The sequence below is a fragment of the Lygodium microphyllum genome, chromosome 11 (assembly GCF_053477565.2).
Source record: "Lygodium microphyllum isolate KBCC chromosome 11, Lygodium_microphyllum_v1.1.10, whole genome shotgun sequence".
Classification (NCBI taxonomy): Eukaryota; Viridiplantae; Streptophyta; class Polypodiopsida; order Schizaeales; family Lygodiaceae; genus Lygodium; species Lygodium microphyllum.
In genome coordinates, this window is record NC_141145.1 from 27889419 (window position 1) to 27961507 (window position 72089).

A 72089-nucleotide genomic window follows, 5' to 3' on the forward strand; every position below is an offset into this window, starting at 1 on the left:
CCCTTCTTCAATATTTGTTTCTCTCTCTCTCTATCTCTCTTTGTTTCTCCCTCCCTTTATTTCTCTCTCTCTCTCTCTCTCTCTCTCTCTCTCTCTCTCTCTCTCTCTCTCTCTCTCTCTCTCTCTCTCTCTCTCTCTCTCTCTCTCTCTCTCTCTCTCTCTCTCTCTCTCTCTCTCTCTCTCTCTCTCTCTCTCTCTCTCTCTCTCTCTCTCTCTCTCTCTCTTTGTCTCTCTCTCCCTCAATGCATCTCTCCACAAACAAAAATAAAGAGAGAAAATAAGAAAATTGAAAAACAATGAAAAGAGAGGCAATGTCTCCCTCTCTCTCTTTATCTTTCTCTACTTTTCTCTTTCTCCTCTCTCTCTCATTCTCTCTTTGTTCCTCTATTTCTCTCTTCCCCCCCTCTCTCTCTCTCTCTCTGTTTTTATCTTTTTCTCTATCTCTCTATTTATGTCTCCCTCTCCCTATTTCTTATCTCCTACCTCTTTTTCTCCCTCTCCCTTTCCCCCCTCTCTCTCTACTTTTCTCTTTTTCTCTCTCTTTCCATCTCCTTATATCTCTCTCCCTCCCTCTCTCTTTCTCTTTCCCTCCATCTCTCTATTTTGTCACTCCCTCTCTCTTTGTTCTTTTCACACTCCCCCTTCTCTTTCTCTCTATTCTTTTCTCTCTCCTACCTCTCTCTCTCTCCCTTTCTTCTCTCTTTTCCTCTCTATTTTCATATCTCTCTCTCTCTATCTCTCTCTCTCTCTCTCTCTCTCTCTCTCTCTCTCTCTCTCTCTCTCTCTCTCTCTCTCTCTCTCTCTCTCTCTCTCTCTCTCTCTCTCCCCCACCTTTGTCTCTCTCTTTACCTCCCTTTGTTTCCCTCACATTCTCTCTTTCTCTCTTTGTTTCTCTTTTCCTTATTGTTTCTCTCCCTCCCTCCATCTCTCTATTTCTCTCTTCCCCTTTCCCCCTCTCCCTTTTTGTTTCTCTATCCCATTTCTCTTCTTCTTGTCTTTGTCTTTCTCTCCTTTCTTCTCTCTATTTTTCATGAGGCCCCCTCTCTCTGCCTTTCTCTCTCTCTCCCTCTTTCTCTTTTCCTCTCTCTATTTCTCTTCCTTCCCCTTTCTCTCTCCCTCTCTCTCAATGCATCTCTCCAAAAATAAAAATAAAAAAGAAAATTTAAAAAGTAAAAAACAAAGAAATGAGAGGTAATGTTCCTATCTCAAAGGCTCAAAGATGAAACCCTTTGTGCATCCCTTCTTCTTCCTCACTTTTATGGCTTCCCTCCCTTCTCTTTGCACCCCTCTCCTTCTTATTGGCATACGGCAACAGCATTGGTGAAGGTGGTGATGATCTCTCCCTCTTTCTCTCTCTCTTAAAGCTTTGAGCTTTGTGACTCTCTCTTTTGTTCTCTTTTGAAAATGGTTTGTAGAAATGTAACACTTAGATTTTCGATGCTTTCTTTTTCTTAAAACACCATCACTATTTGTATTGCAAATAGCATCACTATTTATGTTGCTAATAGAGATTAGCAATGCAAACGGTGACATTGCTATTTTACATTGAAAACAACTATCACTATTTGACCATTCTCTTGTATTGATTCAATTAGATTGTAGTATCATTATTTTATGTTGAAAACGAGTATCGCTATTTTACGTTGAAAAGGGGTATCGCTATTTGACTAGAGCACTGGGATAGTTACTAGCCAAGAGAGTGGAATAATAGCAAGTAGAGGAAATGAAGACTATGCTACTACTGTGATAGGTAGGGACACATGTCACAACCTAATTGAAAATTATGGGTATGCCATAGAGTTGATAAGGGGATGTTTACCATAAGAGATGCTACCAGCACGGGCACCTTATGGATAACAACCACTAGTACCCACAAAGTACTCTTAGTCAAGATTCATGCAGATATCACAAAGGGCTAGGTAGTAGGCAATTGGAGTACAAAATTAAAGATATCGTGAAAAAATATGTGCCAATTAAAGGTGCATCAAGTGTAGGTAGAGAAGCATGACATGGGATGTGATTATCCAAAAGATACTATAGTCTTGCCCATAACTAGAGCCAAACCTAATAAAAGGATAGTGCAAATTAAAGGTGTATGAAGTGTAGGTAGAGCAGCATGACATGGGATGTGATTATCCAAAAGATACTATAGTCTTGCCCATAACTAGAGCCAAACCTAATAAAAGGATAGACTTGAGTGAGAGGAGAAGAATAGTGAAATGGCCTCTCAAGAGTTTGAGAAATTGCAAATGAATTAAGGGCTAAAATAGTCTAGTTCTGCAGATCTGCTATAGGGTTTGTAGGTTTGATCTTTTGTACTTGAGAACTTGATTTTCTTGATCAAGAATTGTGTTTTCTTAAACATATTGTTGAACAAAACTTTGATTATAGCTAGTTGAAATCTTGAGTTAGGTATACTTTCTTAATGATATCATTGATCATCTTAGGGATTATGGATTAAGGAGCACTTCACATTGCACTTATTAGGTACACTACACTCGAGGGTCATCTCCTCACCTTTTAAATATATTCCTATACTGTGGATTGGGTTAATGCACTCTTTGCACCATCATTGAGCACTAGCATGGCATGATGTCTACTATAGCTATATGTAGTCAATCTTAAATGCATGCATACTTGAGAGAGCACCCTTCATTATGCCAGCACAAGAGTTGGGATGCTCATCACTAAACTACAAACCTTAGGCTAAGAGGGAAAGGTGGATGTGTAAGTTTGAGGATTGTAAATGACTTCTTTAGTTGTGAGATGGACTTTCTACTCAACCATTATTTTTTGAGTGTTTGTGAGATTTGGGTGGATGGAGTGGAGTGCAACATTTATTTCTTTCATAGAGTGATGAGAGTTGAGATTAAGGATATTTAATTAATCAAGGAATTGTGTTTACATCTTGTATGGCGGCACACTAGTATATGTAGACATGCTAGGTCCAATTTTTTTAGTGCATTCATCATTTGGTGTATTGCATGTTTTGTGAGATTTTATGGCATAGATTTTGGCTTTGCACCTCTTCCATATCATAAATGAACGAGAATTGAGTACAACTTCAAAGCATGTTTATACTAGGACACATTGCATAGAACTAAAAGCAGGTACATATGAAGAAAACATCATTATTTGAAGACTCAAAGGAGGCTTGAAAATCATCTTCTAGCTAGCTATTTACATTCAATTCTTGCAAGATATATTTGAGTTTCTAGTCGCTATGGGATACTTGGAATAATTATTGTGGAGAATCGTGAAGGTAGATTTTACTGGTTTGAGATCAATTGCATGAAAAAGTTTACTTATAATAAGAGATTTATGGGAATGATATGGAGCCATTGATTGTGTTTAAAGAGGTGATATAGGTCTATAATTTGTATATTGCGAAGAGGCACAAGAGCTAGTACAGTGTCTCTTCATAGCTCACTACTGTCACTATCACTCCAGTCTTCTTTTCAGTCTTCAGCACGCTGCTTCTTCCATTTGTTTTAGCTCTTTTGAACTTAGATTCATACTTTCCAAAAGCTAGAAAACTTTCCCAAAGTCACACGTACATTCTACAGAACACTTAGAGAAGATCTATAGAATAATACAAAACAGGAACAGAGCAGATACAGAACAAATATAGAGGCTCTACAAAAGGTTTATAGAGGGTTACAGAAGGTCATCAAAGAACATAAAATGCTCATAACTCATGCTAAAACCATTCCAAACTATCAAAAACTATTCAATAAGCTTTCAAAATATTTCAAACTCCATCAATCATCAATCCATGCTTCATATAGAAGAAAATCACAGAACAAAACAGAAGCTATACAGAAGGTATCATAACCAATCAAAACCTCAACAAAACCTATCACAACATCATAGGGCCTCATATTTCCACTAAGAATCATCATGAACTTCAAAAACATAATCAATGTCATCCAGAACACTCTCAAACACTTCCATTAACAACCATACATCACTCTAAATCCATCAAAAATCAATCATTCACACCTCAAAAACAACAGAAATCAGTCAAAAATTCAGTTTTTTTCCACTCTCAACATATCCCCACACTTAGAAAGGAAGTGTCCTCGCGACCTAAGAAAAATAAGAATATAAATTCACTAAAGAGCTTAATTTTGATCTTTTGTAGTATCTTCAATAATCTCACCAAACCACGACCCCAACTTATCACCTATATTTCTACAAAAGAATACTACTAAAGAAAAACTTCTTTTTCATTAACTCATTTGATAAACAATTGAAAGTCATAAGAAATTTGTAAAGGATATAAGAGGTTCTTCAACTCTTTATCATAGGCTTGCCATCCACCATCACCATCAATAGTTGAAAAGAGAGCTCTTGAACAAATTATTCAACCAGCACGAACTCATTAAATACAAATTATTACAACACAAACACAAAGACAACCATTTGATTGACACCTTCAAAAAGATATATATCATTAAGAATAATCCAAAATACATTTCAAAGGCATCAATGAAGGTGATCTCTTTTGAAGGCTTGGTGATTACGAAAACGATCCATGGAGAAGGAGTCATCCACAAATGTCTTGGGAGGATTTTGAAAGAGATAAAGGCAGCACATCCTTTTTAGTAAAACAAGGTATCTGCTAAGTAGACATAGGGCATGAAAATATAGGACATCCAACTGTTAGGAATCAATGTTTACATTGACATTCATACAAAGCTTTGGAATGTCCTTTTGATTGTTATGGGAATGCCTGTGCATATATGCTAAGTACCAAGAAAAATGGGCTGTCAATCTCACTGAAGGATCTAGAGATTGTGAATATTGGTGAGAAAAATGGAGGTAATTCTGGTATGCTTGACTAGCAGTTGTCCAATCCCCTGGAATTAATGGCCAATTAATCTATGGTCCCATGAGAGAATCAGTTGAGCTCCATCCTCTTCTTCTCGAAATCTACTGATCAAATCCTTCGTACCCACTAACCAACTGAGGGGGTTGAGAAATAGAAGTGGCAAGAGATGGAAGTGGAATAAGTAAAAAAGGATGAAGAGATGGGTAGGCAAAATCATAAAAGGAGGAATAAGCTAAAGAAGGAGTGGCTGAAATTTTAAGTGAATCAGTTAGGAAAGGTGTCAATTGATAAGCAAGAAAAGTAGAAGGTATATGAATAGATGGAGAAGGGCATGGCGGAGAAGGGGAAAAGACTCGATCTTCTATGAAAGAACAATAGGTAAATATAGGAATTTGAGGAAAACCCTGAGGTTGGAAAAGGAGAGGTAAGATAGCTACTGACTTGGATTGATAAAGGAAAAAATAAGCATCATAGCGATGGGCCATTTGTTGGTAGTACAATAGGCTAGGAACAGAGGGACCTAAAATAGATCGTCTATAGTAGGCATCAAAGAAGGATGAATCAAATGGATGGTTCTTGGAAAGATACGCTAGGAGATCCACCCTTAGTTGGTTAGTGCTCTGCACATAAGTAGAAGCTGTATTTTGACGTTGGTTTAGGATTACAGAATCAATCATTGAATGCCATGAAGTGTCCCGACAAGTAGCCACAAAAGAATAATACTGGAGCATGTCATCTATCCTCAACTCCAAATAGTTGACATATAAGACAACTTGCAAAACTACATCCCCCACATACCAAGCCATATCTACATCATTTGAAATTAACAAATCTCATCGTAGATACATATAAGACAAAAACATGGTATGCGTCGTCATAGAATCTTCAAAGACCATATGGATAACTTCTGTCAACAAATCAAAAGACCAAGCCCCACTCCAACCATCCTCTGGAAGAGGGAGATCCATCGTTGAAAGCTTCATATAGAAGGCCAACTTTTGCAACTGATAGTGGACAAAAAAGAAATTGTCCGGAGGAACATACTCCTGAAAGTGCTCAAATGTAGACTATAACAAATCCATCCTGGACTGCAATATTTCCACTTTATCTTGAAACAACGGACACAATGTGGCCTATCTCTGGAAAACTGCAAAGTCCTACTTAGATATAGAAGGAATCATAGGAACATTGGGGCTTGGAGGAATGGACCGACTATGTCAGTTGGTCATGCAACTGCTTAATCTGGGAAGCTTGTGATTCCAATGTATTATGAGCAGTCTACAAAGCTGACAGGTTTGCATCTAAAAGAGTCTTAAACTCTTTAGCTTCTTTGAACATTTTCTCTTTCTCTTTCGAAACTCTAGTGACTTCTGACTGAGCTTCTACTAACTGAGTTTTCAAATAAGATATTTCTTCTCTCTGGATCTCAATCATTTGGGTTTACTGCTCCATCTACTTAAACAGATCAGCAAGAGTGTCTTTAGCAGAGGCTAACTCTGTGGCTGCCTTATGCAACTAGTCTTTCGATTGCATCAATTCTTCATAGAAAGAAGCATATAACTGTTGAACACAAGCTGTCACTGAGAGTTCAATAAAACTCTGGATGTTGTTACAAAGGAAAGGAATGGCATCCTCTAACACTAAACTGTTCAGTGAAGGAACTAATATTTCCAAAGAACCCTCTCAATGTGCCCGTAATAAATTGTTATATGTGAGGTAGGTAGGGAGGTCACTGCCAGAAGTAGCAGAAACTATTACTGAAGGAATTGCCAAGGGAGTTTTATCCGCTACACGCTTCAAGCACTTCCGTTGAATGACCAATGGAGGAGGGGAATCAAGATCCTCTATGTCAATGGGTTCTGAATCCTTTGAAGATGGAGGGGAAGGAACTGGATCAAATGGAGGAGGAGGTAGCACACCCTTCTTAAGGCCAAAATATGTCAAGAAAGAATATAAATAGGAACTATAAGTGACATTGGTAACATTCCTTCTGGTCACTTTGACAAAATGTTAGTCCATCTTTGTAAGCAGGCAAGTACTTCAATCAATGGCCACCCCTTTTAACACCATCCTATAAGCTGTGAATAGCTCTTTGGACAAATAGTGAGATGGTGTTTTGGCAGGCATAAACCTGTCTTGAAGAAATTGACAGACTAGCTTCTAGAGAGGATCAGTAATCATGGAGAAAGACACTCCTGAAGTGTCAATCACCTTCATGACATCAAGGACCTCTTTGGTCTACTTCTATAACAGCTTGAGAATCTCATCATTGGAGAATAACTGACTGGTGGTAACAAAGGGTTCTCCTTTGTAGGGAAGAGACAAAACCTTCCTTGACCCTCTAGGTGCCAATACCATGGAAGTACCGCGAACCATGCCTGAATTTTTACTGTATGATGTAAGAAACTCATCACACAAGGATGAATCGTTTGGAATCAAAGAAAGTGAAGCAACCACGAAAGTTGTAAGGCCTTCTTTTGCGATAGGCTCAAAAGCCAATAGGGAAGAATAATCCCTACTGATCAATGGGACATATTGGACAGGAGGAGGAGTATGAGGTGCCATTCAGATGGAAAACACACAGACCATAAACATAGATAATCATAGAGAATGCCTGCAAAACAACCAAATAGCTATAAAAAAGAAATCAATCAAAAGAAATACACATACAGACGTAACTAACCAATTGACCACCCCAAACAACCCACATCCTAGAAAAAGTTCGGCATGACCTCTACACATATGCGACGAAAAACTTCATGCGGTGCAACAAATAGACACCCAAGACCCCGTATCAGGCAAAAAAGAAAAAAAACTACAAACCGCACCTATAATCATATCATACAAGCAAACCATAATACCTTAAAAACCTAATCAGGACATAACCAGAACTTTGACCAACAATTTCAATTTAAAGGACTATACGTGCCCATCCCACGAAGCATATTTATTAAAAAGGGAAAAAAGTGCAGTGAGGGGAATGATTTTAATGAAAGGTTCATTTTAAGAAATTATTAACAATGATTGAAATTTTATTAGGTTATAAACCTTAATAAGAAAACGACGATTCCTTCTTAAAATTTTAATTACAATTTATTAGGGTGAAGCGATGCTTTAACGAAATCCGGACTGTGATACCCAGACTGGGGTCTCTAAATGCATATTCATTAATTAAAAATTAATAGTGATGTGGAGCGCTTTTTTGCCAGTGCGTGCTTTTTCGGCTGGTTCATTTTTTATTAAAAATTAAAGTGCCTCTAAAGCGCACATAGCGTGTGTAAAGTGAAAGGCGCGTTGATTTTAAGTTATTACAGAAATGTGTGTTTAGCACGAGTGCGCGTGAAAAAGTGGATGAATAAAGTTCATTTTAACAATTAACTGTGGTTAAGGGATGACCAAAAATAAATAAAGCACAAAAAATAGATACCTGGTAGGGGTGTGTATGCAAAAGACTGAAGGCGCACTGAGTAATCCCAAATGCAAGGAATCCAGTCAAAAAAACCAGTGATGACTGGAGAAAAATAAAGCACCTTAGTTTTTTTTGTTTTTTGTTTTTTTTTCTATTTTAAAAATAAAATAAATATCAAAGCAATATTAAGGGGATCACATGTGGTACAATTAATGATGATTAGTGTTTGGGTGAAATTCTTATTATAATTTCTTTATTGTAATATATGTGTGTTTTGATTTTGTATTTTGTGTGTGCGTGTGTTTTTTAAAAAATGATTAAAATGAGATATATGACACATAAATATGTTGTGAAGTGTAATGGTGGGATTTCAGCAATCCAACAAGTATCAACAATGTGTTAGAATTTATCCATGATTTTTCACCTTGTTTTTTGAATTTAAAATGAATTTTTATGAGGTAAGGTATGAAAATTAGGGGTTTTGACTTCAAATAATACTTTGGCCATTTATGGAAGCATTTTCAATTGAGAAAGTATTCGCAAAAGGGGCAAGGGGGTTTTTGAAAATTTGTGAAAATTTTTTGAAAGTATTTTTAAATTTTTACCAACAATGTGTTTGAATTTATCCATGATTTTTTAGTTTGTTTTTTGAATTTAAAATGAATTTTTATGAGGTAAGGTATGAAAATTAGGGGTTTTAGCTTCAAATAATACTTTGGCCATTTATGGAAGCATTTTCAATTGAGAAAGTATTGGAAAAAGAGGCAAGGGGGTTTTTGAAATTTTGTGAAATTTTTCTGGAAGTATTTTTAAATTTTTACTAATTTTTAATGAATTTGGCTCATTTTGCATGTATTTTTGAAAGAATTTTGAAGTTTTGAAATTTTCACAATTTATTTTTTTGAATTTCCACTTTAGAAAATAGTACAAATGATTTTAGCAATGTTGATTTTTTTAAAGGAGTTTTTTTGTAATTTATTTGGATTTTAAATGAGTTTAATGAATTTTTAAATTTTTTGTGTTTGATGTTTGTTTTTACGTGTTTTTAGGGTTTTTCAGGATTTGAAATGAAAAGTCGGTACCCGAGCTGCGTATAAATAGCTGAGAATGACTGCGTGTGAATGGTTAACTGCAACACACCACCGCACGGACAAGTCGAAGGCGTGTCCTTGTGCATGAACGCCCGCTAGCAGTTCACGTATGGACAAGCACACGTCGAGGCCTGTGCGAACATATGCACACAGGTGTAACGTGTCCCCTAGTATCATCCAAGACACGTCTTAGCAGTCCATCGGAAAGGATGTCTAGAAAGCTCCGCCCGGCACTCCCGTGAAATGTTACGTGTTTTATGATCTAGGTCTTTCCGCGTCTGCCACGTAGCGGAAGTATCCTGGCCGTTCCCACTTAGGATCGACCGGAATTAGGGTTTTCCTGATGGGTCATCAGCTAACAGCAACTAGCGTCAGACCCGAGCAAACTACTTTACGCAGAAACGCCAGGTGCGAAGCGGATTCACGCCGCACTTGGTTCAAGGAGAATGGGAAACGAGAGGGATGCAAAACTCAACCTCTCTGCCATAAGGCATAGTCCCATTCCGTTCCCCTAAAACAGCGTAAATTGGGTAAGACGTAACTCTAGGTCATCGTTCTCACTATTCTTTTTGATGATGATTTCATTCCGCTGTTCTTTGAGATTTTTGAGAAAAGTTCCCGGCTAACCGGGACCACCCAACCGTAGGACGGACCCATGGCCCATCCTCCGCACTTTCCTCGGTTTGTTTTAGTTATGTAATTATCTAACACATTAATTTGACATATAACAATCAGCTTCTTTAATTAACCTTGTTAAGCACTGGTTCCTTCACGTAATCTTATCACGTGACATAGAAAAACAACATCAAGCAAGTTCTTTTAACATTTCATCATTTTATCTTTGAAATACAAGGAGTTCCGCCCGTAGGCTTTTCCATAATCTGCCCGAAGGCTAACCAGTAATCTCCAGGGATCACTATTCCAAGCTTCCGCCCGTCAACTAGTATGCGGGCCTCGAGATCCAATCCCGAGTCACGTTAGCCTCTTGTGCAAGACCCGGAAGGCGAGGGATTTACGGCCAGAGCCCCCCCTGGCACCCAAGCGTCCTCCTACTCCAAGTAGAGCTTAACGGAAAGACCTCTCGCGGCGGGTTCGGTCCACGTTCCCGGCGCGGTCAACAACCCCCTTGGTTAGGGTCAGGCAGGCAGTCGGGGGTAACTAAAGCTGCCTCTCCCTTTAGGCCTTTTAACCTGAAGTATAGGTACTCTTTTAATTTGTAATTCATAATTCAAACAGAGCCCTAAAATCTCTAGCAAGCACAAACATTTCCATTAATCAACCCAGTTGTATGGCAAACTGCTAAGGAAGTGTTCTTTCCTTTTTGAGTGTATCAGCACTCGTTCCCAAGGTGTCTTGTAACTTGGCAAGATCTCTTACATTCTGGTGTAGGGCATACTCGACTTGGTTAACCCTAAGGTACCTTAGATATGCTAGTTTATGGTTCACAACTTTCCTTATTTAGAAGGATATCCAAAAATACGTCTTTTTTTAACCTTTGCAAGTTAACTTGTGTAAGGATCTGCCGTCCTTGATGAGGGTTTTTCCCTTTTCTCCTTGTGAATCAATCACAAAATGATTTCATACATGTTGCGCAAGTCCTGCGATGGAATAATCTGTTTAGATTCTTTAAGCTGACATATGTCAGGCCTAGGGTTTCTTCATTTAAGAATCTTAGGGACAAACCCTAGTTTCTTATCTTTATGAATTTATTGTCCCTACTGTAAGGAAAGTAGTCAAGTGTTTAGGGTATGAATGTTTCTATGTTTAGATTGGTTCAGTTATCTTTTGGAAGATAATATTAATCGTCTTGTCACGGTTTTACTATCCTTGTGACAATTTACTTTCCCAATAAATACAGTTTAATTTGGCATATAGCATAATGCCAAGGTGATACAAAGAGCGACAATACTCCTTGGGACAAAAAGGCCTAGCTGAGAAATTGTTGTATACACACTTTATTAGTCCCAAGTCCTCAAATAGCAGGGAAAAAGTGTTAATTGAGTGTCATCTAGCAGTCCCCTTTTACATTTTCTTTCCAAATGAATTCGTATATCTAATTTTTATACTTGTTAATTCCTAACATTTAACTTCTGTTTTCTTTAAAGATGAACTCATGCCAAATAACAACAATTTCCTGGCTAAGATGTGCAACTAGCAAAGATAACTCCCTGGTAATTTGAGCATCGAAAGAAACCTTTCTTGAATTTAGCTATTTACCATGAATCGTTGCGAAAGGAATAAGACTAGTGATGCAAGATATAATTTCTACACTTTAGGAATATATTACTATAGTAAATGGTTAATCTTGCTTGTAATTTTATAATGCTTGATGCAATTTGAAGGAAGCTAAGTTGTATACATTGTCATTCATAAGCTAACTCCTTCGTTAAAAATAACTTGAACAAATATATCCTACCCTTAACAATTTTTCTTTGCCTGATCGACCTAAAAGTGAATTAACACCAAGAAGAAAAAAACCTGGCTTTGAGGTGAGATATCCACATGGATACCGGGAGATGACCCTCCCGCAGCTACACCTTGGACTTTCTTCGGCGGCATCGTAGTTCGAATGTGAGATAGCCTTTTCCTTTTTCTTCTTAGAATTCCACCATCTTCTCCTTCCTTTTCTTTTACTTTTTTCCCACTCTTCCTCCTTCACTCCCTCTTTTCACTCCCTCTACTTCCCTCCCTATCTTTTATCTCACGGCCATTTCTCCCTTACGGGATACCATATGAGGCCATGATGATGAATTGCATTTTTAGGACATGGGAGTGTGTGGACACCGGCTTGTTTGATAAAACTAAGAGCACAAAGCTCAACTAAGAGAGCACTTGCACAAGAAGATCTAAAAAGTGAGTGAAGGAATTAATGCAAGAGAATGGAAGTCCGCAAGGTAGCCTAAGGACAAAGTAGGCCTATGGGTGTGACTTGAATAGTCTAAAGAGCTAAGAGGGGGGAAAAAAAACAAGGGCTTAGGGGGGGAAATTAAAACCGGGAGGGGAAACAAGGGGGCTTAGGGGGGGGATTTAAAACCCGGGAGAGGGGAAACAAGGGGGCTTAGGGGGGGAATTTAAAACTCGGGAGAGGGGAAAACAAGGGGGCTTAGGGGGGGAATTCAAAACCCGGGAGAGGGGGGGAAACAAGGGCTTAGGAAGCCCACCTTGGAACCTTCCAAGGAGCTTCCTGGAAGGGCCACGTGGGGGGGGAATTGACTCCCCGAGCCGATGATGGCTAGGAGGTGGATTGTATCAATGTGGCGTGCGGCCTTCAGGCGGCGGAAGGGTTGACGCAGACGGCGGCATCCAACGATTGATGGCGGCGATTCCTGGTTCACAGCGGCACAACAAACTGACGTCGTCTCCTCTCTTCTCACATGGCTCAGCCCCCTTTTCTTCAACGGCCCCCTCCCCTTGTTTAAATAGTGAAGGGAGGGGGATCTTCTCTTCTTGCGTGTCGACACGCATGTCCTCCCTCTCTCCAAAGGCTCCACCATGGAGCTTAGTAGCTCCTTCTATTCCCTCCAGCTCGTCAGTCGGCTGGAGGGATAAGGGGGGAATTTAAAAAAAAAAATCCATTAACTAATTCATTTTTATTAACGCGGGATATTACATTCTCTCCCCCTTGGAGGAATCGAGATGTCGTCATCTCGAGATAAACTGGGGATATTGATGGTTGAGAGAGCTTTCATCTATCCAAGTGGCATCCTCTTCGGGATAATCTTTCCACTGGACAAGGCATTCTTTCGAGGTTCTAGATCTTAACTGTCTTTCCCTAACATCTAAGATCCTTTCTGGCCTTAGTTCAAGGACTCCTTGACTAGGCATTACAATTTGTTGGTCATCAAGTACATGATTAGGATTGGGTATATATTTTTTTAATAGGCTGATATGGAATACATTGTGGACCTTTAGGTTCTCAGGGAGTTGCAATCTATAAGCATTGGGTCCTAGGCATTTGAGGATTTTATACGGTCCACAATACCTTGGACTTAGCTTCTTGCACTCTCCTAGGGATAGAGAACTCTTTTTAGGGCATACCCGAATGAAGACCATGTCTCCTTTCTCAAAGACTCTTTCTTGACGTTTCAAATCTGCATATGCCTTTTGTCTATCCTTGGCTGCTTGTATGTCTTGTCTTATTGACCTTATTTGATCATCCATGTCCTCCAACATTTGTCTTGAAGCTTCAACTCTTAGGGTTGGATCAGAAAAGTTTAGGGGACTTCGACAATCATGACCATACAATGCCTGGAAAGGGGTCATTTGAATGCTCTATTGGTAAGAAGCATTGTAGGCAAATTCAACTAATGGCAAGTATTGAATCCACCTCTTCGACTCTCGACAGTAGTATGCCCTAAGCATATCCTCAAGGATTTGATTTACTCGCTCTGTTTGGCCATCTGTTTGGGGATGGTAGGCGGTGCTAAAGCAGAGTTGAGTCCCAATAGCTTCAAAGATAGCTCTCCAGAAGTGTGATGTGAAGAGAGAATCTCGATCGCTAATGATTCTTCTAGGTAACCCATGTAGCTTGAATATCTCTTTGATAAACAATCTTGCAATGTCGGAGGCTTTATAGTTTGTTTTTACTGGGATTAGGTGTGCAACCTTGGTAAGGATGTCAACCACAACCATAATGGAATTGTATCCTCCTTGGACTTGGGGTAAGCCCACAACAAAATCCATACTGATGAATTCCCATTTCATTTGGGGAATGTCAAGTGGTTGCAGTTTCCTTGGCATCATGACATGTTCGGCCTTGATACATTGGCAAGACAAACATTCAATGACATACTTGAGAACGTCACCTTTAAGCCTCTCCCAATGGTAGCTCTTCCTAACTACATTAAGAGTTTTTGCATAGCCAGGATGTCCTGCGAAAGGAGAATCATGAGCTTCCCATAATATCTTCTGCTTAAGTGACTGGCTTGTTGGTATACACAGCCTTGTTCTGTAGTAGACAAGTCCATTATCAATGGAAAATTCCTAATACTTAGCTTGCAACTTTTGATTCTGCTCCTTGGTAGATATTTCTTTTATCGTTGTTTGGTAGGCCAAATCATGGCATGCTTCCTCTCTAGCTAGTTCAAGTATAGGGTTTTTTGGCATAGATACCTTTGTAGCCAGAGATCTGGCTGTTGATGGATTCTGCAAGATTAGGAAATTTAGGAATGCCTTGCGACTAAGTGCATCCGCAACTACATTCTCTTTCCCTGGTCGGTACTTGATTTCAAAATCATATTCCTCCAATACTTCAATGCACCGATGTTGCCTCATGTTGAGCTCGTTCTGGGTAAAAATCCATTTGAGACTCTTATGATCGGTTACTAGAGTAAAATTGTTACCCAACAGGTAGTGTCTCCAAATCTTTAGAGCATGGATGACAACTAATAATTCCAGATCATGCGTGGCATAATTCTTTTCATGACTCTTCAATTTCCTTGAAGAGTATGCTACTGGATGACCTTCCTACATAAGTACACACCCCAAGGCAAGAATGTTGGCATCAGTTACTACCTCGAACTCTTTTTTGAGGTCAGGAAGTTTTAGAATAGGTGCTAATACCAAACTTTGCTTCAATTTGTCGAAGCTATTTTGTTCGGAAGTTGACCATGTAATAGAAGTCTGCTTCTTTAGTAAGTCTGTAAGAGGTGCTGCAATCAAAACATAGTTTTTGATAAAGACCCTATACCATCCTGTCAATCCAAGAAAGCTACGTATTTCTTTGATGGATACTGGTATTGGCCATTCAAGCACATCTCTGACTTTGGCTGGGTCTACTGATATTCCTTCTGATGATACTATGAATCCCAGATATTCAATCTGACGCTTGAAGAATGCACACTTCTTCATTTTTGCATAAAGCTTATGGGATCTCATTGTCTCAAGGACAATCCGAAGTTGAGGTTCATGATCTTCTTCCTGTTTAGAATAGACTAAAGTGTCATTGAAGAAGACAAGCACGAAATCATCAAGATATGGTCTAAAAATATCCTGCATTAATCTATTGAAGGTGGCAGGTGCATTTGTAAGCCCGAATGACATAACCAAGAACTCAAAGTGCCCATATCTTGTATTGAAGGCCGTTTTTGGAATATCTTCTTCCTTGATCCTTATCTGATAGTAACCTGACCTGAGATCAATCTTGGAGAATATCTTTGCACCTTGAAGACGATCAAGAAGCTAATCTATTCTAGGAATAGGATACTTGTTCTTGACTGTTGATTGATTCAACCCTCGGTAATCAATACATAGTTGAAGTGTCCCATCTTTCTTTTTCTGGAATAGTACTGGAGCTCCCCACAGTGAGTTGCTAGGCCGAATGTAACCCCGATCCAACAGTTGCTTGAGCTATTCCTTCAACTCAATTTCTTCTGGTATGGACATTCTATAAGGTCTCTTTGCAATTGGTGCAAGGTCCTTCATGAGACTCTTGCTTTTGATCTAATTTGTTAAGTTTGATCAGGTAAACAGGTAATCCTTTTTTGACTCCTTTTATGATCCGAGATACTTTGGCTAATTGGATTCTTGGCACTCCTGCCTCACCTTGAGTTGTGACAAATTCCCTTTCAGAGTTTTGAAAGGAAACTTGACCCTTTCCACAATGGATGTGGGTGTCATTAGGCTTAAGCCAATCCATCCTGAGTAGACACTCATGGATACCTAAATTCATGACTCTGAATTTGACTGAGGTTTTCTTTCCTCCCAGAAAGAATTCCACCTTGGCAGTTTGCCTGGTACAAGTTACCTCACGACCGTTTGCCAATTCCACAAGCAGGGTAGGTGCTTCTACTGTGGCTATTCCTAATCTTTTTGCACATGTTGGTGAAATAAAGGAATGTGTACTGCCACAATCAATCAAGGTTTTGAAACCTTTACCTTGATAGTACGACGGTGTCTGAATCACCGAAAACTGGCGATTCGGCCCTTTCTTGTGTAAAGCGGCATGGACTGTTGCTCTTTCGAATTCTGCTTCCATAGTCGGATCTTCCTCTTCTTCTTCTTCTCATCTTTGCCTATTGGCAATGCAAGCGGTCCTTCCTCTTCCACGGGTGGCGGCTCCTTGACCGCGGCCTGCACCTTGGAAAGGCATTTGACGATGTCCTCCGCTAAGCTTGGGACATTGCCTCTTGAAGTGATTGGGTTCGTTGCAGTGGAAACATCGGAGGTTTCGGCCATTACTTTGAGTAGGAACAAAGTTGTTGACGTTATTTGTCCTTGCTTTCTTCCTTTGTCCCGGATTGTGACCTTGAGCTCTCTTCATTTGAGGTCTGAATGCTCCTTTGTTCGGGTCACTATAGGACCAAGTTTTATTACCCCTTGGTCTAGCTTGCACTTCCTGAATTATAGGTGCTGCTCGAATGAGTGCATCCTGAAGATCTGATGGACGCATAGATTCGAGACGGGTATTTACAGGTGGATTTAAGCCCACGCAAAATTTGGACACCTGCTGCGTCATGTCCATCTGTGGCGCATACTTTAAGAGTGAGACAAATTTAGAGTAGTATGCGTCAAGAGTGAGTCCTAGTTGTTTTAGCTCGTAGAACTCATTCATTTTCTATGTACGATATGCAGGTGGCAAATATCTCCCCTTCACGGCTTTCTTTAACTTCTCCCAGGTAACGGACCCCTCTGAAGTCTCTTGATCCCTGCACCATTGTTTCCACCAAAGTCTGGCTTCACCGGTGAGTTTTAACTTGGCGAGCATGGCTTGATTGGTAGGTGCAATACCAGCTGCTTCAAAGTAATCCTCCATAGATTCAATCCAAATTTCAGCATCAGACTGGACGAATCTGCCTCTCCCGTCAAACTTGGGTGGTTTTATCTGCTTGAGGAGGAACTTCTTCTCCTAGGTCATAGCAGTACTTGATGTAGGGGGCAAATTTGGAACCTGTACCTGGGGTTGTGCCTGGATAAAAGTTTTCTTAACGTTATTATATGATAATTGATGTTAGCTTATCTTTAGTTTAGCTATCTCGTAAATAATGAAGCTACTTAACTTTTTTAAAAAACAACTCTGATGCATAGCCAGATATTGATAAAAGAAGTCTTTATTTATATTTACATGGGCGTAGCCTTATACAACGTCTCGTGTGATGATAATCCAATCATTACATTCAGTTTAAGGAGAACAACATTGTATTGCATTTGTCCACAGGAACTGTGTAATAGTAGGGTTTTGGGTCATGGATCTTTAGGAATCGATAATTCATTGGAAGTTCAGGATACCCTTTTCGTTGGAATCCATACTTCTCATGGCGGCCCAACACTTTAATCCTGTCGGCTGGGAGTACACGGGTTACTTACTCATATACATATGAGTTCATTTCAACCCTTCGACCTTGAATATGTAAAGTCGAATTTACGTGAGCTTCCACAAAAATGAACAGCTTCACGATTTTCAAGTCTTCCAACCACTTGATCCTCTTTAGGTTGGTCTGTAGATAAGCAAACCGGTGGGCGGCTATGTAGTAGATTCCTGAAGACCCCGTCCATCTTCATTCTATGTATAAAGGTGATGGATTATAAATCTGCTCCAGGATGTTCATCATCCCAATTCTTTGTCTATAAAGCGGAGAATGCATTGCAGTCATAAACATGACCCGAAACACCAAAAACTTGTTCCACGCTTCATAGTTCTGTAAGACAGCATTGAAGATGAGGAAATGTTTGGACAGCAACAATTTCTTTATTTCATTTTATTGAGATCTCATAAAAACAATTCCGTTGTTGGTCGCTCTGATACCAACTGTAACGTGTCCCCTAGTATCATCCAAGACACGTCTTAGCAATCCATCGGAAAGGATGTCTAGAAAGCTCTGCCCGGCACTCCTGTGGAATGTTACGGGTTTTACGATCTAGGTCTTTCCGTGTCTGCCACATAGCGGAAGTATCCTGGCCGTTCCCACTTAGGATCGACCGGAATTAGGGTTTTCCCAATGGGTCATCAGCTAACAGCAACTAGCGTCAGACCCGAGCGAACTACTTTACGCAGAAACACCAGGTGCGAAGCGGATTCACGCCGCACTTGGTTCAAGGAGAATGGGAAACGAGAGGGATGCAAAGCTCAACCTCTCTGCCATAAGGCATAGTCCCATTCCGTTCCCCTAAAACATCGTAAATTGGGTAAGATGTAACTCTAGGTCATCGTTCTCACTATTCTTTTTGATGATGATTTCATTCCGATGTTCTTCGAGATTTTTGAGAAAAGTTCCCGGCTAACCGAGACCACCCAACGGTAGGACGGACCCATGGCCCATCCTCCGCACTTTCCTCGGTTTGTTTTAGTTATGTAATTATCTAACACATTAATTTGACATATAACAATCAGCTTCTTTAATTAACCTTGTTAAGCACTAGTTCCTTCACGTAATCTTATCACGTGACATAGAAAAACAACATCAAGCAAGTTCTTTTAACATTTCATCATTTTATCTTTGAAATACAAGGAGTTCCGCCCGTAGGCTTTTCCATAATCTGCTCGAAGGCTAACCAATAATCTCCAGGGATCACTATTCCAAGCTTCCGCCCGTCAACTAGTATGCGGGCCTCGAGATCCAATCCAGAGTCACGTTAGCCTCTTGTGTAGGACCCGGAAGGCAAGGGATTTACGGCCAGATCCCCCCCTGGCACCCAAGCGTCCTCCTACTCCAAGTAGAGCTTAACGGAAAGACCTCTCGCGACGGGTTCGGTCCACGTTCCCGGCACGGTCAACAACCCCCTTGGTTAGGGTCAGGCAGGCAGTCGGGGGTAACTAAAGCTGTCTCTCCCTTCAGGCCTTTTAATCTGAAGTATAGGTACTATTTTAATTTGTAATTCATAATTCAAACAGAGCCCTAAAATCTCTAGCAAGCACAAACATTTCCATTAATCAACCCAGTTGTATGGCAAACTGCTAAGGAAGTGTTCTTTCCTTTTTGAGTGTATCAGCACTCGTTCCCAAGGTGTCTTGTAACTTGGCAAGATCTCTTACATTCCAGTGTAGGGCATACCCGACTTGGTTAACCCTAAGGTACCTTAGATATGCTAGTTTCTGGTTTACAACTTTCCTTATTTATAAGGATATCCAAAAATACGTCTTTTTTAAACCTTTGCAAGTTAACTTGTGTAAGGATCTGCCGGCCTTGATGAGGGTTTTTCCCTTTTCTCCTTGTGAATCAATCACAAAATGATTTCATACATGTTGCGCAAGTCCTGCGATGGAATAATCTGTTTAGATTCTTTAAGCTGACATATGTTAGGCCTAGGGTTTCTTCATTTAAGAAGCTTAGGGACAAACCCTAGTTTCTTATCTTTATGAATTTATTGTCCCTACTGTAAGGAAAGTAGTCAAGTGTTTAGGGTATGAATGTTTCTATGTTTAGATTGGTTCAGTTATCTTTTGGAAGGTAATATTAATCGTCTTGTCACGGTTTTACTATCCTTGTGACAATTTACTTTCCCAATAAATACAGTTTAATTTGGCATATAGCATAATGCCAAAGAAATTGGTGTATACACACTTTATTAGTCCCAAGTCCTCAAATAGCGGTGGAAAAGTGTTAATAGAGTGTCATCTAGCAGTCCCCTTTTACATTTTCTTTCCAAATGAATTCGTATATCTAATTTTTATACTTGTTAATTCCTAACATTTAACTTCCGTTTTCTTTAAAGATGAACTCATGCCAAATAACAACAATTTCCTGGCTAAGATGTGCAACTAGCAAAGATAACTCCCTGGTAATTTGAGCATCGAAAGAAACCTTTCTTGAATTTAGCTATTTACCATGAATCATTGCGAAAGGAATAAGACTAATGATGCAAGATATAATTTCTACACTTTAGGAATATATTACTATAGTAAATGGTTAATCTTGCTTGTAATTTTATAATGCTTGATGCAATTTGAAGGAAGCTAAGTTGTATACATTGTCATTCATAAGCTAACTCCTTCGTTAAAAATAACTCGAACAAATATATCCTACCCTTAACAATTTTTCTTTGCCTGAACGGACTTAAAACTGAATTAATACCAAGAAGAAAAAAACCTGGCTTTGAGGTGAGATATCCACATGGATACCGGGAGATGACCCTCCTGCAGCTACACCTTGAACTTTCTTCGGCGGCATCGTAGTTCGAATGTGAGATAGCCTTTTTCTTTTTCTTCTTGGAATTCCACCGTCTTCTCCTTCCTTTTCTTTTACCTTTTTGCCACTCTTCCTCCTTCACTCCCTCTTTTCACTCCCTCTACTTCCCTCCCTATCTTTTATCTCACGGCCATTTCTCCCTTACGGGATACCATATGAGGCCATGATGATGAATTGGATTTTTAGGACATGGGAGTGTGTGGACACTGGCTTGTTTGATAAAACTAAGAGCACAAAGCTCAACTAAGAGAGCACTTGCACAAGAAGATCTAAAAAGTGAGTGAAGGAATTAATGCAAGAGAATGGAAGTCCGCAAGGTAGCCTAAGGGCAAAGTAAGCCTATGGGTGCGACTTGAATAGTCTAAAGAGCTAAGAGGGGGGAAAAAGAACAAGGGCTTAGGGGGGGAAATTAAAACTGGGAGGGGAAACAAGGGGGCTTAGGGGGGGGATTTAAAACCCGGGAGAGGGGAAACAAGGGGGCTTGGGGGGGAATTTAAAACCCGGGAGAGGGGGAAACAAGGGGGCTTAGGGGGGGAATTTAAAACCCGGGAGAGGGGGGGAAACAAGGGCTTAGGAAGCCCACCTTGGAACCTTCCAAGGAGCTTCCTGGAAGGGCCACGTGGGGGGGGGGGGGGGGGATTGACTCCCCCAGGCGATGATGGCTAGGAGGTGGATTGTATCAATGTGGCGTGCGGCCTTCAGGCGACGGAAGGGTTGGCGCAGACGGTGGCATCCAACGATTGATGGCGGCGATTCCTGGTCCACAGCGGCACAACAAACTGACGTCGTCTCCTCTCTTCTCACACGGCTTAGCCCCCTTTTCTTCAACGGCCCCCTCCCCTCGTTTAAATAGTGGAGGGAGGGGGATCTTCTCTTCTTGCGTGTCGACACGCATGTCCTCCCTCCCTCCAAAGGCTCCACCATGGAGCTTAGTAGCTCCTTCTATTCCCCTCCCCCTCCAGCTCATCAGTCGGCTAGAGGGATAAGGGGGGAATAATTTAAAAAAAAATTACATTAAATAATTCATTTTTATTAACGCGGGATATTACAACAGGAGACCATTGACAGCAAGGATGCCTGCGTGGAGGGAGTGGTCAGAGATTGTGGGTGTGTCCCGTGAGAAAGTGGGGATCGACGGGTTTGCTGCGGGTGGGGGTGGTGGGAAAAGGAGCTACGAGGGGGATAAGTGGGGAGGGGTGGGAAAGGGGGCTTGGGTAGGGGTAACTGGGATTCGTTGGGGATGGGTTAGGATAACTGGGGTTAAATTGGGGGTGGGGTTAGGAGAACTGGGGTTAGTTAGGGGTGGGTGAAAGTAACTAGGGTTAGGGTGAAAATGGGGGGTAGGGCCAAATCTGGGGGGTGGGGGGTAAATTTGGTCGGGGGGGAGGGGGGGGGAGGTAAAAAGACATAGGCGGGCAAGGGTAGGGCCCAAGGAGGTGGGCGAGCGGGGGTGGGAAGGTAGAAGGCAAGGCCATGGGAGGAGGGCGAGGGCGTGGACGAGGAGGGCGAGGAGGAGGGTGGGCGAGGAGGCGATAGGAGGGAGGCGACGGGAGGGAGGAGACATGGAGGAAGGCGGCAAGAGGGAGGCGATGGGAGGGAGGCGACGGGAGGGAGGAGACGTGGAGGAAGGCGAGGTGGAGCGAGGCAACGGAAGCGGAGGAGGGAGGGAGGAAGGAAGCGGAAGGGGAGGAAGGGGCCACAAGAAGGAGGGAGGGAAGAAGCGCGAGGGAAGGAAGCGGCCGTAGAAAGGAAGGAGGGAAGAAGCGCGACGAACAAACAATCATGTACGTTTTTTTTGTTTTTTTTTTCGTTTTTTGGTTTTTGTTTTTTGGTTTTTTTTTTTCTTTTCTTCTTTTTTTTTTCTTTTTGTTTATTTTGTCTGTGTGTTTGCGTTTTTTTGTTTGTTTTTATTATTTTTTAAAAAAAATGTGTTTTTTGTTTTTCTTTCTTTTTTGTTTCATTTGTTTGTGATTTGTTTTTTTTGTTTTTGTTAAATTATTATTATTATTATTATTATTTGATTAGGATTGTGTTTTTTTGTTTTTGTTTTAATTTTTTAATTTTATTTTTTTGGTTTTTTTTTGTTTTGTTTTTTTCATGGTAGGTTTGTGTGTTTGTGTGTTTTTTGTTTTTTTGTTTGTTTTGTTTTGTTGTTTTTTCTGTTTTTTTTTGTCTTTAAAAAAAATAATTTGTTATGGTTTTGTTAAAATGAGCGCACCCCCGTCCCGCACACATGTGCAGGGCGGGAGTAAAACAATTTGCATCGATGGGATTAGAAGGGGCGGGGACTGCGACACGCGAGTCACAGAGGCCACGGGGGCGTCCCAAGGCATGTAAAACCAAAAACAGGCGCGTTCACGTGCGACACGAGAAACGTGGCCACACGGTAAAAAGGAAGAAATTTTATTAAAACTCAAACCATACATCGGATTGAAAAAACATAAAAAGGAAAAATGTGCCGTGAGAGGAGGGGAAAAGGATAGAAAAATGTGACACGGGTTTCGGGGAAAAATCAGGATGTTCACATGGAAAAAACACAAAAACAAACTAGAAAACACTTGAAAAAATTAATAACAAAAAATCCAGCAATCGGAAGAGGGAGAAGGAAAAAGGAAAAAGTGGAGAAAAGGCTAATGGGACAGACTGTCAAATTAAATTGGAATTCCTGTGTAAATAGGGCATGTTCACATGGAAAAATGTGAAAAATAGGCACGAAAGGGCTCGAAAAAAGGTAAAAATGAATAGCAGACCAACTATGCATCGGAATGACACGGAGTAAAAAGGAAAAATGTCAAGAGGAATGGGTCGGGCAGGGTTAGCACATCAAATCAGTGTTCCGAAACAATAAAGATACGTTGATATCGAAAATCGTCCAAGGTACTGGAATTGCTTCAAAATTCAATAACTTTAGAGCTGTTTGTCGGAACAAGGGTTGGTAAAAAGGAAAAATGGGCAGTTTGAAGGGATGAGCAAGGCTGTAAGGTTGGATGTTAGTCTCAGTGAACGTAGGATGCATTCACACGGAAAAATCGCAAAACAAAGGATAAGGACAAACGGTCAAGGAATAGCTCCGATGATAGAGTGAAATAGAACGGAAGAGTGGGAAAGGGGACCCCATTAGAACATAAAAATTGAATTTCTGCATTTGGAGGTGGATAGATGTATTTCCATAATGATATGCAGAAGTGATGGGCAGGGACACACCTCCACAATTAAAACCTTAACATGAAGGGTAAACCGAACATCAAGAACCTACTACTACACACCCGACCAACCACGAACGTCCCCACACTTAAGACATGACCGTCACTGAGAAACAGAAGGTGTAGGGTTAGAAAAACTTGGCCCATATTGCCGAGGAGTAATGTCGACTATCGAGGTTGCGTCTTGTATCGTTGTCGGCTGCAGGAGGTACCAAGGTGTTGTCATAGCACACGTCCTTCATGGCAGGGACCACACAGCAGTACCCAGGGAGGTAGCTGGTGGAAGGAATCACAAGAAATTCATCGATGATGAGGGATATTGCACCCAACTCACTATCACTCAAATGGAATGAAAGAGCAGTCACTCGCCCCATTACTAACATCACTCGAGTGAATAATGATGAAAACCTAGATCTCACACCCAGCTTTGGGATCAATAAGGGGATGTTGCATAGGGAGTATGCCAGGGTGCACATTGATGGCGCATTAGTGCGTCCAACCCGTCTGGCATAGGTGCAAAGAGAAAGGCTAGGGAGCCTTGCAGTGTAGTGTACCGAACAGAGTGACGTGTCTTGTGCTGATGGCAGAGACCCATCCCATGGGTGCATAGGAAAACAGAACCGTACCTGACTCCAATGGTCGTAACATCCCTCAATCCTCACCTCTCAATAATTGATTGAAGAAACATCCATCACACTCAACCCACCCTCTATCTCACACTCTGTTGAAATATACAGAGGGTAGCCCATTCCTGAAACCCATTAATGTAATCCTCACTGTCACTTGTGCAGAGGTTGTATGCCTTGTGCGCATTTGATGGTGCAACTGTGCATCCCGCCCTGTGTCGGCATATAGTGTAAGAAGGAAGGCCATGGAGCCTTATGGTGCAGTGCACATGAACAAATCATGCATTGTGCATTGAGAGGCCCATCCCGTGTGTGCAACACTCCGTTCACACATCTCACCTCTCATTTGATTTAAAGGAAAAGATTGGTCACTCATCCCACCCTTTGTCTCACGCTTTGATAGATACAGAGGGTAGCCCATACTCACGTCCCCATCTTGTTAGAATGAAAGCTCACATCACTCAAGGGGTTGGTGATGAAGATCGTGTCGACTGTTGTTGTCATTAGGATCTTGAAGACGAGGCGTACCCAGGGAGGTAGCCAACAAGTCTAGTACTTCAATGATTTGTAAGAAAGGTCGTCGGTTAAGAAGGGCAAATAAACTGATATTGTAGAGACATCACACCAAGGGAGGTGGCTTCAAAAGACATGTTGAAAATATTCTGCTGGTGAGTCAGGTACCTTGAACTGCGGGGTGTTACCACCTTTTCCACAGTCAGCTTCCCGCCCAAGGGTGTTTCCACCTTTTCTTGGAACGAGGCCTATTATGACAATGAATTTCTTCCTTTTCTCCTATAACAATTTTGTTTGTTTGTTTGTTTGTTTTTTCTCTTTCTTTATTTTCTTTTTCCTTTTTTTTTTGTTAAGAAAGGGAATGGTATAAATACCATGTGTCAAGACCAACCTCGCCACCGTTGTTGGATCAAATGAGAAGAGAACAAGGTTGGGTTGAGATGTATCTGCGAGGGGTTAGCAGAACGAGACCACCTCATGAGGAGAATCATAAGGGCTATCAGAAGCACGACAAGAAGGACAGTGCCACGCCCAAAAGGGAAAGGGTAGTTAGACTGTGATTATCAAGATCCCCAGGGAGGGAAGTCCTTCTTCAGCCGATAGCCATTGATCAGGAAATGATCATCAAAGGCATCAATGGTCTGCACCTGAACAGAGCCATTAGGATTGATAGCAAGTACCTTGTGCGGCCCCATCCACCGTTGTTGAAGCTTGCCAAATCTCGAATCATAGGCTAGGACAATATCACCTTCTTTGAACTCCTTGTGCTTGATGAAACTGTCATGATAGGTCTTGCGTCGTGCTTGAGTGGTTTCCATGCACTATAGGGCCATCCGTTGTATCTCATCCAAGCATTCCAAGTGCAGGAGGTGGCATTGCAGTGACTCATTATCTCCCAAGTGTTCTTTAACTACCACTCGCAAAGAGAGCAATTCTAGTTCAACAGGGAAGACGGCTTCTGTACCATACACTAGGTGGAAAGGGGTCTATCCTGTAGCTACCTTATGGGAGGTTCTATATGTCCATAGGGCCTCTGTAAGTTGATCGTTCGAGTCGCGACGATGTGTGGCAATTGTTCTTGTTAGGATCGAGTAGAGGATGCAATTGGTGACTTCAACTTGGCCATTGGCTCTGGGGTAATAGGGAGTGGACTTGCAATGGCGGATCTTATACAGCTCTGTCAGCTTCTCCATGATTTTGTTAAGGAAATGAGTACCTCTGTCACTTACTAGCTCGAGGGGACTGCCAAAATGGGTGATAATATTCTCGTATATGAACAGGGCTATGTTGTTTCCATCGTCCCACTTTAGAGCTTTAGCTTCACACCACTTTGTAACATAATCCATACATACTAAGATGTATTTGTTTTGCTTCTGTCTAGTGGGTGGATCAATGGGACCACAAAAGCAATCCCCCACTTCTTGAATGGCTTTAGGGGAAGAATGGGTTGCAGTGGCATGGCACTTGTTTTGGTGGGTTTTCCCATTCGCTGCAAAGCATCACATCTATGGCAGTAGTCATATGCATCCTTGTGGAGGGTAGGCCACCAGTATCCTGCTAAGAGAGTCTTTCTGGCTGTCGCTTATCCTGGGAAGTGTCCACCACATGGTTCATCATGGCATGCTTTCAATACTATGCCAATTTCATCCCCTGCAACACATCTTCGCAATACTTCATCTTTGCCTCTCTTGTACAGTGCACTGCCTAGCAAAGTGTAGGGGGTTGATTCTAACAGAAGCTTCTTCTTCTCACGGCTTGTGTGGGAGCTTTCACTCAACCGCCAAAACCCTCAGACCGCTTATTCTTTCAAGCGTTTCAAGAGAGCTCCAATGGCTATCTCTCACCTAGCCGACGCACCGTTGATCCTACGAGTGTAGTGAGCTTACCTTGATGCTCGATCGAGTACCCTTCTCTCTCTTGCACTCCGGTAGCTCCACGATCCTAGATGCTATCGCAAGCATCCTCAAGCCTCCTCCATCTCCAAGCTCCATCCTCCATAGCCGCCCGCGCAAGAGAAGAGAAGGGAAGAGAAGAGAAGAAAAGGAGAGGAGATGGTGAAGAGCTTCACCCTCTTGATCCCTCACCCTCACACACACTCACTCCCTCACACTCTCACACTCCCTCTCTCAAGAGCACACACAAGCAAGAAGGAGAGAAGAAGAGAAGAAGAAGAAGAGGGCTCCTTTTGCCACACACCAAAGAATGAGCTTCTCATTCATTTTTTCAACTTTATATACAAAACCCTAAATCCCTTCCGGGCGGTCATCCCCTTTTCCTCTTTTACATTACATGGCCTAGGCCCTCTTTCCCATTTCCCACCATTCTAATTTACCCTATTCCCACTAATGCATACACTTTGCACAGGAGCAAGCTTGGCATTCTTTTACACAGATTTGGCGGCACTCCCATATTTTAATGGTATTTTAATGGTGCGCCTTTTCCTCTTTTATTGCCGTGGCCCAACACCAAAGCCTCTTGAGGGTCGTGTCCGAATATTTGAATTTGTGAGGGATTGGTTGCCAGTCAAGGCGCCTTTTTTGCTCTTGCGCCTTTTTTGCTCTTGCACCTTTTTTGCTCTTTTTCCTTCTTCCTAGTTTCCGCTCCTCTGTGCTGCGGTAACGTGGTCCGAAACACGGTAACATTACCCCCTCCTAGCCAAGTGCCAGTCCCATGGCACTGCGTTGGGACAAGGGGGCACGTTAGGTCAGCTGGTAGGCGGAACAGGTAGGTGGGTGGTTAGGGATGAGGACCCGGAGCGAGTCCAGCGTATGGTAAGCTTTAAGGAGACACTCGGCATCTGTCACACGGTTGTAGCCGGTCGTCTTGTGAGTAGGAGAAGTGCCTGAAGCAATGCAATGATGGTGTTGGGGGAATTTATTTTGGTAAAACCCCTTGAACTCGGTTTGGCTTGAACCCCGTGCCTTTGATTGAAGATTTGTGCCTTGGATTTGAGGGTCCTTGGGCCGGTGGAATCAATAAGCTATCCGTGGATCTTGAGGCGTAGGGCATGGATCGTTGGAAGATACAGTTCCAAGATCTATGCCAATGGCAGTCTCACCTTGAGCTGGTTCGACCATGGTGGCCATCAGCACCAGGCGGGTGGCTGGAGGCTGGCACGCTTTGGTCCTTAAGGGGTGCCAGAGGTGACGGTCTTCGGCGGGTAGCCAGCCCTTGAGAGTCGATATAACCTGCAAGAAAAGTTGTGCCCTCCCTAAGGGGTGTGCTACTTGTCGTGTAGTGTGTTGTGCTCGTGGCACTGGAACTGGGAGATGGGTCTAACCTCGGGCAAGCCCTTGGTAACGTCCCACACTTGAGGACCCAGCTTGTGCTTCGTTGGTGGTGCGGTGCGAGCCTTAGGGTGACAGGTCTAGAAGTCGTGCCCTTGATGTGCCCTAGGCGTGAAGTGGGGGAGGGGGCTAGGGAGATCCCTAGGTGTTTTTTTTTTTTTGAAGATGAGACATAGGCCCAAGTATCTTAGTCGGAATGAGGAGGAGAAGGTGGGCAGAGAGACTTGCTCAAAAATTGGCGACTCTGCATGTAATTCTTTAGATTCATGCAGACATGTAGGGAGGTAGTGGAGAGGAAGGGGTGGTTGCATCTAGTGAACTGGCTGTCGTTCATGTCCTCTAGGAGGGCTAGGCAAAAAGAAGGGAGGAGGGTAGCCCTCATCATGAGACGAGCCATGGCACAATTATCTATAGCATTAGGGTCGAAGAATAGGGGAGGTAGGCCACGCTCTTGTGGAGTCGAGTCCTGCTTAAGGAGTAGCCTAAGTAGCCTAAGATAGTTACATGTGGTTATGAAGGCGGGGTCAGGACATGATGAAAAGTCTGCAAGGAAGCGCATCATAGATTCGTCTAGGCTTTCTGCGGTAAGAAGAAGGGCGTTGTCAAAGGATGCTACAATGGAGTTATAAATGATGGGGAAGTCATAGCGCCCGTGGAGGGTGGCATCAAAATCTACGCCTACCCTTCGAGGGTACGCCATATAAGAAGGGTCATTCTGCTCAAATGGCAGGGTATTACAAAAAGCCATCTAGGCGAGCATGCTTATGTCGCATACTCGTCTCCTCCACAGGGGTTGGTCCCTATAGTTTTGTACAGTATAGGGGATTTCAAAAACTTTATTGTGCTAGTAGTCGTCCACTTCGGTGCCCCAAGAGGTTGGGGTCTTTTCCCGCTCTTCTTGCCATCTTTTCCCTGGCCGGCCACCGACCGCGATCACCTCGTCCATCACTTTGAGGGGCAGAATCCTCCATAGACTGTTGGGTAGGAGGAAGCTGAAGGAGAATGGCTCCTTTGCTAGTTCCTGCACCTCCCACACCACCAGTCTGCATGGAATCCCACCGGGAGATCATTTGGGCACGGAGGGAGAGGCGCGGATGGTAGCACGGCTGGTTTGGCTCTCAGCTTCTGTCTGGCCTCCTCCACTAGCTTTTTTCACCTTTCTTTAGAGATGGCTTTTCTTTCTGCAACTGGGTCTGCTTGTGGTGGATCTTGGGCCTGTGGCGAGGGGGGTTGCGGGACCACATCTTCCCTGAAGCGAGTCACATTCCAGCTCGGCTTCTTCCCCCTGCCGTTCTGTGTGTACTGCTTCTTCCTCGAACTGGAGGGCATCTATTTCCTGGAGGGTTAGGCCGGCTCTCGTCAGGTATTTCCGCTGTTCCTCTAGACTCAACCTTACCAGTGCCGGCAGTGGTGGCATCTGTAGTCCAACGTGTAGAGCTCTTCTCGCCATGCCAAGATTTCTCTGTACTGCTTCCAGCGACTCTCCTTGTGCTGTCTGGGCGGCGTCCAAGATGGTGTCGAGGAAGATCTTTTGTTGAGAGCTGAAGGCCACTTGGGTTGCCTCTGCCTTGCTCTCTGCAATGATTTTCTCTTTTTCTGTTAAAGCAAGGTGGCGCGCCAGTGTCTTTACCCTCCTCTTGTTATGCGTGGCCCACTCCTCTGCCCTCTTGTTCATCACTTCCAGGCCTTCCCCTTGTCTCAAGGTCAACATCATGATTTTTTGTCCATAATCTTCTAGTTTCCTGACCAGCCTCTCTTGTTCTTGTCGTTCCGAGGTCAGCTGATCTGTTAGGCGCCTGAGCTCCTCCTCCTACTCCTCCATGCCTTGTTCCCTTTCTTCGTCCCTAGCACTCAGCTCCTCCCTGAGTGCATCCACCTTAGCAGCTTTTGCAACAAGCTCCTCGTACTGCCCTATGAGAAGCTTGTGCCCTCTTTGCATGTTTACTAACTCTTGCGTCTCATTCTCGAGTAACTGCCTCCAATGTTCCTCCCTCTCATCCCTAGCCTTCAGTTCTTGTTTCAGCTCTGCGATTTCGCGCTGCTGTAAGGCTACCATTCTTGTCTTGTCCAACTGGAAGGCGGCCATGGTTTCCTTCTCGGCTGCCAACTCAGCCACGACTGTTTTGCATTCTTCCTTCGCTCTCTCCAACTGGGAGAGCAGCTCGGTGACGTATTCATCGTAATTAGCCAGTGGCGTCATCGTTGCGTGAATAGGCGAGGTGGAGGCTTCGACTTTTTGCTTTTTGGGTTCCTGCCTGGACTCTGCATGTGTGGTTGGCTTTTTCTATCCTGTGGTCGTAGTTTCCGTGCTCCGCCCCTGGCCCATTTCTTTGTTGATAAAATATTGCATCCACGCCACGAAATTCGACACATCAGCGCTAGTGGGGATGCTTGGGGTGACGGTGGTGAGTTCCGCAGGAGGTACCAGGAGGGTAGGGATTGGATGAAGCGGGGCCTTGCCTTTGCCTTCGGAGACTGGGGTGGCACGAATTTTGGCACCTGTGTGCTGGATCCAGGCCCCTCCTCTCTGCATGGGCTTAGGTTCCTTAGCTCGTCCGCTCGGCACTGTTGTTCAATGGACCGTCGCGTGGCCTCTGCCAGGTCCTCCTCCTCTTTCCTTCGCAGCTCCTCCTCTTCTTCCTCCGCTTTCCTCTTCCTTTCCTCTTGCCTTTTCTTCTACTCCTCCTGCTTTTTCCCTTTTTGTTTTTTTTTCCTCCTTTTCTCTGCTTCAGCTTCTTGTTTGGACGGCTCCTTGGCTTTCTACAACTCCTCTCTTTCCCTCTGCTCCTCCCGCTTTTTCATCCTCTCTCTCTCTTTTGCTTTTTTCAGGGACTCCTTATTTGCCCTTTCCAAGTCCTCCCTTTCTTTCTTCCTACCTTCATCACCCTTTTTCTTCCCCTGTGCCACCTTTTTCTTCGTTGTCCTGATTGCCCTCTTACTAGTTGGTCCTTCCCCTTCTTCTTCTGTTTCTGTTCTGTAGGTGGACCTGTCTTTGTCCTGTCGAGGGGGTGACTTCTCCGACGTTTCTCCTTCTCCCTCCTCTAGCTCTTGTGCTGCCTTTACTGCCTCCTAAATTAGTGCAGTTAAGACTCCTCCGTAGCCGATGAAAGAGGCCTTGGAGGAGGCTTTCTTCCTTTCCGTTACCTTAGAAGCAGGAGAATCTACTCCTGTCGGTGCACTTCCCAGGGTTAGTGCTTTGGTTGCTTGATCAATAGTCTTTCGCACGTAGCCATTCCAATCCACCTCATCTAGAGTGTGGGCTGCTACATTCTCCAGCATGGGCACACTAATCCAATGCATTAAGGAGTTATATTGTTGGCTAGAGAAGAGCACGTGCACCAACTTGGCCTGCAGCCTGGCGTCAGTGTCGGGGATGTCTTGGATGCTTATGCCCTCATTTGTAAGTACCTCTTCCTTCTTCATTTTTAGCAAGGCGTAAACATCCCTTTTTTGCCGCCTTTCTATCCTAGGTGCCAATCCCAGAGCTTTTTCCACCAGGACTGGGTCCAATCCGACTGGTACCTTTCTTGTGCCCTTTCCTCCGCCTACTATTACAGTGTCCGCTTCCTGGTCCGAATCGTATGTCCTGAGGAATTCCACACATTTGAAGTGATCAGGCTCTTGCGAGAATTTTTCAATATATTTTGTCAGGTTGCACTGTTCCACCACCCTTCTGGTTGCCTCCTCCTTCGCCACCACGACTCCGATGTTGTGGATGGTTCTGAACTTCAGCTGGCCGAAGGCGCGGTTTTCCAATTGGATGCAATATAGCTCCCTTTCCTCGTCAGTGAATGGGAGTTGATGGGCACGGTCTTGCTACGACATTTTCTGCTCCTGCCACAATTCATAACTTCCTTTAGTGTTTTCCATATAGCACTTTTCTGTTTTTAAACTCTTAACTGAATTTTTGGAAGCCATTTTTCTCATGCTAATGCTTATGTCTTTCACTACTTTTACTTTACCATACCCCCTTTTTATTCATTTCTTGTCTAATTCCTTCCACCGTATTTCCCACTTTTCTTTTTACCGGGTTTCCCACGTGCATACCACCTTTCTTCCGACGACTGATAGAAGAATCCTTTCTAGGATTGGGAGTTAAAGGGTGGCGTTGGTGCTGTTGGGGTAGGAATTTACGTGTGAAGAAGCCACGTGTAGAATCGTGGATTGTATTCCATTTGCGCATGACAATCGAGAGCAGCCGGTTGGATAGAGACCTGGGAGATGTAGGTCAAGACATCATGAAAGAGAATATCCCCAGTATTAAGGCGGCTGGCAACATGTAATTCCTCTTTGGTGAGGAGTTGGTCAATATAGGGGTGGGCGAGCACATGGTCGTCCAATTGCTGATTGCGGGTGATGGCCAAAACCCTAAATGAGATAGGTGCCACATAAGTGGGGTCGTATTCAATGGTTTTAATTGCCTTGCGTTGCTCAGCATTGGTCATTATTCTGCAACCTTTTTTCTCCCATTGGATTCGCAGAGCAAACCACTGCTGTAAGAACGTGGAGGGCGAGCTTGCCATCTGCATGAGCTCATGCATCTCGTGTTCAGGAATAGAGCGGGGAGGATTTCGATATGAAGTGACTAGGCATCTGAGCTCCGCTTGCTCCTTTGAGATTTCATCAATAGCTATGAGTTCTGCAGTGATCTTGGGGGATTTAGTAGTTATAAGTTCGTATTCCTCCCATGTGCATGGTAATGCACGAACCTGCGAAGCAAGGGTTCTGTCAAGGAGGCCGAGGTCTAGCCTCTCATAGCTTCTAGCGAATGTGGTGAAAGTGTCGTCCAACATCCTGATGTAGGTTATTAAGTCATCCCCAGATGTCGCGGCAAGGTCGTTAGCCAAGGAGAGGAAAGGTCGGACGGCGTACGAGGGTCTAAGACCTGCTGGTGGGGATGGTGCAATAGGACTGGACAGTGGTGACCCCTTCCGCGGTGCCACAGGTTGGGCTTTGTATGCAGAAGAACATTGAGGTACTGCAAGAAGCTCTGGGGGCCTGGGGGTTGGGCTGGGTTCTGAGTGAGCAGTCATAGGGTTTTTTAAGCCCTCCGGATTAAGCAGGTTTAAAGCTTGTCTCATTTGCTTTGGTCGATAGATGAGTTGGGGCTTACTAGCCGTTGCTGGTAATGGCGTGCTGATTATGTGCTGGTTACCCCGTGTGCAAGCCTTCCTTTCTAGGGCGATATCACTTGTAGATGAGCTTTTTAGCTGGCCATTTTTAGGCACCCAAATCCAGGGGTTGCTCTCATAGTATCCATGTGTCCGTAAGAGATCCTTACGAATCCATCGCAGCATCTGGCGGTTAGGGTCCCGTTTGGGTGGTGTACCCAAATGCGGTTCCTGCCATTTTGGCACCCACATGAGTCTGGGCTCCTTGGCCTTGTGAGCATTCTTGGTGGGTTTGGGCCTTGGGTCGAGTGCGTGGCACGAAGCCACAGGTTTCTCCTGGTTAGACTAGGTCTGGGGCCTGGTGCTAGGGGTTTCTACCGGTGGCGTCGTGATGGTGGAGGAATCATGACAGCCCTTGCTGAAGGTCGTTACTATACGGGTGCTACCGATGGCAAGATGAATGCGGCTTAGGTTGTAATCCACATTACAATGCGTTAGCTTCTTGAAGGTGCGACCCAATAGTGACACATTACCAGCTTCTTTAGTGTTAGGCAACACATGGAAGAAGGCTGGTAAACTTTCAGTCTCGATGGAAACAAGTGCCTTGCACTTCCCCAGGAGTGAATAGGCAGCACCCCCAAAAGGGGTGAGGTTGGTATTAGTGGGCTCTAGCGTCGGTTGACCGATGCGTGTCCAATGGTCATGCGTCAAGATGTTGTAGTCGGCCCCTTCATCAATCAAGGTGTCGAAAGAATACACCGCGCCTGCTGTGACTGTGATTCGTAGATACGCCGGTGCCACTGCTTCCTCATCTTGATTCGTAAGGTCGGTTACAGTTGCCATTCAGACGTTCAACCGGGCTTCTAGCATGGGTGGCTCATGTAATGGATGGGAAGGAGGATAGTACTTCTTCACACGGCTACCGTTAAAAAAGCCTACTCCTTCACCGTCAAGTGTCTCCAACTCAACATTCCCGGTTCTACCAATCATGCGTACCCTAAAAGGGCCTAGTCCTCGGAACTTCATCTTCTGTTTGTGTCCTTTCACTGAGTATAGTAGAACAAGATCTCATTTTTCAAAGTCTCGCTGCTTGACATGCTTGTCAAACCACATCTTTCGTCGAGCCTTCTCGCAGATGAGCGCATAAGTGGGTAGAAGACGAGTCTCTGACCAGGCATTCTAGCTCGGTTAGGCGTTGCGTCCATGCTTCCTTCCCTTCCCATCGTTCTTGGAGTGCTATTCTCAGGCTAGGGACAAAGAATTCTACCGGTAGAATTGCTTCAGTGCCATAGGTCAACCTAAAGGGGGTTTGACTGATGGCTATCTTATAAGCTGTGCAATAGGCCCACAAGGCTACCATCAACTTGTTGTCCCAGTCGCTTCTCGAGGCTGAGACCACCTTAGTCAGGATGTTAATAATAATTTTTTTAGTCGATTCTTCTTGGCCATTAGCTTGAGGGTAGTATGGCGAGGATTTGCGATGGATGATAAGAAAGGTGGATAGGAGATGTGCTATCACTTCGTTGATGGTGTGTGCCTTGGTCGCTAACCAGTTCGATGGGGCAACCGAAGCGCGAGATCACTTGCTCCCATAAGAACTTGGTAGTCATTCTAGCATCGTTTTTTCATGTTGCTCTTGCCTCCACCCATTTTGTGAGGTAATCCATGGCCACTACGATGTACTTGGCTTGCGAGTACTACGCTGCGGGGCTTATTGGTCCTATGAAGTCAATTCCCCATTTTTTGAAGGGTTGGCGAGCAATAATTGGGGTTAACTCCATTTGATCCTTACGAATCGGAACTTTTGCCCACTGGCACTCGTCACAATGCTTGACAAATCGCTTGGCGTCGCGGAAAAGTGTGGACCACCATAGTTGGGACTGCAGCACCTTCCATGCTGTCGTATCTCCACTAAAGTGTTCGCCTGCAATGCTGCTGCAGGCTTCTGAGAGCACATCATGCATCTCATGTTCACACACACACCTTCGCAGCAATTAGTCTTGCCCCAACCTATAGAGTTGGCCTGCAATCAGCTGGTAGGGCTGGAGCTTCAATATCAAGCACCTAAGTCGTGCCTTTTCTATTGGTCGCTCAGGTAGTCCGTGCTCGAGCACTTGGACTATGTCATCTGCCCAGTATGGGGTCAGATCAGCCTTAAATAGGTCTTTCTCTCTGGACAGGTGGAATAAGTGGGTGTCAGGTAACTCCTCAATGATGCCTTGTCCAGCTGCTTCTCCTGTGGGTATATGGGACATGTGATCAGCCATGTAATGATGTTTTCCCTTTCGTACCACCACAGAGAAATCAAACTCTAGGAGCAGGAGGAACCATCGAGCTATGCGTCCTATAGCACAAGGTTTGTTTACCAAGTAGAGCAGGGCTTGATGGTCCACGAAGAAAATGAAAGGTGTGGCCAGTAGATAGTGCCGGAATTTCTTCACGGCAAACACCATGGCTAGTCCCTCCCTTTCTATTGTTGAATAATTCATCTCCGTCTCAGTGAGTTGCCTGCTAGCAAAGCTCACCGGGTAGTCCAAGTTATGCTCACCCGGTTGGCACAACACTGCTCCTACGGCAAACTTAGAGGCATCAATGTGTACGTGGAAGGTAGTGGTCCAGTCCGGGGCTCGTAGAATCGGTGCCGTCGTTAGAGCCTTTTTCAATTGTTCATACGCCCGTTGGCAAGCTTCGGTCCACTCGAAGACGATTAGTAGCTTGTACAATGGCCTAGCGATCAGCGCATAGTTCAGTACAAACTGTCGATAGTATCCTGTGTGACCTAAGAAGCATTGAACTCCCTTGTAATTACTTGGGGGTGGAAGGTCAACGACCTTTGAGAAGTCCGTGGCAATGCCGTTCTTCGACACCACGTGTCGTAAGATGCATTCGTGCTTCATCCAAAACTGACATTTCAAGGGGTTCAGGGAGAGGTGATATAAGCACCACCGTTCAAAGACTATGCGGAGTTTGTCTAGGTATTCAATCCAGGTCGAATGGACACACAGATCATCAACAAAGACCTCCAACTTCTTGCGAAGCATGTTCTTGAATATGGTGCACATAAGGCATTGAAAGGTGGTGGGGGCATTGGTTAACCCAAAGGGCATGACTACGTACGCAAAGATGTCCCACTCAGTGGCAAAGGCGGTCTTGTGCCTGTCTGCAGGATGCACTTGCACCTGGTTATACCCCGAGAAGCCATCCACCAAACTGTAGGCTTCCTTACCTGCCACTCTCTCAAGCATGTGCTCGGTGTACGGCAAGGGGTAGTTGTCTCTCTTTGTAGCAGCGTTCACCTTCTTGTAATTGGCGCACACTCGAATCTTGCCGTTTTTCTTCATCACAATGACTATGGGTGACACCCAGTCTGTGTGCTCAATTTTGTAAATGAATCCAACTCTCATCAACTTGTCGATTTCCTCCTTGACAGCATGAGCATGCTTTGGATTCATGGGGTACAGTCACTGCTTGATCGGCGTTGCATCCGATGTCAGGGGTATGTTGTGAGTCACAACACTCGGATCTACCCCTCATAGCTCATCTAAGGACCAAGCAAATACGTCTATCTATTCCCGCAAAAGAGCGACAAGATTGAACTCTTCTTCAGTAGAGTCAAGTCCTCGGCGATGAACACCGGTCGGGGTACTTCCCCTTCCAGGGCTAGGTTTACCTCCTTGACCTTGGCTGGCCCTTCGATTGGTTTGCTTGTTTGCCCTTGGCGCTTGGCACCTAGCAGAACCACTACCCTATCCCATTTTTTGAATTTAGTGAAGCGTTTAGGGAGGTCTTGCGGCTTCCTTTGTTCCTCTGATCATGCATCCTTGGGATGCTTTGCCTCATCCTGCCGCAACCGTCCGCCTCAGGTGGACAGGTAAGTCCCCCTTGGTGAGTCTAGTCATGGGTGGCGTAGGGAATTTTGGGTCGCTATTAGAAGTAACTTTCGATTCAGAGTTAATCCCTCCATTTTCACTAGAAGAGGTGGTCTCCCCTGGTGGCCGTAGTTCAGATGGCGATTCGGTTCTAAGCATTGATGTCGTTCCCGGTTGGGATAGGCCGGCTTGCTCGAGGTCTACGGCTCCTATGCATTCCAACCAAGCATGATCACATTTCATACACATGACTCCTTGGTCCATTCTAATGGCCTATTTTTTCTGCGGCTTGGCGTCTGCCCGTATCTGCTCAATTTCTCGTCCTTCAGTGTCGTACTCTATGGTATCCACTTCACCCTCACTTTCATCACCGAAGGATTGGCAGTCTTTATATTCATCACTGGAATCTTTATCGCTCGACTGCTCATCGTCTCCCAAGGCTTGCTCTGCCTTGTCTCGTTGGCTGGGGACCAAGGCCAAGTTATACCTGAGGTTCAGCTCATGCACCCTGGTCCACTTTCACTCGGACTCCTTCAAGAGGTCCTGGAGAAGCTTGAAGTTGGCGGGCTGAGTTGCCCGCTAGCCGGTCCGTTAAGTACTCCAGTATTCCCTGGAGCTCCCTTTTGTTGGAAGGCACTTGGAAGGTAGCACGCTCAGGCCCTCCATGGGGACTTGTTGCCATCATGTAGAGTGGCATAGGAAGTGTTCCGTTTGCCTTGTTGACCGTTTTGATGGCTTGGTTGTATGCCTCCTGGTCAGAGAACGGCAAGTCAATTGTAGCGAGGACGTGCATCCAATCCCGCTCATCCTTTGGGTGTGGGATATACTTGGTCAAGGACTCATAGGGCTTCCTGACCTAAGTGTTCCCTTTGAGCATAGCAGAGATGGCGTCTAGGTCGACCGGTGAGGTTTTCCAAGTGTCCATTTCTATTCGTACAGCGTTAGTTCTATTGCCAAGGAAGATCAAGCCGTTACCCCAATCTTCGATGACCCTAGCATTGCGCATCCATGATCGGCCTAATAGGACATCGTAGTCCACTCCCTTCATGACTATAAAGTCAATGGAGAACTAGACTCCTGCGATCTTCACTGGCCAATTTTTTAGGACCCCGAATGGTTTCATTCTCATACCGTTTGCTAGCGTGATGTTAAACCTAGCAGCTTCAACAGGCGGGTTTCCCCAAGTTTGCAGCACTACATGGCTAAGCACACTAACCCCGGCTCCTGTGTCTATGATTCCCTTCCTTGTTGCGTCACCCAGGGCTAGGACTGGCAGGACTGCGTGCATCTCAGAGACTTTCCAAAAGGCATTGACGTGCAAAGATTTAGGTACAGAATGCAGCGTGAGGCTGGGAAATTGTGTTTCTGCATCCTGGTCTTGAGGGTCTACCGTGACCTGCTCTTGTGAGCCCTCAACCCACTGCCTAAGGTCTTGCCATAGGGCAGGGTGCTGCTTAAGCAGATCTCCCAGGCCAAATGTCACAGGGGTGGTCACTAGTGTGGTCAAGAGATTGCTAAATACTCGTCCCTCCTTTAACCTAGACTGCCCGGGCCAACGACCGCGGCTGATCTGCGGCTCTGTTGCATCTAGGCTTGGTCTTAGTGGCACTGTTTGTGGCATAGTAGCCTCGGCTGACATAGGTTGAGGCGGTGACATCGGCATGCTTATCCTGGAGAGATCATCGATCTTGTCCTCCGTGATGGGTTCCGCATCTTTGAGGTGCTATTGAGCCTCCCTCACCCATTCCTTCACCTTTTCTATGGCCTCCAATTGTCGCTTGGGGTGCGGGTATTCCCCTATCTTGGCACTTCCCTTTTCGGCTGTCTTAGGGGCTAAAATCTCTGCCTCCGCATCTGAGACTTTCTTCTTCCCAGCAATTAAAGTCGTAGCACTCTCAGTCTTCAATGCGACCTTAGCGTCCGACCTCTTCTTTTTCCGCCTGCGGCTTTTCTTCCCTATTGAGGCTGCGTCCAGGTTGCTAGGTCGTGGCAGAGAGATGCCGGCCTGCTTGGTTTGGGCTCGGGTCATAACTTGTAAGGGAATAGGTGTGGCCTCCCCATCGGGATTTTTGACACCAAACAACCCTAATGGAATGGATGGCAAATTAGTTGCGTTAGAGGACGGCTTCCGCTTTGGGCAATCAATGAAAAGATGGGTGATTCCGCACTCTGGCACCTTTGATCAGCCTTGTCCCTGTTTTGCTGCTCTCTTTCAGGGCAATGTGATGAAACATGACCGGCGTGTCCGCAAGTACAACAAGTGACTGGATCCTGTGGGGCTGCCCTCCTAGGCCTCTACCCCGTCCTCTTCCCAACGCCATCACCGGCACGGGTCGATAATCCATGAGGACCACATTACCCTCATCGTCATGCGAGACGTAAGGATATATGTAGGTCTCTTCATCATTTGGCTCATCCATGTAATGAATTGGAGTGTCGCTTGGTGGGTGGGTCACATAAGGACAAGGCGGTCTAGGAATGCCGATGGGATTTATATCCATTCTAGGGATGGCAGGTTTCATATCGTTAGGCACGAGTAGAGCCAATGGGGCTCCCCTTCCGAAGAATGGCTGCAGCCTGTTAGCTAGATAAGGCTGGCCGTAGGGTTGTGAGCATGGAAACCTTCTTGGTAGTCGGCATTGTGCGACATCGTGGCCGAACCTCCCGCAGTTGGCGCAAGGTCTTCACCTAGGGTCTTGACACTCAGCCGGCAAGTGGTTTCCTCCACAGTACACGCACTGGATGTGCGGGCGCATTGGTCGTCTCAGCATGTCCTGTATCTTGGTTAATTCCATCTTGTCCTCTGCCAGGCCTTGGTCTGTCTCGGTGGCTTTTCCCTTATCTTGGGGTGATGGGTTCGACCGCTCACTAGAGGTTGGCGTTCTCTCTAAACTCTGCGGGTTGGTTTCTTCTAGGTTTGAGCTCCTGGAGCTCCGCTCTTTCAGCTGATCATCGACTCTGATGGCTTCCTCAAAAACCCTAGCCACCACGTCTCGCTGCAAGCTTGAGTTGCCTGCCAGTGCCTTATATAACTCCTCATCTCGAATTCCGCTGATGAATACAGTCGAGACTGCCCTGTCAGTCGGTCATTTGCCTAAGGGGATTCTTTTAAAGAGGCTTCTCACGTGGGTCACATAGTCGCGGATGCCCTCCTTCTCCTTCTGTATGACATTCATCGAGAGTACTAGCAGGTTGTCGGAGTATGTAGGCTCGGCAAACCTCTTGACGAAGAGATCCTTGAGGTTATTGAAGTTGGCTCGTTCTATGGCATCCAGGCTTGTATACCACGTCCTACCCTTATCGCTTAAGCAAAGTACGAATGCTTGCGAACGTTGAGTCTGGTCATTGAGGCCATTGGCTTCACAGACTTGCTCAAACTCATCGACAAAGTTGTATGGATCGTCATGTGGCTGGTACTTGTCGAGTTGCTTGGTGACAATCGATATTTTGGCCTGGCTCTTTGAGCCCTGGTTTGCCCCTAATCCTGCAAGCAACGACGTTGCTAGTGCAGTGGCACTCTGCTCTACTGTGGTGTTATCGAGCAGCCGTTTCATGAGGAGCTCGCTCAGCGTCAAGTCTCCCTCTAGTGCTCTTTCCTAGTCCGTTCGGTTCCGTCCCACCAAGTTTAGCACTCGCTGCACCTCATGCAGCTCCATGCTTTGCCTTAGGCTCCTGGCTTGTTGATCCCTATTATACTCAGCTATTCCTTTCAATGCCTTGCAATGCCTTGCGGGCTAGCCTTGTCTCCTCCTCTAGGTCTGCAATGATTGCATCTGCCGTTCTGCCATGGTGCTCGTACCGGGCATGCGCATCGTAACTGCTCACCATCTGCTGTATAGCATCTGGGAATGCGCTCACGTCGAGCTCCTCGGTAAACCGATGGTTTGGGCCTTCCTTCGTCATGGTCGGATTCATGCGCCTTGCTGCGTTGTCGATCAGGTTAACTAGTCATGATAGGTCCTTGTTGTTGGTGCTCCTCGCTTGGTTCTCTTCTACGCTTTGCGTGTCTTTCTACGTCCTGGATCCTCTCCTATTGGTGGGTTCCTTGAGCAATTTATCTGAGTGAGTTCCCTTAATTACTGAATACAATTCTTAATTTACCGCCACTCGGTGAGTGTGTTGTTCCTCGTGCACTTGTGCCCAATCAAGCTTTTAGTTTTCTTAAGTGTACTTCAAGTGCAAATTTCAATGTGAGTGTAGCAAGCAATTCCTTAGCGCCCCACTCACTCTCGCTCGTTTCTAGCCTGATAGGCTTGTAGGTCCATTTTTCGGCCGTTTAGTCAAGGTTTAGGGTTCCTTGTTTGTTTCCCTATTCACTTCTGATCGATCAGGTCTTCGTGGTTCAGCGGCTTGCATTCTAATCCATGGATCCCTCAACTGTCTACCGCCCACCGCTAAGCGGCTGTGTACTACAATTTCTCTTATCTCGGGTGCCAGAATCAAGTTCTGAACGCCCGAAGGGTTTCGACAAGTTGCGCTAATGCGCATTTTCCGGTCAGGTCAAATTTCTGACAATTTTGACAAAAGCTGCATTCGGACCAAGTGGTCCAAATTGCAGGGTCCGAGTGGGTCACTCGGACGGGCCGAATGGCATGGGGTCAAGGGCCAAATCTCCAAATCTGGCTCGGACGATTTTTACTCGGACAGGCCGAATGGCCGATTTGACCGATTTGGACAGGCTAATTCGAAGAGATCGAACCGCAGTTGGCCGAGAATTGAATCCCAGGTGTGGCCGAGTTCCGATTTTGGAACTCGGACGGGTTGACTCGGACGGGGTCTGAGTGCCAACTAGGGTTCCGACCGAGTGGCCTAATGGCAAAGGGCCGAAGGCCAATTCTGGGCCTCGGCCCAGAAGCAATAGCTCGGACAGGCCGAAAACAGCGCGACGAAAATAGCGCGATGCCGATCTTGCCCGGTTCTTATGATTTACTCAACCATTACAAGCACAAACCTCCAGATACCATCTAGGGGGTTTGAGGGAGGGATTCATATACCTGAATGGATCGGTGAGTGCGTCGGTGCTGCGATCAAATCACATGGCTTGGGGATTTCTAGCTCTCCCTCTCTCTTTCTCTCACACTGAAATGGCACAAATGAGTTCTCTTTTGGCCTCCCGGTTCTTATATGCCCTCCCAGCGGTGGCGTTGACACCCCTGATCCCTCTCTTGTCGATCTTAGTCCTCATTAGCAAGCATTTTGCGCATTTGCATGACTTTTTCCCTGTTTTTCCCCTGTTTCGAAACAGTGAACCCTACCCTTTTCCGGTTCGATCTCCTACTCTAACCTACGCTAAATGCAACAAAAATCGAAGGCAAAAAACTGGAATAGATTCTCCATGCTTTCCAATCATCAAACAACCAAAATATCCAAAATACTTACTTGTTCCGAAGATTAAAAGAACCCAACTTCCTACCTATCTCAAGCTCCGTTTCGGGGATGAATACCCTACTTCGATGCTCGATGTGAGGTGCGCAAGTGCTCAAGCTTGAATCCGTTGGTCCCGGCAACGGAACCAAAATGTGGGAGCTTTCGCTCAACCGCCAAGACCCTCAGACCGCTTATTCTTTCAAGCATTTCTAAGGAGCTCCAATGGCTATCTCTCACCTAGCCGACGCGCCGTCAATCCTATGAGTGTAGTGAGCTTACCTTGATGCTCGATCGAGTACCCTCCTCTCTCTTGCACTCCAGTAGCTCCAGATCCTAGATGCTAGCGCAAGTATCCTCAAGCCTCCTCCATCTCCAAGCTCCATCCTCCATAGCCACGCGCGCAAGAGAAGAGAAGGGAAGAGAAGAGAAGAAGAGGAGAGGAGATGGTGAAGAGCTTCACCCTCTTAATCCCTCACCCTCACACACACTCACTCCCTCACACTCTCACACTCCCTCTCTCAAGAGCACACACAAGCAAGAAGGAGAGAAGAAGAGAAGAAGAAGAAGAGGACTCCTTTTGCCACACACCAAAAAATGAGCTTCTCATTCATTTTTTCAACTTTATATACAAAACCCTAAATCCCTTCCAGGCGGTCATCCCCTTTTCCTCTTTTACATGGCCAGCCATAGCCTAGGCCCTCTTTCCCATTTCCCACCATTCTAATTTACCCTATTCCCACTAATGCATACACTTTGCACAGGAGCGAGCCTAGCACTCTTTTACACAGATTTGGGGGTGCTCCCATATTTTAATGGCAAAGAATGAGCTTCTCATTCATTTTTTCAACTTTATATACAAAACCCTAAATCCCTTCCGGGCGGTCATCCGCTTTTCCTCTTTTACATGGCCAGTCATAGCCTAGGCCCTCTTTCCCATTTCCTACCATTCTAATTTACCCTATTCCCACTAATGCATACACTTTGCACAGGAGCGAGCCTGGCACTCTTTTACACAGATTTGGGGGTCCTCCCATATTTTAATGGTGCGCCTTTTCCTCTTTTATTGCCGTGGCCCAACACCGAAGCCTCTTGAGGGTCGTGTCTGAATATTTGAATTTTTCAGGGATTGGTTGCCAGTCAAGGTGCCTTTTTTGCTCTTCTGCCTTCTTTTCTCTTTTTCCTTCTTTCCAGTTTCCGCTCCTCTGTGCTGCGGTAACGTGGTTGGAAACACGATAACAACTTGAGAAGCCAAGAGGATACCATTGAGTTGCCAGGATATTGGCTATGTCTGCATACCACGGAGTAAGTGTTTCAACTAGAAACAAGGAAGCATCAGGAAGGTCTGGATCATCATGTTCCTCTTCTGCAGTTTGAGGGATCCATGATAGATGATCAGCTAGGACATGAAAACGACCAAGCTTAGTGACTACCTCGAAATTGAACTCCTGGAATAGTAGCAACCATCTCATCAGTCATCCTTTAACATCTGCTTTGTTCATCAGGAAGGACAGGGCTTCATGATCCACGTAGAACTTAAAATGTGTTGACAATAGATAGTGTCAAAACTTCTCCAGTACAAACAATATTGCCAAGGACTCAAGCTCTGTCGCTGTGTAGTTCCGTTCCCTATCAGTGACCTTTCGGCTTGCATAATATATTGGTTGATCTAATTTAGAGGGGCCCTTTTGATATAGAACAGCACCTAGCCCTTTGATTGATGCATCTGTGTGCACATGAAACTCCTTCGTCCAATCAGGAGGCTGTAAGATAGGTGCTTGGATAAGGCATTGTTTTAAGGTATTAAAGGCTTCTTCATAGTCATCAGTCCAAAGCAAATCCGCATCTTTCCTTAGGAGCTTATGCAGAGGGGGCGCCTTGGTTGCAAAATGTGCAATAAATCTTCTGTAGTAGCCCACATGGCCAAGAAATCCTCTCAATTGCTTGAGGTTTGTTGGTGCTGCCAAGGTGACAATCTTCTCAATCTTCACCCAATCTTTACCGGGTCTGTTGCAATCCCTTGTGCAAAGACAATACGGCCCAGAAGAACTCTTGATGAAATGCCAAAGACACATTTGTCGGGGTTGAGAGAAATCCGATACTCTCGGCATCTGTGAAAACATTGCTCTAGGTGTCCCTAGTGCTCACGGATTAAGCTATAGACACAAAAGTCATCAAGACACACCTCAATGAAATCATGAAGATGATTCTGGAAGGCAGCCATCATTACTTGTTGGAAGGTGGCAGCATCATTACAGAGCCCAAATGGCATCACTCTATAGGCATAGGTCCCTCATTCTGTGATGAGGGTTGTTTTGGATTGGTCCTCTTTTGCGATTTTGGACTTGGTTATATCCGCTGAATCCATCCAAGAGGGAATAGAGCTCATGGCCTGCCACTATGTCCAACAATTGGTCTGTAAAAGGGATAGGGAAATGATCTTTCTTCATCTTTGAATTCAGCTTTTGAAAGTCGACGCATATTCGAAATTTCTCGTTCTTCTTGGGTACTACCACAATGGGCGAAACCCATTCATTGTTAGCCACGGGTTAAATGAACTTGGCTTAAAGAAGTTGCAATAATTTAGCCTTCACTAGTGTAGAATAATTAGGATTCATACACATTTCTCTTTTGCCTTACAGGTTTGGTATCAGGCTCTAGGTCAATGTGATGTTGGCATACTGTGGGATCAATCCCCTTTAGATCTTTATATGACCAAGCAAATACGTCTAAGTTCTCCTTTAATAAGTCTCATAGGACCACTCATTCTTCTTCTAGAAGATTGAGACCCACTTTCAGGTAGCGCTCGGTACCATCAGTATCCAGTAACGTCACTTGTCTTTCACCTTCCACTTCACGGATAAATGTCCCACGGATGGCTTCTAGATAAAGGTCTGACTCTTTCAAGAGAATAGTGTCCTCGTCTGATGTTCCACTAGAACCAGTGTCCTCCTTCTAAACAGATGACTCATTTGTCTGTTGAGATTGTTGAAAGGGTATTAGAGCTTTGTTTGCTTCTGATTCCATTCTGAAAGTATCAAAACTCATTCTTCTTAGGATCATTGTTGTGCCATTATAATACTACCAACTTCTGAGGGTTTCAACAGTGTATGTTGTGAAAAACACTTTGTCTACCAACTTCCAGTGGGTTGCTAATTGGACAAATAGAAGATTATCAATGCACCAAGCATCCCATATATCTTGCTATTGAGCATCCACGAACAAATTCCAACTCTTTTCCTTCTTGTTTTTGTGAACCTCCACAGACCACGACTCCTAGAGTTTCTTCACAATTTCCCACTTGATGATGTCTGGAAACTTCTCAATGAATGCCAAATCTTCCATGGATGGTCATTCTCTTTGTTTCTGCTCTTCAGTTTGTTCCCAAACAGTTTGTCACCAAGATGCAAGTTTTTGTTGCTTCAACAGGAAGAGGAAACAGTCCACCACATAGAGCATGCATCATGATAGTGATATGTTTCCGCCATTGTGGAATGAGCTTCTTGTGAAAAGTGGCTTTGATAGTGAGAATCTCCAACTCTTCAATGGAAGAAGGAGCTTTGCAAACTCCCATTGAATTCTCCTCTTCATGGCAATGCCATTTCCTTCATTTTCAGCCTCTTCTAATGCTTGTTGATGGCAAGATTCCCCAGCTGCGCACAAAAAACATGGAGCCCCAAGAGGAACACCAAGGAAAAGTGGATTCTACTGCAAGAAAATCTATCTTGTAACATCAACAAGCTTTTATTTCATTATTTTGATGACCAAAACAAAGAAAATAGCAATTCTTCACGCATCATCATAGTAGATATGGTGCACAGATTGGATGTTGTATGCTCGCATAGTGAATGCCGGAAGGTCCACAAGAACAATAGAACTCTACTTTTTGCACAAAACTCAAGGTAAAAAGCATGCATGACATGAACAAGAGACCAATTGGGTGCAATCTCCCCCCATGCCTTGTGTGAGCGCTCCACAAAGCATGTATTTTATGTATTAATCATCTTCAAGCTCAAATAATAGCCCAAATTATAAAATAGTAAGCTTTTAGCTTTTGAGTTTGCTTTAGCACAAAATAGAAATAAAGCTAGTGGGCGATGCCCAAAGAGTCTGGCATACCCAATACAATGTCCAAGTACAAATAACATAATCGTGTGCCCATGCGCATACAAAATAATAAATAAATATCCAACGCCTCAATAAATAGGCACGACAAAATATAGGCGCCATGCCTAAGGTATGCGACCATCAAAATATAAATGATAAATCGAATACTCGCTATCCTCCAATGCTTTCCTCCGCCACTGCTGCTATCTCTACACATCAACTAAAGCATTCACAATCGTTAGTAAAATAATACGATTAAACCGACAAAATTGAATACCTAGCAGTCTTCAGCTATATAAATAAATCAACTGGTTAGAAATCAATCCTAACCTTAATTTATTACGAGTGCGCACTCTAAACTCATAAACGTTTATTAACTTAATATGCATTTTGCGGAATCACCCGCTATGGAATCATCCATGTACACACTAAATTAATGAAACGCCCGAAAAGGATAGGCATCCCCATCAACTTCTCGCACAAAGAATCCACTTTGTGTATGAGCCCTGGTCATCAAAGTTTACGGAATCCACCGTGAAATATGCCTCCTGGCATCATACCCCCGGGGTGGAATAGCAATTGACCTCAATTGCTATTAGCTCAATGTGGAACTAGCAAAGTAGGGAAAGCATTTAAGTCTCTAGCGTGCATCCATTGGGCTTCTTCTATAGGATGATTCTTAAATTTTACTAGATATCTAGAATATCTTCGGCCAGTTCTAGTGGTCAAAAAATCAGTATCTATGATAGCTTCAGGTTCAAGTATTTCAGTCTCTTCCTCTAAAAAGGGTGGGTTTTCATAAACAGGGTGTACAGGTAATTGGCCTCTAAAGGGTCTTAATAAACTAATATGAAATGTGTTGTGAATTTTTCAGTGAGATGGTAATTCTAACTTGAATGCATTGTCATTAATTTTGCGAATGATCTTAAATGGTCCATAGAATCTAGGGGCTAATTTGACAAATGGATGTCTATCTACACTTTGTAATCTATGTTTTTCTATTCTCAACCAAACATAGTCATCAACGTTGAAATTCATTGCTTGTCTTTTCTTATTGGCTTGCTTGGTATATGATTGCTGGGCTTTAGCAATCATGTCTTTAACCTCATCAAAAATAGTAGTGTGTATATTAGCAATATCATCAGCACTCTGAATTCTATTTGATAAAGATGCAACAGGTGTAGACAATCTGTAACCATAAATCACTTCAAACGGTGCTTTCTTTGTAGATGTGTGTGGTGTATTGTTATATGCAAACTGTAATAAATGCAAGTGTGTATTCCATGTCTGTGGTTTTGAAATAGTGTAAGCACGTAAAAGATCTAGAATAGTACTATTAGTGGCTTCTGTTTGTCCATTAGTTTCACGATGAAATGCAGATGAGAAATTAATTTTTGTACCTAGGTTAGCAAACAAAGTAATCCAAAAGTTGTTACAAAATCTAGAATCATGATAAGAAATAATAACTTTTGGTAATCCATGATTAATAAAAACAGTTTTCAAAAACAATTGTGTTGCTTGTGTTGCTGTTAAAGTTTTCTTACATGGAATGAAATATGCTTGTTTACTAAACCTATCTACTACTGTCCAAATCATATCATGGTTAGCTTTAGTATTAGGTAAACCAATAATAAAATCCATAGAAATTTGTTCCCATGGTCTTGATGGAATAGATAAAGGCATAAGTAATCCATACTATTTACCATGATGTCTCTTAACTCTTTGACAAATCAAACATTCAGAAACAAAGTTAGATACATCAGTGTCCATATGCGGCCAATAAAAATCTTCAGTTAATGTACATAAAGTAGATATCATACCTCTATGACCTTGATATGGAGGACAATGAATCTCATTCAAAACAAAAGATCTGAATGGAACTGTAACACATAATCTCTTTTCATAAAACATGAATCCATCATTATAAGACAGTGAATCAATAGGAATCTAGTTATTTTGAACTAATTTATTCCAATCAGCATGAAAAGTAATGTCCTGATGATAAGTATCTTTCATAGGAGTTAAAGAATCAAATGATATAACAGAAATATTATGAATGGCAGGTCTTCTACTTAATGCATCGGCCACTAAATTTTCTTTATTGGGTTGATATTGAATGATAGGATGAAAACTTTGAATAAAGGCTGCCCATTTGATATGTCGGTCAGATATTTGAGGTTGGCTAAGTAAATGTCTAATACTTTGTTGATCGGTCTTAATCATAAATTCAGAGCCCATTAAGTAGTGTTTCCATTGTCTTAAAGCTTCTACTACAGCTAATAATTCTTTATTATATGTGGAATATTTAAGTTCGGAGGGTTTCAGCTTACAACTAGAATAGACTATGGGATGATTGTCCTACATAAGTACAGCTCCTATTCAGATCCGCTAGCATTAGTCACTACTAAAAAGAATGGTCTATTAAAATCAGGCAATTGTAATACAGGAGCATGGATTAATGCATGTTTCAATAAATCAAAGGATTTTTGTTGATTATTAGATCAATGATAAACAATACCTTTCTTCAAAAGTTTGGTCAAAGGCAAAGCAAGTAATGAAAAACTAGGCACAAACTTCCTATAGAAACTAGCAAGACCTAGGAATGATCGTAACTCATGCACATTTTCAGGTATAGGCCAATTCAATATTGCTTCTATTTTCTTAGGGTCAACCTTAATACCATCTGATGATACGATATGACCTAAATATTTAATTTCTGTTTTAAAGAATTCACTCTTTTCTGGATTGGCATATAGTTGATTATCTTTTAATAACTGGAAAACCAAGGACAAATGTTCATAATGTTCTTTCTCATTTTGACTAAACACCAAAATATCATCAAAGAATACAATAACACAATGCTGATATTTCAAAAATATACGATTCATCATTCTATTAAATGTAGCAGGTGCATTAGTCAATCCGAAAGGCATCACTAAAAATTCATAATGACCAAATTGTGTCCTAAATGCAGTCTTGAATATGTCAGACTTATCTAGTCTTACCTGATGATAACCAGATTTAATGATGATTTTTTCATAGAAAATAGGAGTTCAATCTAAAAACCTACTTTTTAAAGGCCTCACACACATTTATACACTTTAGGAGATCAAAAGAAACCCAATTGTCCTAACATCTCTTAAAGGACACTACATGCTCTCCAAAGTGGGTATTCATGTATTTAGAGGACCCAGATGGTAAATCGTTGGTTTGGCCCTATGTGGTAAAGGTCATTCATGACAATGTCACATATTCATTTGCTGAATTGGATGGAACAAGCATGAAGATACTCGTAGCTAGAAAAAGAATCAAGATCTTCAAAAGAAGATAAAGTTCAACATGTGAGTTAGAAGATTCGGATATAATTCAAGAGCATAAAGACATAGAGGAGGAAGAAGAGGCAGAAGATGAAGGCATTGACATGGCAAAAGATACTTCTTTTGACACTACAGATCCATAAGACTTTGGCACATGCCAAAGGATGTGCAGGTTAGGAGGGGATGGATGTCGTGCTGTTATGCACACATCATGTAAAAAACTCTAGATTGCAGCTCCCTTATAGATTTAGAGAGCCAATGCCATTTTAAACATTAGTGTTAGTGCCCATGGTTCAAAAAAATTAGATTTTTTTAGACAAGTTTCAGTCATTTTTTCATATTTTAGATATTATCTCTTATAAAAATCCTCAAAACCATAGATAACTTCTAGATTAGGATGAGAGAAAAAGAAAGCATGTAGGTTTCAGCCAATTTGAGAGAATTTTATGTAAAAAGAAAGATTAGCAAAATCGTCCAATGCACAATCGCTGTTTTCAAGCAATGAATAGCACTCTGAAGTGGGAGATGAATAGGGAGTGACTTGGCAAAACTCTAGCAAGGTGTGTTGGTACTTTACCCCCCTTTCTGAGGCAATGGAAGCATGAGATTATCGATATGAGCAGCATAGAGGAAGGTATTATTTTATACACATTTTTGTCTATTGGAGTTATATCTTCTCATAATGTTGAAAGAAACTGACAGGCTTCATCTCTGTTAGTATTCTTCTAAATTTCTAATTATTTTTAGGAGTATTCTCCTATGTCTTCAATTTCTTCAAAACCCTTCTCTTCTATCTACTCCTCTCCTTGAATGTACCTTCACCCTTCTATCTCTTACCCCTATGGTGGACTTTCGATACCAAACACTCCGACACCGTGTTAGGGGAAGTTTATACTATCATCAGAGGTGACTTCCAGAAGATATTTGGGTTGATTTGGGGCTGATATCTTCCGTCATATTTAGAGAATTAGCTAAGCAGTGTTCTTTTAATTCATTACCTACTCTACAAAAGACATATTGTCAAAATATACAAGTATTATGTGCCCCTATGGTAGGGCAATGTTTCTAGATCACTCATAGATGCTTTGAGTTGAATTAAAAGTAGTTTTTTCTCTTATTTCTTGGTTGTGGTAACTTATCCTTATCAGGAACTCAATTTGAAGCTCTCTTGAAGCCAGTATCTTTGCCCTACAAGCCTTGTTATTAACTCATAAGCTTTTGCCCCTAACAGTCTAGATTGAATGCAATCATGCAAAGTTGATTCATGCTATTGTGTCATGTATGAATGATGGGATGTAGAGTTGTCTATGATACATGACAACATATTGTACTTGATTTTATAAATTTTTATTACTTTTACAGTCAAAAAAACAAATTTGATCTGAGTTAGAACTTATGAGATAATACTCTTGTGATCTTTGCTAAGAACATGCAGTTGGAAGCTCTATCAACATCTTCAAGAACTTGCCTTGAAACCTTCAACCCTTCTCTTATCTCTACCATCTCCGGAGTCTAAGCTCTTGAACCCCGATACATTCTTCTCTCTTAAAACCCTATGATTGACCATGAACTACCTCTTGAACCTTCAAACATTGTAATCTACTTATCCCTTGAAGACACATCTCCATCTATCTTGTTCAGTTTTCCTACCAAACCTCTGTGGTGGCCTTCAACCCTATGCGGTGCGACATTGGTGAACTCGACGTGAAAGTCGGTGTAAGAGAACCTCAAGATGGGGGATTTTTCAAGAGATACTCTACAACAATTGGTGTGCATACTGCATCAAACTCAGCAACAACAAATCCAAATGTTACAACATCAACAACAAAGAAATGCCGAAGAGAAGATTGATTCCACAACTATCAAGGCCCTAGAGGAAGTTGGGCGGGAATTAAAAAAATTTAATGGTCAAAATGTCTCTCCTTTTATTCACTTTTATGTTGAGAAAATGATCCCATTCTACAAGAGAAGCTTGCTGATTGCCTAGAAGATACTACCTCAAAATCAAGAGTCAAGACTGCATAGACAGATGTTACTGATGCAATTGATATGGTTGCTCGAAGAGAGCGGATGTGACTAAGATTTGGGCTCTACTTTAACTTCAAAAACTCCATTGATGGAGCTTGTTCCACCTTCAAAATACCCTATTCCTTTGACTAATCAACCAACTCTTTCTTCTTCTATTCCTTCTAAAAATGATGTAATGGATGAACCCATTAAAAGCATGCGTGACCTTCATCTAAATCTTACAAAAATTAGTTCCAAGGTGGAGAAGCTGGATGTCAAAATTGAAAAATGAGAATGATGATCAACTCAAAGACCCATGAGAGAAGGCTTTAAGAGGCACTATATTTGGTGTGATAGCCAACAACATGACAAGAGGGAGTGTTGTGCCTTCCATGAGGCTCAAGCACAAAAGCTCATCTGTTGGAAAGATGGAAAAACTCATGCTGCTGAAACTGGCCTTCCACTAGAGCCAAATTTTGGCAATGGTCGAATGAAGAAAAGATTAGAAGATTTAGTTGTAAAGAATGCCTATGCAACAATTGATGCAGCTACCTGATCCGAGAAAATCACAAAAAAAAAATTGTCTAACACTTTGTTGATTTTTTGTACATTTGGAGGTTTGAAATAAATAAGAGGGTGGGAACAACCTCTCGGGAAATCCAAGAAATCACTGGATGGAAATATTTCATGGACCGGTTTACCAAGGGGGGATAAAGAGTAAAGATCAATGGAGGAAGGTGAAGGGAAATATCATATCTAGCAATAATGGAGAGAGAGTAGTGAGAATTCATACATTACTAATACAATTAAGGATGATTTGAGGATGATTTAGGCAGGGAATTCTAATGGTTTATTAGCTTGAGAGAGAGGAGAAGAGAGGGGAAAGGGTTGGGAGTCTAATGAATGATGTTTTATAGAAGTGTTAAGTGTGGGGAAGAAAGTGTGGGTGTGTATAAAATTGGGAGGTGGTCTCCACCGCAGTTGGAAAAATTTGGCATCCACCATTTTGGCCATATCGCCCGACTCGTAGCTCCAAAAATTTATAAAAACATATCAACCAAAACTTTAGCTCACGTGCTACAAATTGCATGTTGAAAAGTTTTTTTGGATCTAAGTGAAAGTATTTTTAAAAAATCTTACAAAACCATGTGTCTCATTTTTCTTCCACTAAAAGATTCTCTATATTTTTTATAGGGGAGCTCCTGGACTCAAGCTATTGGGGGGAGAATGGAGACAACTCACCTATGATAGAACTTGATTAAGTACAAAATTGATCAATAAAACATCTAGATGGAGCTTCCAGATTGGTGGAACCACCTTAATGCAGCTTTGGTGGTGTTAATTCCTATTCTATCTTAACCTCCTCCCTAAACACCCTCAAGGCCTATATAAAGAGGCATTCTCCTTTGTAATTTGCAAGAGAGAGCCAAGAGGCCTTCTTCAGCCCCATTGAGCCTTTCCCATTCTCTCTCATGAGCTTATGCAGTTCATTCCCTTACTAAAGCTTATGCATGCTCTACAATGTAATAAGCCCATTCTATTGGCGTCCATATTGTGTATATTGGTTATGTCTTGAGGGTTCTCCATCTCTTACGTCCTCTTAAGTTTTATTGATTCATCTATCTTTTGTAGTTCTCTCTCTCTCTCTCTCTCTCTCTCTCTCTCTCTCTCTCTCTCTCTCTCTCTCTCTCTCTCTCTCTCTCTCTTTCTCTTAGTTTTCCTCTCTTCTCCCTCACAAGCTCCTCTCCCTCTTACATAGCATCTTAGTCCACTCTTCCATGACTAGGTGGTGCCCTTACCTCATTCACTTTGTGGTCGAAGGGACTTTGGAATAGTACAGAGGCTGCCAGACCGAATTTCCTTCGTAATAAATTGGTGCCCCCACTGAGGACATTCTCATCCACAATTCTCTACCTCCTTATGCAGGACAATACAACACATAATGGTGCATCCTCTACAACAAGTGCTCCAAGTGGCTCTTCTCCAACTCCTTTACCAACTCTTTTTGAAGCTTGTTGAAGTCCACGACTCCCACAATGGTCTCCCAAGGAAGCCCAAGAAAGGAAGTATGCCTATCGGATGACAGTACGTATGCGGGTCAAAGGTGTTCACCTTAGAAATTTCATTCTCTCACAACGGAAAAAATAATGTTGCCATCAATTGCTAGGTTCTCATAATTGTGGTGAGTGTTTTACAAACAAAGTGAAGGACCTTTCGAGAGGTCCTCTTATTCAAATCATCAAATCCCTCTCTCTCTCTCTGGCCTAATCCACATCAAAGGAGAACAACTATGCATGAACGGTGTGGAGTTTTGTAGAGGGTAAAAGTATGGAGACTACCTTCAACTGTTGCTAGCTTAAAGGTTGGGTGTGGTTGAAAAGGTGGCCATCACACCTTATGAAATATATGTTGTCGAGGATGGACACACTAAGGCAAGAACAATCACTGGTGAGCAAATGCTTTGTATAGCAAAGTTGGTGGGTTCTAGAAAGAAACACTATGGGGAAAATCCTTTATAATTCAAGAAAGTGCATTCCCTCTACTCCCTTGAAAGATTAAGGGAGATTCTTGTATCACCAGAACCTATAATCTTCCCAATGCTAGACTACAATGCATCCTTCAATGTACATGCCTTTATTTTATTATAATAGTTTCTCATGAATCACTGCGAGTTGTATGGACCAATCTAACCTCTTGCTATGCAAACTGTGCATATTGTAGCCAGCACAAAGCTTAGATTCCAAGGCATTATTAGAAGCATACTGGGGCCTAGAGGTCTTGCTGAAATCAATGCATTTGTGAACCCATTCATTCTTTCCCTCATAAAATACAAATTAAGTCTAGATATGTTCATTTTTGTACTCTACTAAGGCAACTTGGCATTTCCAAGATTTTTTGGATGCAATGGGAAAAATGCAGTGGATTTTTTGGACAGATGGTCTTCCTTGTCTCTGGGAGGAATGATGAAGCATTAAAGTTGAGAGCTTTTCCTTTGGTACTCAAGGAAGAAGCTATAATGTGGTTCCAAACCCTAAATCCGGCCCAAAGAGCTGAATGGGAGGGATTGAAGGTAGCTTTCTTGCAGACATTTCAACAAACTAACTCAGCTAAAGAGTTATGGCAATGACTTTTGGCCCTCCATCAAAGTGATCCTTATGGTTATGCAACTTATGAGGAAGGGTTTTTGAAGCTTTGGGGGCAGTGGTCAGACTCACTAAATCCTGGTGAGAGAGCTCCAAACCGCCTTCAAAAGGATCGATTTATTTGAGGTTTGTACCCCTTGCTCAAGGAGAAGGTAAAAGTAAAATTTTCAAACACTTTTGAAGATGCTTTGAGAATCACTAGGGAAAAGAATCGAAAGATTCTCTACCAAGCCCAAGCTAGCTAAGCAGTTTTGGAAAACAACATCACAATTATGGAGGCCTCTCAAGTTCCCCCAAATGTATCTAATTCACTAGGCCTTGTTAGAGGTCAAGAAGACATGATCCAAAAAATAAACAATCTTACTAATCAACTAGAGGGTTTGAGAGTGAATCTTGTGCAAGGTGCAAGAAGACCTATCGAGGGGAATGGTGGAAATCGGCCACAAATGCGGCGACAAGCAAGAGAGATGTTGTGTTATAACTATGGAGAACATGGACATAGCATGTACAATTGTCCTCACCCTAGAAGATATGATCACCCTACCAGAGGTCCTCAACAACAAGTAAGCCCTCCTCGTGCTAGGACTCAAGAGAAAGAGCAATCATGAACCACAATTTTACAACCACCTTATGTTCAAGCTGAAACCCCTGCTGTTCAACCAAATGTTAATGTCATAAAAATAGAGAAGGTGGTCAGGGATAGAAGGCTCCAAGAAGAAATAGCGAGAGGTAAGATGAAGGTAGATGTAGTAGAGACCATGCCTATCAAGCGGGTACATGTCCAAACTGAGGCAAGTAAAGAAGCAATCAATGAGGCAAGTAAATCACGGGCACCTAGAGATGAAGGGAAGAAGAGAAAGACTCAAACTAGGTCTAAATTTTATATCTCTGACTTCCCTTTGGGTTCTCGGACACAACCTTATGATCTAATAGCAGATGTGAGCTCTTAAGGGCCAAAAATTACTTGGTCACAACTACTTCATGCCTCTCCAAAGCTACGAGAACAATGGTAAAAAATGGTAAGCACAAGGATAAGGCAAGGTAAAATGGTTAGTGCAATCAAGGCATATGGCCTCAAAGATAGAGTGCCTTTAGTGGAGGCTCGAATCGAAGGTCAACGGATTCAAAAAACATACAGCGATAGTGGAGCAGAGGTTTTTGTCATGACAGAAAAGCTAATGCATCAATTAGGCTTAGAAATAATGGAATCCTCAACCTTTAGGGCAAAGATGGCCAACAATGATGCAGTCACATGTGTGGGTGTAGTGAAAGCTTTGAGAGTTTCTATTTTTGAAATCACTGCAGTAGTGGATGTTTATGTGATGCCAATAAAGGGAGAAGGATATCCCCTCATCCTAGGGAGGCCTTGGCTTATGGACATCGAAGCTAGGCAAGATTGGGCAATAGGGGATCTAGAGTTGAGGCCACGTAAGGTGGGTGGCCACGATCAAAAGGTGGTTTACAACTTGAAGAGTGGGCGTCAAGAGAACCTTGAACTAGAAACTTTTGTCGATGAGTGGAGCTCAAGTGGATGTTTCTCATCAGTAGAAGAGGAAGAGAGTTCAAGTGGAGAGAGTGATAGCACTCTCAAAGTTATGGGCGTCACCTTAAAGGAACCTACCTCATTAGAAGACAACCCAAGAATCCAAGGAGAAGATGTGTGGGATGCTAGCCTAGAGAAGATGATATCCAAGGATATAAAGGATGAAGAAAGGGAGGGTTATGTGAATGTTCTCAAGAAGCATGCATCATTGTTTATTTTTTATTATACTCACATTACATGTGTCACTGCAGTGAAGCATCACATCCAACTCAAAGAAGGAAGAAAACATGTAGTACAAAGATTGAGAAGACTAGGAGTTCTGCAACAGGATGCACTATTGACGGAGATGAAGAGACTCATGAATGCACTGTTAACGGAGGTGAAGAGACTCATGAATGCAGGATTCATATACCCAATGGGAGATTCAGAATGGGTCTCCCCAGTAGTAGTGAGGCCAAAGAAAAATGGTAAGTGGCGAGTATGCATAGATTGCAAGCCACTAAATGCTGCAACAAAGAGGAACCACTTCTCTCTCCCATTTCAAGATGAAATCTTGAATGAAGTAGCAGGACATGAGCAGTATATAGTGTGTGATGGCTACTCTGGCTACTTCCAGATTCGCATTGCAGAGGAGGATCAAAAGAAGACCACTTTCATCACACCATGGGGCTGTTTTTCCTTTCGGGACATGCCCTTTTTGGTCTCACAAATGCCCCAGCAACCTTTCAACGATTCATGAACATGGTCTTCCAACCTTACTTTGGTAGGTCCATAAGGGTTTTCATAGATGACTTTTGTATTTACAGCTCAAGGAACATACACCTACGCAAGGTTGATGAAGGATTTACTCGCTTAGCTAGGTTGGGTGGAAAATTAAATAAGGATAAATGTCACATTGGGGAAAGCAAGGTTACACTACTAGGGCATGTAGTGTCAATTGAAGGAATTCAGGTAGATCCAAAAAAGGTAGAAACATTGCTAGCTCTACCTTCCCCAATTTCCATCAAACAATTAGTCTCCTTCTTACAAAAGCTATGATATTTGGGTAGATTTATACATCTACTCTCTCAGGCCATATATCCCGTGCAGCAAGTAACACGCCAAGAAACACTTGTATGGAGTGAACAAAGTAAAGGACATTTTAAGGAGATAAAGAAAATGTTGCGGTCACTTCCTATAATCCTCCAGCCTTGTTGGGAAGAAACATTATTTGTAAACCCTAGCGTGGGAGAAGAGGCCATTGGTGTTGCTCTCCTACAAAAAGTTCCAAAAACATCCTTCATGAGGCCTGTGTATTTTGCCAGCCGCCTCATGAAAGCCTCAGAGAAGGCATACACCTCCATGGAACAACTAATGTTGGCCCTAATGTTTGTAGTAACCAAATTTCGACCATATTTGCTTCCAAAGAGGTTTGCGATCATCACTGTGGAGGATATGTTTCCCTATGCACTAAAACATATGGAAATCTCTGACAAAATAGCAAAGTGGGTGGTCTGACTTCAAGAGTTTGATTATACAGTGCAAGTTGAAAAAACAACTCGAGCATGCCTAGCTAATATTTTGACAAACAAGTGCTATGAGAAAAATCTCAGGGTGAAAAGAAAGGAACTTCCACCACCCCCATCCATAAAGACTCTTGTAGATGCTTATAGTCTCTACTTTGATGGTGCATACAAGAGAACTAAGGATAAGGTAGCTGCATGCATTGTTGTTTTCTCTCCTTTAGGAGAGAAAATCTATGGTGAAGGAATCATCTTGGAAGGTGTCCACTCTAACAATGAGGCAAAATATCAAGCTTTAATTCATGGTCTTTGTTGGTGTCTTAGTAATTCAATCGAGAGGTTGAATGCTTTTGGAGACTCCATGCTATTGGTAAGGCAGATGCAAGATACATGGGCATGCAAAAATACAAACCTCTCTAGTAAAATTAGAGAGTCCATATCTCTTATGGGAAGATTTAGGGAGGCACAAGTACATCATGTGCCAAGACACCAGCACAAGGATGCCGACCATCTAGCATCATCAAAGCTGAATAAGTCAATGGTGGGAGCAGTGGCTATCAAACCCCCACTTGGGCAAGGCAAGGAAGACTTAGAAGACATTCTACACATCTTAGAGTAAGAAGAAGATCCCAAACACCTGACTAAGAGAGAAAGACAGTGGCTAGCTCGGAAGGCTACAATATATCGCATGGTAAATGATAGTTTGTATTGTCTTGGTAAGGATGGTGTGCTTAGGAAAGTGCCTTCAAAATGGAAAATTGAAGAAATCTTAAAAGATTGCCATGATGATGTGTGTGGAGTCACACAACATCACAAGTAGAGAGGTTCTACAAGCCGGCTTTACTTGGCCTAGTCTACACCGAGATGTCAAATATTGGTGTCAAACATGTGAAGAATGTCAGAAATCAGGACCACGACGGCTCATAGAAGAACCCCAAACCCCAATCAAGGTATATGGACCCTTTGAGAAGTGGGGAATTGATGCCATAGGGCCTCTACCACGCACTCCATCAGGAAAAGAGTATATTATCATGGGGGTAGATTACATGACTAGATGGGCCGAGGCTATGCCAGCTAGAAGAATCACTGCTAAGGAAGTGAGTAAATTCATTTTTGACCACATTTGTTGTAGGTTTGGTACCCCTCTTGAAATACTATCAGATAGAGGACCAGGGTTTAGAGCTAATGTAGTGGGTGAACTCATGCAAAAGCTAAATATTCAACGATGACACCCTACCCCTTACTATCCTCAATGCAATGGATTGGTGGAAAAGGTAAATGGAATGATTTGTAAAATCATCAGCAAACAAGTACATTCAAGGCCTCGGGATTGGGATAAGCACCTTAGTGGAGCTCTATGGGCTTACAGAACCTCCTTCAAAACCATGTTAGCGTTCACACCTTTTCATCTAGTTTATGGACAAGAGGATCTTTTGCCTATTGAGGTGAAATTAGCTAGCCTTCGGGTATTAAGTGGCACAGCAGGCTCTCAAAAGGAGAAGTTACATCAAACATTACTAGACCTAGAGAGGCTACAATTGGATCATGAAGAGGCCATCAACCACTACTCTCAAGAAGCTGAGAAGTGTAGAGAAAAGTTCAACAAGAAGCTCACAGATAAAAACATCAAGAAGGGATCTTTAGTGCTCCGATATGACAATCACTTTGATAAAAGAAAGGATGGCAAGTTTCTCTACCGGTGGGAGGGACCATTTTGGGTCACAAAAAAATTCAACAATGGCTCCTACAAACTTTAAGACATTGAGGAAAAAGTGCACAAGACGAGGGTAAATGGATGGCGCTTAAAACCCTATCACATCAGGTTGGGGTCAGCTCAAGATACCAAAGAGTCTCTAGAGGCATAAATACCTCTAGCCAGGTTGGGGGGGGCAGCTATATGATTCGAGAAAATCAGAAAAAAATATTTGTCTAACACTTTGTTGATTTTTTGTACATTTGGAGGTTTGAAATAAATAAGAGGGTGGCAACAACCTCTTGGGAAATCCAAGAAATCACTAGATAGAAATATTTCATGGACCGGTTTACCAAGGGGGGGTGAAGAGTAAAGATCAATGGAGGAAGGTGAAGAGAAAATATGTAATGTGAAAAGAAAAGACATGAAATGGATTTGGAGCCATCTAAAGGGCATGTGAGGCTCATAATGTCATGGCTTTGGAGCCTTATGATAATTCGAACAAATGGGACCAAAATTAGACACATGATTTTGTAAGATTTTTTAAAAATACTTCCACTTAGATCCAAAAAACTTTTCAACACAAAAGTTGTAGCGCGTGAGCTGAAGTTTTGGATGGTATTTTTTTATAATTTTTTGGAGCTACGAGTCGAGAGACATGGCCAAAATGGTGGACGCCAACTTTTTCCAACTTCGGTGGAGACCACCTCCCAATTTTATACACACCCACACTTTCTTCCCCACACTTAACACTTCCATAAAACATTATTCATTAGACTCCCAACCCTTTCCCCTCTCTTCTCCTCTCTCTCAAGCTAATAAAACATTAGAATTACCCTCCTAAATCACCCTCAAATCATCCTTAATTGTAGTAGTAATGTATGAATTCTCACTACTCTCTCTCCATTATTGCTAGATATGATTTTATTTTATGAAGAACCTCTATATTTTTTTATAGGAGAGCTCTTGGACTCAAGCTATGGGGGGGAGAATGGAGACAACTCACCTATGATAGAACTTGATTAAGTACAAAATTGGTCAATAAAACATCTAGATGAAGCTTCCACATTGGTAGAACCGCCTTGATGCAACTTTGGTGGTGTTAATTCCTATTCTATCTCTTAACCTCCTCCCTAAACACCCTCAAGGCCTATATAAAGAGGCCTTCTCTTTTGTAATTTGCAAGAGAGAGCCAAGAGGCCTTCTTCAGCTCCATTGACCCTTCCCCATTCTCTCTCATGAGCTTATGCAGTTCATTCCCTTACTATAGCTTATGTATGCTCTACAGTGTAATAAGCCCATGCTATTGGTGTCCATATTGTGTATATTGGTTATGTCTTGAGGGTTCTCCATCTCTTGCGTCCTCTTAAGTTTTATTGATTCATCTATCTTTTGTAGTTTTCTCTCTTTCTCTCTCTCTCTCTCTCTCTCTCTCTCTCTCTCTCTCAGTTTTCCTCTCTTCTCCCTCACAAGCTCCTCTCCCTCTTGCATAGCATCCTAGTCCGCTCTTCCATGACTAGGTGGTGCCCTTACCTCATTCACTTTGTGGTAGAAGGGAGTTTTGCATAGTATAGAGGTTGCCATACCGAATTTACTTCGTCACTACCTATGGGCTGAAAATTGAACCAACTAAATCAAATTTGAAAGCATGTAAAGCTAATGTGCAATCTAAAGTATAGATGCATGTACTAGATCAAATGGAACGTGGTAAAGCAGCCAAAGAATATTTAGCTAATGCCACTCAATGCATTCAAGGAATAACTGGTTGGAAAGAACCAATAGATTCTTTTTTTGCCTTTGCACATTTGGCTGAGGTCAATAAAAAAATTAGTCTTTAAAAGGAAAAGATAATATATTGGTGATGAAACTGAAAAAACAGTGCATGCTTTTTTGCAAGTTCTTTGAGCTTTTGTGTAGGACGAAGAGAAGCTAACTTCATAAGGAATTCATCTTGAAGCACTAAAACAATTAATTGCAGCAGTTGAAGCTGAGGATAAAGAAAGCATAAATGAAAATTCAAGAAGTGAAAGCTGAAAATGTGATGGTCTCTGGTCCAAACTAGCTGGGTAGCCCACCTCTCAAAAAGAAGGTCGTCTACAACACATACATGAGGAGGAAGAGGCTCGGTTCATTCCAAGCAGTCACTACTCCTATATGCACTGGGCAAGAGCAATAACAGAGACAATTGTGAAAATCGGAGAAAAGGAAACACCATGTATTGCACTCTTAGACCATGGCTCAGAGATAAACCTCATGGCAAGGGGTCTCTATGAAAGTGGTGGATGGCCCAGAGATGTTGATCCAGGTTGGTGAATGAGAGCTGCAAACAACTCTTCTGGAGACTTATATGCTGCATGTTCTAATGTGCAGGTAACTATTGGAGACATAAAAGACAATTTTCACTTTTTTATTCAAGACTCTTGTAGTTACCCTATCATTCATGGGTAACCTTACATTTCTGAAGCCCACTTGGAAACAAAAGCTCTTGATGATGTTTATTCCTATGCTTGAATCCAAAGCAAGGATAATGAGTGAGCTATCCAATTTCTTACTATGTGTGTTAACTATCATCAAAATAGAGATCGACTACGTGATTATGCTGTGTCTCTTAATGCCTGAGACTTCAAGGGTTTTTGGGCTACACTGCTATAAAAGGAGGCTATGGTAGTGCGTCATGTAAAAATATTGAACCTCCTTATACTACAGAAACTGTGTCTCTAGCAAATCTGAATGTATGTGCAGCCAATAGTATGGGCTGTTATAAGTCTCTTCCAACCATGACTAAAGCTAAAAGAAAATATTTATGTCATGTAAAAAGAGTACTGAAGACTTATGTCATGATGGCTGAAAATGAAGATATTTTGGGCATTTCTTTTGGATTGATTACTATTGACACATTGTGTAATGTGTCCACTAGTATCATCCAGGACACGTCTTAGCAATCCATCGGAAAGGATGTCTAGAAAGCTCCGCCCGGCACTCCCATGGAATATTACAGGATTTGCGATCTAGGTTTTTCCGTGTTTGCCACGTAGCGAAAGTATTCCGGCCGTTCCCACTTAGGATTGACCTGGATTAGGGTTTTTCTGATTGGTCATTTCCTAACAGCAACTAGTGTCGGACCCAAGTGAACTACTTTACGCAGAAACGCCAGGTCCGAAGCGGATTCACGCTGCACTTGGTTCAAGGAGAATGGGAAATGAGAGGGATGCAAAGTTCAACCTCTCTGCCATAAGGCGTAGTCCCATTCCTTACAAGACCATATGACTTCGTACTTGCTGTACAAGTGCCGCATCGTACTATGTGATAATGGAATCACGAATCAATCTGTTTTGGGTTCTTTAAGCTGACGTTGTTAGACCTAGGGTTTCCTAGCTTCATTCTTGTAAGAATCTCATGGACAAACCCTAGTTCCTTTTTTTATTATAATTTATTGACCCTACATTCAGGGAATGTGGACACGTATTTAAGGTATAGACGTTTCTTGGAATTTATTTCATTCCCAATGAATATTTCGCAGCATAGGTATTTCTAAGTCTATATTAATTTGGTTAACTTCAGAAGGTAATATCGAGATTTCCTCCGCATGATTTGTTATCTATGTGTCAATTGATTTTTCAATTATATACTTTATCGAATTGAGGTTAGGTTTAATCCAACTAATCTTTCCTTTTCTTTGCGAGCAAACTCATGCTAAATAAACAACATTTTCCTTGCTAAGTTATGCAGTTAACAATCATAATTTCATAGAGTTTATGCATCGTAAGAGTCCTTTCATGATTTGCATTTTCCATGCATAAAGCTATTGAAAAAAATTGCACTTATGCTTTATCTATTTTGCATGTTCCATTAAACTAAATTCCTTCGTTGTGAACCACTAGGACAAAATATAACCTATCCCTAACAATTCATCTTGCATGATTGAATTACAATGATATAAAATTAAGAAGAAAAACCTGGGTTTGGGGTGAGATATCCACATGGATACCTGGAGATGACCCTCCCGTAGCTACTCCTTGGACTTTCTTAGGAGGCATCGTAGTTGTAGTCCTTCGAACGTGGAAGCAGCTTTACACTCCTTTTCGAAATTCCACCGTCGTTCCCTTGCACTGTTTCCATCGAAAGTAGTTTTAGAAGGCTCCCTCGAGGCTTTAGAGCGGGAAAGGAAGGCCTTAAAAAAAACACTCAGCACTCTCTTCCCTTTTACGAGTGGGGGAAGAAGAACAAAACTCCAAGGTATTTTGCGAGTTTGAAAGGAAAGGCTAAGGACAAATTCTCTTGGGGGGAAAAGGGCCTCATAGAATTCTATGGGAGGAACTCCAAGGGGGGGAAAGTAGCCTTAAAGGTTATTGGAAAAGGGGGCCTAAGGAGGCCTTAGGAGAAGATATAAGGAGGGTAGTCCGAGGGTTATAATGAACAAGAAAAAAGGGGCTTATAGGTTGAACATGGGGGGAGGTAAGGTGGATTTGAACCAGGGGAAAGGGGGCTAAGAAGTGTAAAAAATGAGGGGGGTGGTGTGGGGTAATAAAGCCAGGGGGAAAGGGGCTTAAGAAGCTCCTTTTTAGAAGCTTCTAGGTGCTTCTACATGTTCTAAGGGAGGAGAGTACAGACGGCGGCTGGCCTCAATGCTGGCGTAGATCCTAAGCGACGGGCGACTCCATGGCGATGGCCCTTTCACTTCCTCAAGTAATCCTCGTCCTCCGTCTCTCGTACCTCATGGCAACAGCAGGCGCAGCCTTATCATTTCTTCCTCTCAATTTCAGCCTCCTCCTTCCCTCTGGCAGCTTCCCATATATCTTCCTCTCTCTCTCCCCCATTGTCCTTTAGAGGGGGAAGTATTTATGGGAAGAGGGGGAGTAGGGCCTCCCTCTCCCACGTGGAGCTTGCATGCAATCCCTCCCCTCCACCTCTACATTCTCCATTTAGCACCATCCTCTTCCCTCAGCCACACTTCGGCTGGGGGAAAGAGGATTAAAAAAAATTGCATTAAATCCAATATGATTCCCTTAACCTCCTCCCAAGAGGAGGTTCTCATGAAAATATGCGGTTTCATTAAGCCATGTCTCGTTTGGGCACAGTGGAGAGTGTATTAGTAAAGACCAAACCATCCCTAACCACAATGCAACATTGTCATTTTCCCGAGACTTCACACGGCCTCATAATATTTTTAACAGAAATATTACACATTGGTTGAAATATATGCAGCTGTTCATACAAAAAATCAAGCTAAAAATTAGTCATTAGAAGTATGTACATTGGATTTTTGTCAAACAATTCAAGAATTTGTTGAGCAAGAAGACATTGGTTTACTCAACAAGGTTGAAGTGCAAGTGGAGACAAAATACAAGATGATGGATAAGAAAGTCAAGCCTGTGCCAATCCCACTTCCTCGTGAAAGTGAAGGGCTGACTGATAGGGTAGCAAATCAACCAAGTCTTCATGATCCTTTCAACATTGGTCACAAGTTCACATCTGAAAGTATAAAAGAGCTCAAAATATGTGAAAATTCTTTCCTTTCATCACCTGAAAAATACTCTTTTATGAATATGCTAATGAAACATGGAAAAGATTTTGCATTTTAGCCAAGTGAAATAGGCTATGCGGATCAAAATATTGTGTCTCCTATGGTCATTTTTACGGTCCCATATGTGCCTTAGAACCTCAAGCCTATTCCTGTTCCAAGGGCGCATTTGCCCAAATTATTGGAACTTCTAAATGAGAATGTTAGAATGAAGATTTTAGAATCTTCTTCAGCACCTTTCTCAAACTGATGGTTTACCATGCCTAAGAAAAATGGATCTTTACGATTCATTTAAGATCTACAGCCTATTAATTGTGTCACAATCCGAAATGTTAGTTCAGGTCCAATTATTGATGAGTTTGCTGAAGCTTTTGCAGGTAGATTAATTTATTCTATGGGCAATCTATATTCAGGATATGACCAATTTCAGCTTTCATTAGAAAGCGGAGACATTACCACAATGAAGATACCTCTTGGATTGGTCCGCTTGTGCACTCTACCACAAGGTGCAACAAACTCCATAGCCCATATGATGAATGCCATGCAAAAAGTCTTAAGGGACTTTATTCCATAACTTACTCTTCCATTTCTTGATGATGTACCTATCAAGGAATGTGAAGTCAATGAAAAGAATGAGGAGCCTGACAAAGACGGCTGCAGGACATTTATAGTTAACCATATTCATGATTGTGACAAGATTTTGACAAGGCTAGAAGAGGTATAGCTTACCCTTTCTGGAGCTAAGTCGATTTTTGGAGTAGAAGAATTCCTAGTGGTCGGACATTTGTGTGGCCCCTATGGACATAAATCTTCACCAATCAAGATATATGCCATCAATAGAATGCAAGAAAAATGCACAAATATTTTAGAGGTGAGAAGTTTTCTTGGCACATGTATATTCTATCTCATATGGATACCACATTTTGCTCATCATCAAAAATATTTATCAATTATTAAGAAAATGCCAAAAATTCTCGTGGGGGAAAGAGCATACTCTCATTGTACACAAACTAAAGAAATTGTTAATGTCAGCCCCCACTCTCAAAAGGGCTGATTATTCAAATGGTCAACCCATCATTCTTACTGTGGGTACAAGTCCCATTGGGATAGAATGGGCTATTGGCCAAGAAGGCCTTTAAGGTAATAGGTATGCAATTTGTTTTGGAGCAAACGTTCTCAATGAATGTCAAAGAAGGTATGCACAAGTAAAAAAGGAATTGTGGGCAGTTGTAATAGCATTAAAGTGTGACCGTGAATACTTTATAGGTGCTTCTGTAGTGGTAGAATCTGATTGTCTTCCACTCTTGGGCATGATTACTAACTACTCTACACCTGACATTGTTATGCTGCATATATTAAATCTCTGAAGTCCGAATTAAAGCGTATTGCAGGAAAGGTGAATCCAGTTGCTCACATGCTATCATGTGCAAGATATGACAATGAAGAAGAGCTAATGAAAGAAAATGAAGCTGAGCAATCTATACTTGTTGAATTTCATTCCATGGCTGCTAAAAGTACCTTTTCAATTTCTCCATATACAAATCCAAAGCTGAATCTTGTAGGTGAAGCTTATCTTTTTAATGATATAGCATTAAGTACACTAAGAACAAGAAAAGGTACTATTGTAAATCAGCATATAGCAACAAAGATCAATGATTTATCTATGGAAGAAGGGTGGTCAACTAGAAGCCAACATGCTCATTACATTACTCAAGTTCTAGTTCATTTCCTTGAAGAAGATTATGAATGAGATTGGCTGAAGATTGGCCAATATTTGAGCACAATGAAGAAGGAGGAGTCTTGGAGTGAAGAAGAGTTCAAGCATATTAAGAGGAAAGCTTATGGATTTTTTATTAAAGAAGTGCATCTATGGAAGCACGCAAAGAAGAAGAAAGGAGCGCCTATCCGAGTTTTAGGTAACAAAAGATTACAACAAGTAATGAAGTAATCTCATGAAAGCATGTGGGCAGGCCATAGAGGCATATGGGGAACCTTTAGTAAATTCAAAGAAAAATATTGGTGGTAAAACATGTATTGGGACATAGGACATTTTGTTGAAACCTATTATGTGGGCCAAATGTATTCTAAGTTCAAGCAATGAGATGGGTTACAACCGACTTATCCCTTGTCTATAAATTATAGATGGGTTATTGATCTTATAACTATTCCTACATGAATATGGAATATGCCATATTTAGTGCTTGCAAGAGAGGATCTAACCAATCAAATTGAAGGCAAAGCCTTAACAACCAAGACCACTCAAGTTGTTTTGTTTTTTGCTTGAAGAAATGTTTTGTAGATATGGTTGTGTGGGTAAAGTAATTGCAGATAGAGGAGAGTTGGATACTGATGAGGCATGCAATTTCTTTGCTCAATTGGATATTAAGTTGGATTTAACATCAACCTATCACCCTGAATGCAATGGGAAAAGTGAGAGAGGGCACCTGTCTATTCTCAAAGCTCTAGCAACGTCTTGTAGAGGAAAGATCAAAGAATGGCCTAAAATGCTACCTTTTGCATTATGCACTGACCGGATTACTCACACTATAGTGACTGGCTATATGCTTGCTAAACTTATGCATGGACAACAACCAATTATGCCAATTGAAGAATCTATTCTCACATGGAGTCTTCTACCTTGGGAGGAATGCATCAAAAGAGAAGAGTTGCTGACTTTGTGCATATGGCAGCTAGAAAAAAGGCCTGAAGATGTTCAAGCAGCTATTGAGAAGCTAAAGACAGAGTGAGAAATCTAAAAGGACTTATATTAGCCTAGACAATCAATAAAGTGCTTCTAGGAAGATGGTAAATCATTGGTTTGGCCCGTATGTGGTAAAGGTCATTCATGAAAATGTCACATATTCATTGGCCGAATTGGATGGAACAAGCATGAAGATACCCATAGTTGGAAAAAGAATCAAGCTCTTCAAACAAAGAGAAAATTCAACATATAAGTTAGATGACTTGGATATAATTCAAGAGCATGAAGACATAGAGGAAGAAGAAGATGTAGAAGATTAAGACATTGACATGGCAAAAGATACTTCTTTCGACACTATAGATCCATAAGACTCTGGCACATGCTAGAGGATGTGCACGTTAGGAGGGGGTGGATGTCGTGCCGCTATGCGCACATCATTTGAAAAACTCTAGAGTGTGGCTCCCTTATAGGTTTAGAGATCCAATGGCATTTTAGACATTAGTGTTAATGTCCATGGTTCAAAAATATTAGATTTTTTTGGACAAGTTTCAACCATTTTTTGATATTTTAGATATTATCTCTTGTAAAAGTCCATAAAACTATAGACAACTTCTAGATTAGGATGACATGTAAAAGAAAGCATGTAGCTTTCAGCCAATTTGAGAGGTTTTTATGAAAAAATAAAGATTAGTGAAATCGCGCAATGCACGATTGTTATTTTTAGGTAGTGAACAACACTCTGAAGTGGGAGATGAAGAGGGAGTAATCTGGCAGAATTTTGGCCAAGTGTACCGGTATTTTACCCCCCTTTCGGAGGCAATAGAAGCATCAGATTGCTGATTTGATCAGCATAGAGGAAGGCATTATTTTATACACATTTTTATCTTTTAGAGTTATATCTTCTCATAATGATGAAAGAAACTGATAGGCTTCATTTTTGTTAGTATTCTTCTACATTTTCTAAATCTTTTTTGGATTATTCTTCTACATCTTCAATTTCTTCGAACCTCTTCTCTTCTCTCTACTCCTCTTCTTGAATCTACCTTCACCTTGCTATATCTTACCCCCCGTGGTGAACTTTCGACACCAAATGCTCTGACATCATGTAAGGGGAAGCTTATGCTATCATTAGAAGTGAATTCTAGAATATACTTGGGCTGATTTGGGGATTATATCTTCGTCCATATTCAAAGAATTAGCTAAGCAGTGTTCTTTTAATTCATTTCTTACTCTACAGAAGTCATCTTGTCAAAATATGCAAGTATTATGTGCCCCTATGGCAGGACAATGTTTGTAGATCATTCATAGATGCTTTGAGTTGAACTAAAAGAAGTTTTTTCTCTTATTTCTTAGCTACGGTAACTTATCATTATGAGTAACTCAATTTGAAGCTCTCTTAAAGCAAGTCTCTTTGCCCTACAAGCCTTGTTATTGACTCATAAGCTTTTGTCCCTAACAATCCACATTGAATGTAATCATGCAAAGTTGATTCATGCTATGGCATCATGCATGAATGATGGGATGCAGAGTTGTTTGTGATACATGACAGCATATTGTGATTGCTCTTAGAGTCAAGAAAAAAAGCTTGATTTGAGTTAGAACTTATGAGATAATACTCTTGTGATCTTTGCTAAGAACATGCAATTGGACTCTCTATCAACATCTTCAAGAACTTGGCTTGAAACCTTCAATCCTTCTCTTATCTCTACCATCTCCGAAGTCTAAGCTCTTAAACCCCCATACATTCTTCTCTCTTAGAATTCTATGATTGACCGTGAAGTACCTCTTGAAAATTCAAACATTCAATGTAATCTACTTATCTCTTGAAGACACATCTCCATCTATCTTGTCCAGTTTTCTCGCCAAACCCTTGTAGTTGTCTTCAACCCTACACGCTACAACAACAATCGTAGTTTAAGGCAATAAACAGGAATCCAAAGTGAGAGAAGAAGAAGGAGTGATCTGGGATAATTTTGATTGGGTGTCCTTGGGGTTTTACCCCCCTTTTAGAGCCAAGGAAACCATCTACATTGAGGTCTAAGCAACAGAGAAGAAGTTAATGTTTGGTGCACTTTTTTGGTCTACCAAGGTGATCCAAGAGATCTAATTCTTGGAGATTGCTTCCGAGTAGCCCCAAACAAGGATTTTGTTTATCTTCACAGGTTCTATCAATACATAGTGCTTTGATTCATTGAGCTTAGTCTTTGTCTTGTGTATCTCTTATCTATTCTTTTTCTTCTCTTCTATCTCCTATTCTCTACATCCTTCTCTCTCTGATTCTCGATGGATAGGACCTTTTGACTAAAACCCCTTCGACAGCATGCACATGTGTTGACACACACACACACACACACACACACTCTCTCTCTCTCTCTCTCTCTCTCTCACACACACACACACACACACACACACTCTCTCTCTCTCTCTCTCTCTCTCTCTCTCTCTCTCTCTCTCTCTCTCACACACACACACACACACACACACACACACACACACACACACTCTCTCTCTCTCTCTCTCTCTCTCTCTCTCTCTCTCTCTCTCACACACACACACACACACACACACACACACACACACACACACACTCTCTCTCTCTCTCTCTCTCTCTCTCTCTCTCTCTCTCTCTCTCTCTCTCTCTCTCTCTCTCTCTCTCACTCACTCACTCACGAACATGTGTGTACACATGTACATAGACACACGTTTCAGTATATGCATGCATGCACATACACACACACATGAATATGTGTGCACATGCATAGACATGCACATAGACACATACACATTCAATCCTCTTCACATTTAGTTAAAAGGCCATATCTAAATATATTCATGGGCTTGTTTATCCCAACATTAAATGTTGGAAATGACCATGTTATTGCACAAAAAGCAGGCCTTAAACTTAGTTACATACCTATTTTTTGCAACAATACTCTCTTTTCTCCAACTTCTTCTGATGATGTAACCATTTATTGCATATGTTTTGATATTTCATGCAAACATAGAATATTGTATAATGGCACACATGGCAGTGGTTGGATTAAAAACCTTATAGGTTTTCATGCACGCCTTGAATAAATTAGTATAAAAATCATGGTTAATTTAATAAAAATAGTAAAATACTCACCCTTGCAATATTGGACATGCCAATGTTAACATAATCTTGGTATAGCACCTTCTAAGCCATGGGTGAGAAACCATCAAGCTTTTTTATGGTTGTAGTGTTTGGACTAATGACCTAGTTGGTTGAAATGATCCAATTTTTTTGAGATATCCTATTGCTCTTGTTCATTCGAAGAAAATGTTTGTATCTATATAACTTCTTTAAATGAGAAAGATGGTTCTCGCCTTTGACTTCCATAGTGATAACAAGTGTACTCCAATGAGCCATAATCTTGCTTTAGTAGCTCTTAAACTAGCATGATACATATGTTGTATACTCTAGATAACTGAAAAACCATGGGATCTGCTAGTAAGGCCCCTTATGGACAACTTTTAGACCTAGAAAGGAGGAGTTACACTCTATGACTATTACAACCATCAAAAAGAAAAATACAAAATACAAAGCAACATAGTTCAACAACCCATTGTGATGGCTTAGTTGGTAGTCATTATGATAGAATAATTCTCCAAATGAATGTAAGGGTTGCATTTCCTTTATTGGATGAACATGTTGATGATGAGTTCGCATTAGCATTTGCAAATAGCTTGCAGTTCTCTATGATAGTTGTGGAGAACATTGGTAGTACAAATATAGTGCCCATCACAATCCAATAGGAATAATATCTTTCTCTTGCATACAATACAAATAGTTATATATGTTATCTATATGTTTCAATTATTGGATTCAAAGTGACTACATATGTAATATTTCCGTTGTAAATATTTCCAACCCGTATGATACTCATGCAAGGGAATGACGGCATTGAATAATTGGATAATGAAATTGTACATTCTCCATTGGCATGAACAAGACCAAAGTCAAGGAAACCACTTATGCTTGTGTGAACCCCCTCTTGGAAAGAAATCAAAATGAAATTTTTGATTTATGGTTATAAAAACAAATCCAGCCAACGATCGTGCTGGAGGAGAGAGAGGGGAGTTGCTATGACTTAGCTTCGAACC